Below are 71,450 nucleotides of genomic sequence, written 5' to 3'. Positions count from 1 at the left end.
GACTTCCTGTGATTATAGCGCCCCCCTAGTGGTCAAAAGACATGAAATGGGAGAGTGGGCGCGTGCAAATGGAACCCCCCCCCCCACGACCACCATAGAGGAGGGTGTGTGTGCTTGTGTCTGGGTTTGAGAGAGAGAGAGATTAAAGCATTAATGAAAAATAAGCTGACTTCCTGTGATTATAGCACCCCCCTAGTGGTCAAAAGACATGACATGGGAGAGTGGGCGTGTGCAAATGGAACCCCCCCCCCCCCTCGACCACCATAGAGGAGGGTGTGTGTGCTTGTGTCTGGGTTTGAGACAGAGAGAGAGTGGATGTGAAGAAAATAGGCAAAATTAATTTCTATTTTTTTTGTTTTTGTGTGTGTGTCCTTGGGATGTGTTCCTAAGACCACTTACCAAGTTTGTTGTCGATAGGTGAAAGTGTTGTTTATTATAGCGCCCCTAGTGTTCAAACGTCACCAAATTTAGTGAAGGTCCTCCGGATGTGCTCACAAGTCCACGTACCAAGTTTGGTGTTGATACGAGAAAGTTTTACTAATTATAGCGCCCCTAGTGGTCAGAGTGCACCAAATGTATTGTACGTCCTCAGGGTGGGGTCCCAAGTCCATATACCAAGTTTGGTTTCGATACATGTAAGCATCGCTGAGATATGAGCCTACTTCCTGTTACTATAGCGCCCCCACAGTTGTCAATGGGCACCAAAGTTGTTGAGGCTTCTCTTAATTGGGTTCTGAGCCCATGTTCTAAGTTTGGTCTTGATACGTGAAAGCCTTGCAGAGATATAGGTTCACTTCCTGTGTGGCGGCTTCGCCGCCAAATTGGATTGGCTGTTACAGGCGAGCACTTCCGTCAATTGATCCATAAAGCAATGCAATGATAAGTCATGGTCTGAAGATTGTCTGTGCAAATTTTGGTGAGAATCGGATGAAATCTCTGACCTGTGAAACTTTTTGAAAGTTTTGATCTTGGTCTATTGGTGGCGCTACAGCGTTTGTGGAAAAGTCTTGTTAATTGGTGGGTGGGGCTATACCTATTGCGTTAATGTACTGAGCAAGTTTCAGCTTGATAGGTCTAAGCATTTTGGAGTTATTTGCATTAATGTTGTTGAAAAATTGATGAATTTTGACCTGTTGGTGGCGCTGGAGTTTTGGGCTCTGGGGTCTGAAAATTGAGGTATGTGGTCATTGGCTTAGGGAGAATAAGTGTACCAAATATCCCAACTTTTTACTGTATGGTTCTTTGGTTACATAGAGAATACGTTCACATGCTGTTTTTTGGTGCGTCACCAACTTTGATTGGCTGTGACAGGCAAACGCTTATGAATATTTATTAACAAAGTGATAAGTCTTGAGTGGCCTTGTCTGAAGGTCATGTGTGACAAGTTTGGTGAGAATCGGATGAAATCTCTGACCTGTGAAACTTTTTGAAAGTTTTGACCTTGGTCTATTGGTGGCGCTACAGCGTTTGTGGAAAAGTCTTGTTAATTGGTGGGTGGGGCTATACCTATTGCGTTAATGTACTGAGCAAGTTTCAGCTTGATAGGTCTAAGCATTTTAGAGTTATTTGCATTAATGTTGTTGAAAAATTGATGAATTTTGACCTGTTGGTGGCGCTGGAGTTTTGGGCTTTGGGGTCTGAAAATTGAGGTATGTGGTCATTGGCTTAGGGAGAATAAGTGTACCAAATATCCCAACTTTTTACTGTATGGTTCTTTGGTTACATAGAGAATAGGTTCACATGCTGTTTTTTGGTGCGTCACCAACTTTGATTGGCTGTGACAGGCAAACGCTTATGAATATTTATTAACAAAGTGATAAGTCTTGAGTGGCCTTGTCTGAAGGTCATGTGTGACAAGTTTGGTAAGAAATGGACAAAATGTGAGACCTGGGTAACTTTTAGAAAAATTCAGCCTGACCTGTTGGTGGCGCTGGAGTTTTGGGGTTTGTTGTCTGTAAATTTAATAGATCCGGGCAAATTTGAAGTTGAATGAGTGTGCCAAATTTCAGAACTCTGGAGTGTATGGTTGGCTGGGAAATGGGCAATGTGTAATAATAATAATAATTAAAGCTGCGAGCAGCAATGTGGGGGCCAAGCTTTGGAAATTTGGAAAGACAACCCCCCCTCCGCCCCTCCCCCTCAGACCACCATAGAGGAGTATTTGTGTGCTTTTGTCTGGGCTTGAGAGAGAGAGAGAGAGATGAAAGCGTTACTGAAAAACGAACTGACTTTCTGTGATTCTAGCGCCCCCCTAGTGGTCAAAAGACATGACATGGGAGAGTGGGCGTGTGCAAATGGAACCCACCCCCACGACCACCATAGAGGAGGGTGTGCGTGCTTGTGTCTGGGTGAGAGAGCGAGAGAGATGAAAGCATTAATGAAAAATGAGCTGACTTCCTGTGATTCTAGCACCCACCTAGTGGTCAAAAGACATGAAATGGGAGAGTGGGCGTGTGCAAATGGAACCCCCCCCCACGACCACCATAGAGGAGGGTCTGTGTGCTTGTGTCTGGGTTAGAGAGCGAGAGATATGAAAGCATTAATGAAAAATGAGCTGACTTCCTGTGATTCTAGCACCCCCCTAGTGGTCAAAAGACATGAAATGGGAGAGTGGCCGTGTGCAAATGGAACCCCTCCCCCCTACGACCACCATAGAGGAGGGTGTGTGTGCTTGTGTCTGGGTTAGAGAGCGAGAGAGATGAAAGCATTAATGAAAAATGAGCTGACTTCCGGTGATTATAGCGCCCCCCTAGTGGTCAAAAGACATGAAATGGGAGAGTGGGCGCGTGCAAATGGAACCCCCCCCCCCACGACCACCATAGAGGAGGGTGTGTGTGCTTGTGTCTGGGTTTGAGACAGAGAGAGAGTGGATGTGAAGAAAATAGGCAAAATTAATTTCTATTTTTTTTGTTTTTGTGTGTGTGTCCTTGGGATGTGTTCCTAAGTCCACTTACCAAGTTTGTTGTCGATAGGTGAAAGTGTTGTTTATTATAGCGCCCCTAGTGTTCAAACGTCACCAAATTTAGTGTAGGTCCTCCGGATGTGCTCACAAGTCCACGTACCAAGTTTGGTGTTGATACGAGAAAGTTTTACTAATTATAGCGCCCCTAGTGGTCAGAGTGCACCAAATGTATTGTACGTCCTCAGGGTGGGGTCCCAAGTCCATATACCAAGTTTGGTTTCGATACGTGTAAGCATCGCTGAGATATGAGCCTACTTCCTGTTACTATAGCGCCCCCACAGTTGTCAATGGGCACCAAAGTTGTTGAGGCTTCTCTTAATTGGGTTCTGAGCCCATGTTCTAAGTTTGGTCTTGATACGTGAAAGCCTGGCAGAGATATAGGTTCACTTCCTGTGTGGCGGCTTCGCCGCCAAATTGGATTGGCTGTTACAGGCGAGCACGTCCGTCAATTGTTCCATAAAGCGATGCAATGATAAGTCATGGTCTGAAGATTGTCTGTGCAAATTTTGGTGAGAATCGGATGAAATCTCTGACCTGTGAAACTTTTTGAAAGTTTTGATCTTGGTCTGTTGGTGGCGCTACAGTGTTTGTGGAAAAATCTTGTTAATTGGTGGGTGGGGCTATGCCTTTTGCGTTAATACACTGAGCAAGTTTCAGCTTGATAGGTCTAAGCATTTGAGAGTTATTTGCATTAATGTTGTTGAAAAATTGATGAATTTTGACCTGTTGGTGGCGCTGGAGTTTTGGGCTCTGGGGTCTGAAAATTGAGGTATGTGGTCATTGGCTTAGGGAGAATAAGTGTACCAAATATCCCAACTTGTTACTGTATGGTTCTTTGGTTACATAGAGAATAGGTTCACATGCTGTTTTTTGGTGCGTCACCAACTTTGATTGGCTGTGACAGGCAAACGCTTATGAATATTTATTAACAAAGTGATAAGTCTTGAGTGGCCTTGTCTGAAGGTCATGTGTGACAAGTTTGGTGAGAATCGGATGAAATCTCTGACCTGTGAAACTTTTTGAAAGTTTTGACCTTGGTCTATTGGTGGCGCTACAGCGTTTGTGGAAAAGTCTTGTTAATTGGTGGGTGGGGCTATACCTATTGCGTTAATGTACTGAGCAAGTTTCAGCTTGATAGGTCTAAGCATTTTAGAGTTATTTGCATTAATGTTGTTGAAAAATTGATGAATTTTGACCTGTTGGTGGCGCTGGAGTTTTGGGCTCTGGGGTCTGAAAATTGAGGTATGTGGTCATTGGCTTAGGGAGAATAAGTGTACCAAATATCCCAACTTTTTACTGTATGGTTCTTTGGTTACATAGAGAATAGGTTCACATGCTGTTTTTTGGTGCGTCACCAACTTTGATTGGCTGTGACAGGCAAACGCTTATGAATATTTATTAACAAAGTGATAAGTCTTGAGTGGCCTTGTCTGAAGGTCATGTGTGACAAGTTTGGTAAGAAATGGACAAAATGTGAGACCTGGGTAACTTTTAGAAAAATTCAGCCTGACCTGTTGGTGGCGCTGGAGTTTTGGGGTTTGTTGTCTGTAAATTTAATAGATTCGGGCAAATTTGAAGTTGAATGAGTGTGCCAAATTTCAGAACTCTGGAGTGTATGGTTGGCTGGGAAATGGGCAATGTGTAATAATAATAATAATAATAATAATAAGAATACGTACAATCACTATGGGTTGCCTCGCAGCTTCGCTGCTTGGCCCCCAATAATAATAATAAGAATACGTACAATCACTATGGGTTGCCTCGCAGCTTCGCTGCTTGGCCCCCAATTAAAGCTGCGAGCAGCAATGTGGGGGCCAAGCTTTGGAAATTTGGAAAGACAACCCCCACTCCCCCTCTCCCCCTGTGACCACCATAGAGGAGTATTTGTGTGCTTTTGTCTGGGCTTGAGAGAGAGAGAGAGAGAGAGATGAAAGCGTTACTGAAAAATGAGCTGACTTCCTGTGATTATAGCGCCCCCTTAGTGGTCAAAAGACATGACATGGGAGAGTGGGCGTGTGCAAATGGAACCCCCCCCCCCACGACCACCATAGAGGAGGGTGTGCGTGCTTATGTCTGGGTTTGAGAGAGAGAGAGATGAAAGCATTAATGAAGAATGAGCTGACTTCCTGTGATTATAGCGCCCCCCTAGTGGTCAAAAGACATGACATGGGAGAGTGGGTGTGTGCGAATGGGAACCCCCCCCCCCACGACCACCATAGAGGAGGGTGTGTGTGCTTGTGTCTGGGTTTGAGAGAGAGAGATGAAAGCATTACTGAAAAATGAGCTGACTTCCTGTGATTATAGCACCCCCCCTAGTGGTCGAAAGAGATGACATGGGAGAGTGGGCGTGTGCAGATGGAACACCCCCCCCCCCCCCCCCCCCCCACGACCACCATAGAGGAGGGTGTGTGTGCTTGTGTCTGGGTTTGAGACAGAGAGAGAGTAGATGTGAAGAAAATAGCCAAAATTAATTTCAATTTTTTTTGTGTGTGTGTGTCCTTGGGATGTGTTCCTAAGTCCACTTACCAAGTTTGGTTTCGATAGGTGAAAGTGTTGTTTATTATAGCGCCCCTAGTGTTCAAACGTCACCAAATTTAGTGTAGGTCCTCAGGATGTGCTCACAAGTCCACATACCAAGTTTGGTGTTGATACGAGAAAGTTTTGCTAATTATAGCGCCCCTAGTGTTCAAACGTCACCAAATTTATAGTAGGTCCTCAGGATGTGCCCACAAGTCCACGTACCAAGTTTGGTGTTGATCCGAGAAAGTTTTGCTAATTATAGCGCCCCTAGTGGTCAGAGTACGCCAAATGTATTGTGCGTCCTCAGGGTGGGGTCCCAAGTCCATATACCAAGTTTGGTTTTGATACTTGAAACCGTTGCTGAGATATGAGCCTACTTCCTGTTACTATAGCGCCCCCACAGTTGTCAAAGGGCACCAAAGTTATTGAGGCCTCTCTTAATTGGGTTCTGAGCCCATGTTCTAAGTTTGGTCTTGGTACATGAAAGCCTTGCTGAGATATAGGTTCACTTCCTGTGTGGCGGCTTCGCCGCCAATTTGGATTGGCTGTTAGAGGCGAGCACTTCCGTCAATTGTTCCACAAAGCAAGGCAATAAGAAAGCATGGTCTGAAGATGATGTGTGCTAATTTTGGTGAGAATCGGTTGAAATTTGAGACCTGGGAAACTTTTTGGAAGTTTTGACCTTGGTCTGTTGGTGGCGCTACAGCAATCATGGAAAAGTCTTGTTAATTGGTGGGTGGGGCCTTGGCTTTTGCCTTAATACACTGAGCAAGTTTCAGCTTGATAGGTTCAAGCATAGCAGAGATATTTGCATTAATGTTGTTGCTTGGCTCCCAATAAACTCTTTGGGAGGGCTTTACCCACAATGCTCAGCTCCCACCGTCGCAGAGAAAACTGTGGCGAGAGTGGGCTATATATAGAGAATGAACCAGCAGGATGTTTAACAGTGAGTAAGTCCCTCTATCCCTTTCGAGGCTGTGGCATTGCTAAGATTCACATGGCCTCCGGCTGAGGCACAGCAGCGGAAAATCCCAGGTGTCTTACCACCCGGTAGGTGGACAGACGTAGTGGTCATCCAGGAAGTCCATGGGAAAATGTGGGAAAGCTACCCCCCCCCCCCCATAACCACCATAGAGGAAAGTGTGTGTGCTTGTGTCTGGGTTTGAGAGCGTGAGATGAAAGCATTAATGACAAATAAGCTGACTTCCGATGAAAGCATTAATGAAAAATGAGCTGAGTTACTGTGAATATAATGCCCCCCCTAGTGGTCAAAACACATGAAATGGAAGAGTAGGCGTGTGCAAATGGAACCCCTGCCCCCCACAACCACCATAGAGGAGAGTGTGTGTGCTTTTGTCTGGGTTTGGGACAGAGAGAGAGTGGATGTTAAGAAAATAGCCCAAATTAATTTCTAATTTTTTTTTTTTGTGTGTGTGTGTGTCCTTGGGATGTGTTCCCAAGTCTTGATACGTGAAAGCCTTGCTGAGATGTAGGTTCACTTCCTGTGTGGCGGCTTCGCAGCCAATTTGGATTGGCTGTTAGAGGCGAACACTTCTGTCAATTGTTCCAAAAAGCAATGCAATAAGAAGGCATGGTCTGTAGATGGTGTGTGCAAATTTTGGTGAGAATCGGATGAAATTTGTGACCTGTGAAACTTTTTGAAAGTTCTGATCTTGGTCTGTTGGTGGCGCTACAGCGTTTGTTGAAAAGTCTTGTTAATTGGTGGGTGGGGCTATACCTTTTGCGTTAATACACTGAGCAAGTTTCAGCTTGATAAGTCTAAGCATTTTAGAGTTATTTGCATTAATGTTGTTGAGAAATTGATGAATTTTGACCTGTTGGTGGCGCTAGAGGTTTGAGGTTAAGAGTCTGTAAATTGGGGAAAGTGGCCATTGGCCATAGAGGAATACGTGTGTTGAATTTCAAAACGTTTAACTGTATGGTTCTATGGCTTCCATAGAGATTTAAGTTTAATGTCTGTGTGGCGGCTTCGCCGCCGATTTTGATTAGCTGTTAAGGGCTAATAATTTTGTCAATTCTTCCAAAAAGCAATTCAATAAGAAGGCATTGTCTGAAGATAGTGTGTGCAAATTTTGGTGAGAATCGGATGAAATTTGTGACCTGTGAAACTTTTTGAAAGTTCTGATCTTGGTCTGTTGGTGGCGCTACAGCGTTAATGGAAAAGTCTTGTTAATTGGTGGGTGGGGCCATACCTTTTGCCTTAATACACTGAGCAAGTTTCAGCTTGATAGGTCTAAGCATTTTAGAGTTATTTGCATTAATGTTGTTGAAAAATTGATGAATTTTGACCTGTTGGTGGCGCTGGAGTTTTGGGGTCTGGGGTCTGAAAATTGGGGTAAGTGGTCATTGGCTCAGGGAGAATAAGTGTACCAAATTTCCCAACTTTTTACTGTATGGTTCTTTGGTTACATAGAGATATAGGTTCACATGCTGTTTTTGGTGCGTTTTAAACTTCGATTGGCTGTGACAGGCAAACGCTTTTGAATATTTATTAACAAAGTGATAAGTCTTGAGTGGCCTTGTCTGAAGGTCATGTGTGATAAGTTTGGTAAGAAATGGACAAAATTTGAGACCTGGGTAACTTTTTGAATAAATCAGCCTGACCTGTTGGTGGCGCTGGAGTTTTGGGGTTTGTTGTCTGAAAATTTAATAGATTCGGGCAAATTTGAAGTTGAATGAGTGTGCCAAATTTCAGAACTCTGGAGTGTATGGTTGGCTGGGAAATGGGCAATGTGTAATAATAATAATAATAATAATAATAATAAGAATACGTACAATCACTATGGGTTGCCTCGCAGCTTCGCTGCTTGGCCCCCAATAATAATAATAATAAGAATACGTACAATCACTATGGGTTGCCTCGCAGCTTCGCTGCTTGGCCCCCAATAATAATAATAATAATCTGAGCAAAAACAATAGGGCCTTGCACCTACGGTGCAGCCACTTTCAGTGGCCGCACCTCGGTGCTCGGGCCCTAATAATAATAATCTGAGCAAAAACAATAGGGCCTTGCACCTACGGTGCAGCCACTTTCAGTGGCCGCACCTCGGTGCTCGGGCCCTAATAATCTGTACAAAAACAATAGGGCCTTGCACCTACGGTGCAGCCACTTTCAGTGGCCGCACCTCGGTGCTCGGGCCCTAATAATAATCTGAGCAAAAACAATAGGGCCTTGCACCTACGGTGCAGCCACTTTCAGTGGCCGCACCTCGGTGCTCGGGCCCTAATAACTCAAACGTGCTGTATGTCATAATGAAACAAACAACCACAGATTATCAACAACACGGTCTGACACGAATGACATGGCTTAGTGCAAACTGAATTTATGACCAAACGATTTCATTCGTGCACGAAGCGCCATCTTGCGATCATTATGTGTAAGTAAAAGCCTCCCAGTCTAAGGACTCAGCGGTCATTTGACCGCCTCGCCGCGCTTTAAGTAGTTCACAACAGCACGGCACTTCTAGTAGGTCGTCAAAGCGGTCAAATGACCGGGGCGCGGCGCTTCTAGGTATAAGTGGGTCAGAACGGCGCGGCGCTTCTAGTGTTAAAGCAATTCTAAAAAAAAAACATGGTTAAGATTTTACTTTTTTTTTTTTAAAGCAATTCTAACAACAATAGGAAAATGTGAAAGGATAGAGTGCAGTAAGAGTGAAAAAAAAGTAGAAAGTGACCAAACAAATAGTGACATATGAAAGGTACAGTGCAGTAGGAATAAGTGCATCAATGAAAGCAATTGTCCAGAGGGGGCCCCGGAAGTGCAGCTGGGAATGACCGCCTCCTTCTTGTCACTGTCAAGGTTGTATAGTCGTGGACACTTAAATGGTCACAATTAGGTGATAAGTCAAGGATCAGCAAGACTAGTTGCAACCTAGTAACAACCTTACAGGATGTTATTCTGTTTGTCCCCCAAGTTACCAGTGATGTACCGTGTATTTAGGCAATAGGCATGCATTCCTAGCACAAAAGGGGAAATGCAGTTCAGTTTAAAAAGTGGCCAAAACAAGTGTTTGCGGTGAAAGAAACATTCAGTCCATCAGCTATTTATTCTTCAAAACTCAGCTTTTGCTACCTCAATTTGTCCATCAGCTTACATAGCACTGTTATGACTGTTATGCATATTTGTCTTCTAATCTCATGCATGTTTTTTGAATTCAGTCAAATATATCATGTCCCTCTTTCTGTCCATTCAGTGTTCAGTGCAAAAACCACAAGAAACTACTTTGTACAGATGTTGTAAATGAAACCAAAATCAACGCTGCCCTGCCTTAGTAGGTTGCCGATTTCATGGGCATCACAGTCACAATGTTATTATGCTTTAGGATTTCTAGAAAATAAGGACTTAACCTTTAGAGTGAATCTGAACATGCTTTACTTACATTTTATGTAGCAGACAGGGCTGTACTTCTATTTTCTCTGTCTCAACCCAGGCTGTTTTCACATCCCATGTTAAGTACATGACCTGCAATTACAATTGTGTGTTGTATGTCATTCATTTCTAAGACATATGCACATTTGAATGTAATATTTATAAATATGAATATGTCATCCCTATCTAAGAAATGTGAAGGCAATAAATGTTCATACATATCCGTGTAAAATACATGGATCTCATAATTAACTGCAGCGTTGTTGTAATATACTCCACCTCCTTCACACTCACTCACTCTCCTGCCCTGAGTCCTCCACCATCCTCTCCACCCTCCTCCATGCCAGACTGGACAGAGTTAATATCTACCTACCTGCTGTGCTGTGATATAATCTGTTTTGTTACAACACACACACACACACACACACACAGTCTCCCTCTACTCTATGTCACTATGTCTCACACACACACACACACACACACACACACACACACACACACACACACACACACACACACACACATACACACACACACTGACTTGCATACATTACTCAAGTAAACATTGATCTGAGAAAACATTATTCTAGTATCTACTGTATCTTCAACAGGTGCCATATTCTTGTATGCATGTGGCTGCTCCAGTTCCAACGTGTACTCAGGGACAGGGGTTTCAGAGGTTTGTCATCTAAGCAATAGTTCCTTCTAGCCTAAAGCTGTTATCTCCTTTGTGCTATACAGGGTCAACATTAGAGTGTTGCTTGCTGTAGCTATAGCCAGCGGCGATTCTAGAGATTTGTGACTAGGGTGGCCCTAGTGGGGCATTGGTTAATTCAAGGGTGGCATCTAGATAAACAGAAACAGGCTCAAGTTGTTAAATTAGCACACATGCATGAGTAAAACCATGCACCAAACACCACACTCATAAATTGAAGGACAAAGACCATACTCTCACGCTTTGAGCTTGACAGTCACACTATTTGACCCATTCTCACACCACACGCCATACTTGACATCTCTCACACTACAAAGTGGAAGTGAGAAAAAACCCCACCCCACACACAGGGGCTTCTGTCTTATTTTGTCCTCAATTTAAGTGAATCCATTTTCTACTTCAAGTATTAAGGGTTGCAGCCAACTTGTTTAACATGATATCTTAAAATGATGCATACTTTTATAAAATTAGCTCCCTAAAATTATATCTAACATGACCTGTCACATAAACATTGTCTATGTCCATGCTATAGCAATGACTGACAACCCTAACCCTAACCCTGACATTTTAAATTGGCGATTTTTAATTTATTTTTAGCCACAAGCTCCGTGACCCATCACTCAGATCAGTACCACAACCCACTTTTGGGTTCCAACCCACCAGTTAAGAAACACTGGCCTAAGCTATGTAAACTTTCCACAATGTCAATATTACATTTGGGCAATAGACTACTCATGATACAACATATACTCAGTGTTGGCTGAGTAGGTAGAGTTGGTAGATATAAAAATGTGCCTACATGACATGATTCCACAGTCGCAATACTGGGTTTTGTGTGTGTGTGATAAGATACTGTAAATGCCAAAAGGGCACTGGCAGATTCGATAGGTAAATACTGTATATGTTTGCGTGTTAGTGCAAGCAGGCCTATTGTAAGCTATGCTAAAAACAATAAGCCATGTAGCCTATAACTGCTAGCATGTTTGCTAGATTGCTTATATTTCTGAACCCTGATATTTCAAACTAGTGCGCTGCAAGTGCATCAAGAAAGGTCTCGCCTTTGACTGTTAATGGCGAATCGTAGACTAGGATTTTGGGGTGGCACCTGGGGTGGCCAATTGAATTTCAAGTGTGGCCTGTGCAACCCGGAGCCACCCCTCTGGCTACGCCCCTGGCTATAGCAACACCAAAATGTTTTTCATTTCTTTTTTTAAGAAGAAAGATTGTGTGTGATAAAATGTACATTTACAGAATACGCCCCGAGAGGCTGTGGTTTATGCTGAATTTAGAACAGCTAAGGGGCGTTGTTAGGCACGACGCGAAGCGGAACCACGGAATCGTGTGGCTTATTGCTTTTCTAAAATGGTTACTACTTCGATCTAGCAAGATATCATGAAACAAAGGCATAGCAACGCAACGATGTATTAATAGATAATCATTCTTCCACCAACATTGAGATGCAGCCACTCCAACTTTTTTTCTAGTTGTGGTAGTGCATTACTATAGAACGAAATGCGGTCAAGGTCTGTGGTAATACTAGGATTTACAATTGCATTGAACGTGATTCAGCCAATCATAATCAAAGACCGGAACCATGCACTTTAGAAAAATGTAATAATATAACATTCAGCTTTTGGCCTAAGAAAGTCAGAAATATTTGGTTAAAAGAAGCCTATGGGATTAATTTATGGTTGTCAATTATAGCTTATTGCCAGCTGAGTTTTCCATAGGCTAGGCCAACAAAAATGGAAGGAAAACCCTATATTTTTAAAAAAAAAAAACAGCAAACAAAGAGAACATCTAAATCTTATTTATACATGTGCAGGCCACTGGGTAGGTTTGTAAACCCAAGTCATCTCACAGTTGTGACAATTTACATGTATTTGCCAAGTTCTTGATTGATTTGTCAAAAAGATTTTTTTCAACTTTAGACATTGCAATGCTTACAATGACCACCACCAAGTAGATGACAACATATTCTAAACTCGTCATGTTGTGTATCATCCAACAGCATCAGAGCCCCATCACCACCCCCACCTCTTCATCTGCCATCACCTCCTCCCCTTCCTCCCCCTCCCTTCTGCTCCTCCTCAAACAGAGCAGAAGTCGCTGCCTGAGTCGCTGTACCAGGAAATGGCTCTACTTGCCTCCAGAAACAGCAGTCAGTTATGTCAGGACTGTGGATGGGATGAATAATGCAGGACTGCAGAAAGGCATGTCTTTGATATGATGTGGCATTCAAAGTGTTAAAATACCCACCATTCTCGAGAATCAACTGCAAGATTTGTAAATCACACACACAGACACACACACAGACACACACACACAGTCACAGACACAGACACAGACACAGACACAGACACAGACACAGACACAGACACACACACAGACACAGACACAGACACAGACACACACACACACACACACACACACACACACACACACAAACACACACACACACACACACACACAGACACACACACACACACACACACACACACACACACACACACACACACACACACACATAGAAACATGAGAGATGTGTTTATAGAGTCCAACAGACCCAGAGTGGTATTCTTCAGTGCGTAATGCCCACTTCCTGTCCACAGCCACGCCTAAGCACGGCCATATTGGAGCGATATGAAGATGATTTATAGTAACTGCACAATCGATGTTGAGCATGTCCAAATGTATAAGTAAATGAGCCTTACATGTTTCAGTCGTGATAGGTGTGTAGATTTGAACAAACTTCTTTTCTGTTCAAGAGCAGCTAGACGACCTCTTAAGCACCAGCTAGCAGAATACTGGACTGGTCTTACTATATGTCACAGTGGTGTCCCATCTTCCTCATTTCTCATTTTGAACATATTCAACGTCTCTGCAGTTACTGTAGATCATTGGCCTGCCCATGCTGCCTTCTGTGCAATTGTATGCAGCAGGCGATGACGACGTCTACTGTAAGTGACAAACCGAAGTGTTCTTCTTTTCCGGAGAAGACAGGACACCATTCAAGATCAGCTAGACAAAGTAAATACACTGTAATTATTCTCTTTTTTTCGCAGATTTTCTATTTATCTAAATCACATACATATTAGCACAGCTTATTTATTATTTGCTGCATTAAACTGATTGTGTGACAGTGCTCACACATGCTTGCACTGAATGCAGTGCTGGAGATGCATCTCGTTCACTTTTCATTGGCGTCAGCCGTTGCTGAAGTGTATTGAAATTCTGTTACGTTGCTTTGCTCCCGTTTCCTCTGTTAAAAAGTTGAGAAATGTTTAACTTTTGCTGCACCAATGGACAGCAATGCAAGGCACCGGTCAATTAAATTATGGTTAGATAAAGGCATACATTATATTAATACACACCAAATGTTGGGAAAACCCACTGGCATGCAGTAACACAAGATATTAGGGTTAATAAATGTTTGCATTTCACAGCTAACTGGCCCAATGATGTCACAAAGATCGCATTTTCTGTCCCTGCGCATTTTGATCATGATTCCAAGTAAGTAGCAACTTCCTGTCAATGTCTGACATTGGGAGTTTCAGTTATTTCTGGTAAAATCATGTCAGCAATATTGTTTTTTTGTTGTTGTTGCTTTTAGTGCTAAGTTCAGATGGTCAACGATTTAGAGAGAGACAAACTTCCTCCTTTTTCAACTTTATAAAAGCGGCTTATCTTGTGTTATGCTGTGTCCTATCAATGATGGAGCCAGTGTGGACCAACGGCCATTTTAAATGACAGACAGAGAGAAAGACTATGGCAGGCTATGTTGAGTTTGATGAGCATATAAAATGGATGCAGAATTTGCACTGAGTGAACAGTTATTTTGGTGATTGTGTGTGTGTGTGTGTGTGTGTGTGTGTGTGTGCGTGCACATGTGTGGCTGTGCATGCATGCCTGTCTGTATCTGTGTACGTGCCTATAGTCTATGTTTTATATCAATGGAATAGGAGAATACAAATAGTCAATTTGTCCTAGTATTACTAGGCTACTGTATTGTCCTTTGAGGCCTCAAAATCTTAATATGTACTAATAACACTGTCAATCAAAACGGGGTCCACCCACATTAACAGTTCCTCCAATCATCATGCAGAAATCCATTGTCCAGCCCACTGCCCCACTCTCAGAGAGGCTGTTTTGTTTTGTTTTTTTGTGCATGGATCTGTTAAAAGTGCCAATATCTTATATGATTATTGTTTTATTTGGATTGGTTGTAATTGCTTACTAACCTCATCTCTGCCACCTATCTGCTCTCTGCTGCAGTTTCTATGGTGACTGTGGGCACAGCCTCAGATGAGCCCTGTGTGTTCCCCTTCCACTATAATGGCAATGCATATAGTGACTGTACCACTAAGGACGAATCAGCTCTTTGGTGCGCCACCACCCAGAACTATGTTAGGGGTAAATGGCGGAACTGTAAAGGTGAGTGAGAGATATGTCTGTATGTGGACAGAAGGGTCGTTCCATGTAAAATCATCACACTTTTGGACCACATCGGCACTGATTTGAATGAAACTTGGATTGCTCATTCAAACATATAAGAAAGCCATAAAACTGAATTTGCATATGTTTTGGGTCAATATTGGGTAAATATTACCAGGGATTTAACCAAAGGAAGTTTGAATACATTGGGCAACATTATAATAAAAAATAAAACAAACAACTACAGACAAACTAAGTGGAGGCAGTCTGGTCCCCAAACAAAAATGAAACTTTGTGGAAATTATCTGAAAGGAATACTGAAGGGAGGGGTGAGCAACTATTGGGGTAAGAGTGATTATTAGTCCTTGATGGGTTAGAGTGGTTGGTCCTTGATGGATTAGAGTGGTTGGTCCTTGGTTAACAAAATATAATAATTTAGAACATTTTATGTTTTTCAAGGGGGAGGAACTTTTGTGAATACATTTAAATGTAAAGCAAACATAGAAAGACAACATTTTAAAAAACATCTTTTTCTGTCATTTTAGAGGAGCTTTCCTTGAACTCTTCATTTCTCTGGTGTGAATGTGTGTCTGTATTAGCCATCAGGGATGGGACCAATGTAGATTCTAAATGGCAAAAAGAAAAACAACATTCAAGTTTTAGACAAATTTACTGAAGCATCAATTAACACATGTAGTCTGATAACAATTCATTTATATGGTATGGTACAAGTATATGGTTACAGCATGACATTGCCACAAGCTATTTCTTTAGCATCTCCAATATGCATTATGTCTAAATTAGAATGTTACTTTAAAGTATGCAGCAAGACTTACATGGTGACACAATAAAAATGTCAAGTGTTCAAGTATCTGTCCATTAGGGAATTTAAAGGAACCATATGTGGCGATTCTGGCCAAAACTGGTACTGCAATCACGTTCAAAACACTGTAGACCAGTGTAAACCACAGCTGTGGTAACTAGAGCAGAGCTGGCAACCCGGATGCTGAAACACGACTGACTTCATGATTAGTAGATAGGTAGACGGTGGTGCATCAGGCCAAAACACAACATGTAAACATCAACATCAGTTGACGGCAGCAACTTCAATTTTTAAAATGACAATATTCTGGCCGGACTACTGTTATCAGTGATACACGTTTTTGAAATAAGCATGATTTCTTAATGTCTAGTGACATACAGTATCAGGGCCATTTTATGATTAATTGAAATACATTTCTAACATACGGTTCCTTTAAGCACGCCATGCCTAATTCACTGTTTCATATCTGATTTGTGTTGCAGGCGGTCCAGAGTGGAGTGTTACATACAGCCATACACACATCTGTGCTCTGGAGGGATCATCAGTCACCATGTCCTGCTCTTACACCTACCCGAGCTATCTTACAGTTGAAGAAGTGTTTTGGACAAACAAAGACACAGTTCATTCTGATTTATCAGCACATGTAATTTACGAGCAAAGGGTCACAATGGACAGTAAAAATAAACAAAGGGAGTGTTTTCTGAACATGATTCACCTAACCAAAGCAGATGGACAGTATCAGTATTACTGTAGAATTATTACCAATGTAGACAAACAAAAAATGACAGGCACACCAGGAATTTCTTTGAAAATAACTGGTAAATAAACACAAGCTGGATCTATATGATAATATTAATAATGATACTTTTTGTCAAATTACTTACATCCACATATGAAAAATATATATATACTGTATTCATACTTTTCCTAGATCTGCAGATTGTTTCATCTAGCCAAGAAAGAGTGACTGAGGGTAATCGTGTGGCTCTCACCTGCAAAACCACCTGCAATCTACCCGACAGCCCTTCATTCATCTGGAGTAAAGATGGACGTCCCGTAGAAGAGAAGCAGATCATCTACAACCAGCTGCAGCTCCACCCAGTCAGCTATAAAGATGAGGGCAGCTACACCTGTGCTGTTAGAGGACATGAGGGTCTCCCATCTCCACCCATGAAGATGAAAGTCATGTGTGAGTATAGGTCATCACACCAAAAGCAAAGTTTCTATTTTTAAGGATCCAAGAAGAGAAGCTGCCGTACTACTATTACTGAATATCAGCTGGGTGATTCTATAATTTAGGGTACACTGCATGTCCACTGATGTTAAATATACTTAGACAATCAAATTTCTTCAAACAAATAACATTTTGTTTGTATACTTGCTTCATGAAATAACATCACAGACAATATGTGAAATATATTCTTCATTTTGCTTAAAATGTGTCATTATAGCCCTAAATGTACAGTTTTGTCCATGTCCGATTTCAATGTGAGAAAGTTGAGGGTCCAAAAACATCCATTAAAACCATTGAAATAAATACATTATTTGTGCAGTCTTTTTCAAAAGTCTTAATATTAAAGGAAATAATTTTAAATACTTAAAATAATATAATTTATTCATGTCCACAAAATGTTGGTCAACTATGTTACAAACAAAACCTCCCCCGGTAACTCAAAAATGGTTTGTCCCAAGACCATGTGACCAGCACAATGTGATGTCATTTTCCTCTGCGGCGGTCATTTCAAACACACCATGGCGAGTCTCCTCTCAGTTTTTTGAATATTTGATGTTGAAAAGCATATTGTCAACGAGCGTATTATTAACCATCAACTATGTTATGTACATTATCATGACTAAAAAAGTTTTATTCATTATAATTCCATTTTGTGTGGAATTCTTCCATTAACCTGCTCTAAAAAATGACATGTGGTTAGCTAGGCTAGGTCCACCATTTCTGTTATGGGGAAGAAATATGGAAATTGTCAACTAAGCTACAGTCAACTAAGTTACGGTGAGCTCTATTTTTCAACTAAGTTACACCGGAGCTCAACTATCTGTCAACTAAGTTACATCAGTGATCTATGGAATATTGTGATAATTAATTGTTTCTATGTCATTTATATCGACTGGACCTTTAAATATACACACATTTTATATAGATATATTATTTTACTTAACTCATTTCAGATTTTTGAATACAAAAAGGATGATTTTACGTCACAAGTCTTTGTGAAATGAAAGTTTTGCTAGTGTGCATTTCAATGCATTCTCTGTGGAATTATGTATATTGTTTAATAATCTAGCATTTAAAATAAGAGGTTTTCACCAAAAGGAACTTTGGTAATTAAATTCTGCATGAATAAAATGTTGTCCATGGTTAAGAATACTGTATGTCCAGTCAACTAGGTTATGGTGTCAACCGTGTGATTTTCATTGTCACCTAGGTTACACTTTGATTTTTAACGTTAAAACAGCCAATATTGATGTTTCTTACATTTTTAAGCATTCTACTTATTTGAATAGGTTGGACTTTACTAAAACATATTTTTTAATGATGAAAGATGGCTTTAATGGAGATTTATGATGAAAAATATCCGCGTCCATAAGGACGGTTATACATGCATTGCATATTCATCTTTAAAAAAAGGTTGGTTCTAAAAATAATTTTAAATAACTATTGTATGTGTTGCAGAAATAGACTCAAGAACCTTCTAAATTGCATTTCATTTCAAGTGCAAGACTGAATTTAATGTTTTTTGTAACACCCTGTTTGTCCGTAACATAGTTGACCAACTCTGAAGTTTTTTTTATTTAAAAAACTCAAAAACAGTTAATGTTTAAGCTCTGCAGATAACAGATATGTAACACTGAATTAATATACTATATTGAGACATTTAATGTTCCACTGAGAAAGGACAGCGCTATTGTGCTTTTTTGCTGACATGGAATGTACCCTGAATTAGAGAATGACCCAGCCATTGTAACCAACAGCCATGTACACCTGTGCTGTTAGAGGACCTGGGGATCCATCATTGCCAAGTTACAGACTTTGAGTCATGTGTTAGTAAACTAAGGTTAAAAAAACAAGATAAAATATGCAGGTTTCTGTTTTTAGCGATCTAAAAAGCCTGATTTTGACCACATTCACTAATTGAACAGTATATTGTGATCAAATGCCTGGTCCATTGTTCAAAGGAGATGTTCCTGTGTTTCTTTTTATGATGTGACATCTTAAGTTGATGGTAAGCAAAGTTGTGCTATTTGATTATGGTGTAATAGTGTAACTGTTTGCAATTTGTACCAAGATTTTCCAAAGAACACAGCAATTGTGTCTGCTCCATCTGGTAAAATAACTGAGGGAGATAATGTGACTCTGACCTGCATGAGTGAAGCTGACCCACCAGTACACACATACACCTGGATCAAGAAGAGCGGAGCTGTAGAACTGGAGTCAGGAAAGGAGAACACACTCACCTTCAGCAAGATCCGTATTCGGGACAGTGGAGAGTACGTCTGTCGAGCAGCCAATATGATTGGTCAACAGGACTCTCCTGCTGTGTTAATCAAGGTCTTGTGTGAGTGATTTCATATACAGTATCAACATAATTGATTGTCTGTCCAGGTTTTAAGTGAGTATTACTCTAACTCCACATGATTGGGAGGGTAGTTATTTAGGCAATTTGGCACAAATCGATATGGTGTTGGTAAGGATGCTGTCACAACTGTTTTTCAGCTGTAGGCCCCACAACCACCATGATTGTTTTTGTACAATGGATCTACAGCCAACCATTTGAGTTTATTATTAGTAGCAGTATTATTATTATTATTATTATTATTTTAATCAGTTATTCATTTTTCTATTGTTTATTAGTCTGGGAATCCAATGATTTATTTGTATTTATCAAGATTCTTATGAGACCAAAATATTAACAGGGTACCCCCAGGATTGTTAACCTAAATTTAAGACTTTTTAAGACCTTTTTAATACCATTTCAAGTGAAATTTAATACATTTGTCGCACCCATCAGAGAAGATAAAATCATATCGAACACCAGATTAAACCTCAAATAATAACTACATTTGAGTGTTTGACATAACAAAATAAGAGTTTACAAGATAATGCAGGTACACCTTTTCGAAGATCAATAACTTGTATTTCTAAAGAATATGGAACTGAAATTGGAAGACATTTTTAAATATCCACAATAAATGAGCAAAACAAACCAAAAACAAAAAATACAATGGACTCTGTTGGCCCAGTTCACAAATTAAAACGTGACATAGGGCGTGTAGAGTGACAGTAGTCTAGTTGTTAAGCCTTATGCACGGGACGAAATGTCATCATACAGCTGTAGCTGATAAATTACGCAGTCAACTAAACATTTGAAACGTGCGCAAAATGGCATGAACCCACGTAAAACACAAATTGAAGCCATAAATTGGTCATCGGATAATCCTGCAAAGCCTTTTCATAGGCATGCTACGTTTATGAATAACGTTGATTATGAACACATTTCTTCACAGCTGAGAATTTGCTAGCTTACGCAGAGACATTTTAAACGGAGCTGCTGGCTGTGCTGACTTGCTGCCAAGTGCTGACTTGCGCGTCTTTTAGATGGTGAACAAATGTAGCATGATTTTCTGAACTCGGCATTATCACTTATTTTACCCCCATAACTGTCGACGACTGAAAATAAAATGTGATAGCTACAACAGAAAGCCTATTCAGTGTGCTTAGGCTAATCGCCATAGCCTCGTCTAGCCGCGAAAAAGACGAGGAAATTAGCAGAGTGCTGGGAAAACCACACTGTTTGAGCGTGCACCACAACGCAGCTTCACCTTTATCATGGACACGGAGAATTTAGTTCACGTTACGCTACAAGTCTAGTGATAATTTGACTAAGTTATGACTTGTCTAGTGATCATTTCTTTTGAAAATTAAGACCTCCGTTGAAAAATTTAAGATTTGGAAGATGAAATTTAATACTTTCAAGGCCTTAATTCTGGAAACTTAAATTCAATACCTTTTTAATACTTTTAAGACTCCGCGGGTACCCTGATTAACTCTGACCCATTTTTTGACATACAAGAGGGAAGCCTACTGACCCTCACCTGCATGAGTGAAGCTGACCCATCACATACTGTTCCCTATGTCCTCTTCTCTAGATCCTCCAAAAAACACAACAGTTGTGTCTGTTCCATCTGGTGAAATAACAGAGGGAAGTAATGTGACTCTGACCTGCATGAGTGAAGCTGACCCACCAGTACTCACATACACCTGGATCAAGAAGAGTGGAGCTGCAGAACTGGAGTCAGGAGAGGAGAACACACTCACCTTCAGCAGGATCCGTTCTGAGGACAGTGGAGAGTATCTCTGTCGAGCTGCCAATAGGATAGGTCATCATGACTCTCCTGGTGTAACTGTTGAGGTTTTAAGTGAGTGATTCTATAAATCAATGATCGTATTATCTCTGTTGAGCAGCCAGTAAGATTGATTAACAGGACCCTCCTGATGTCTCTGATGAGGGTGTTATATGAGTTCAAAAGCACATTTAAAGCATGAAGTTCTTAGTGTTTATATTAGATATTGTTGTCAATTTGAGTCTCAATTTGAGGCTAATCTCAATTCATCATTTTCATTGTTGCTCTGCCAATCACAGCTATGGCCCATGACCAGACCATAATGATAGCAGTTCTGGTTGGAGTGGCGGTCTGTGGAATTGTGGTTTTGCTCTGTGTCATTTGGAGATTTAGGTGAGATCAGATGAGAGAGCATATATAAACTCTAAACTTTTTCACAGGTACTGTAGGCAATGCAGAGGGATTCTCACAACATCCTCTTTATATGTTTTTTTTGTCCATAGGCAAAGTACAATTGTGGCAACAAACACTAAAAGGACATCAAGTGAAGACAAACAGGTGACATGACTTCGCCCGGCATTTTTGGCAATATGTCCAGTGTAACATGAACATGGTCATGATGTGAAAAGCTAGACTGAGTGAACCCTGGCTGATGCAGGCACATTTGGATTTCGCCCGGCAGCTCAGACTGGAAATTTGCACATTTATCTCCCCTGCTTCCTATCCACAACCTTTGGCTCCAATCACAAACTAGTTTATCCAAAAGATGCACCGGATCGTTGGTCTGATTGCTTGAAGGATTATCAAAGCGTACGGAGTCATTTGAACGATGCTAATAGAGCTCGACAGTCCCGCCCATCCTCCGAGAGAGCATGTCTCTTGAGCAGTAGAAATAAAGCGCAGACTCCCCATAATAATGTTCAATCTTAAAAAAGATCGAGCTTAGTATGGTGATAGCCAGGCTAGTAAAAAGCAGCTAATCACACATGTTTTCTTCACTGTTATAGGATGATGATGTTTTGCACTCCAACATCGACTTCACGAAGCCTAGGCAGGACAGAGCTGCAGGTCCCAACAGTGTTGAAGCTGCAGGAGGAGCAGAGGATGATGTTCACTACTCCACCATCCAGCCCCACAGCCCCACACAGACTGCAGGAGCTCAGGTGGGCGATGCCCTATATGCCAGTGTCCAGCCCAAACGCTCCAGACAGACTGCAGGAACTCAGGAGGATGATGATGTTCAGTATGCCAGTGTCCAGTTCAAAAAGCCAGGTGGTGTCAAAGGGTATGTACTGTACTGGATCTTATTTATCAATGTCATCACATGCTTTTTCTTCTCTCAGTGTGGTTAATACAAACATTGGCTAATCAATGTATAGTTTGCCTTTGTATAGTTTTTATAATACTTTGGAGAAAAATGTATTTGATTTAGCTTTTCGGAAAATTAATAATTTATTTATTATGTTTTCCTTACTTAACCTGTATTTTTCATGCCTCCTATTCCACTTTTCTTCACGTTTCATACATGTTTCTCTATGGGCCCAAGTTCAAGAATGCAATCTCTCTGTGGTAATGGGAACTCACACAGAGTGGGCAGAGCCAGGCTGAATTCAATTAATAAAACATTTGGTTAAAGCCGACCAATAGCAGTGTTGAGCAATATACCTTTAGTGATGGACTGGCCATCTGGAATTTGGGCAACTGACAAAAGGGCCTCCCGTCAATCAGGCTGCTTGGAGTAGGTTATCATCACTGATGAAAATATCACTGTCATAGAGCATTGGGATTTCAGTCTTGTGGTGTAGCCTATTCCACATCCAAATGAAAGTAAGCCTTTATAATTTACACATAGGGTTATCTCTTCTGCAGCCTTCAATGGAGATATGCTAATCAAAATGTGTCACCAATCAGTGTAGCTAACCTAATGAACTAAACGTCATGTTTTTACTTTGTTACCCATCGTCAGACCCATGTCACTGCTGGTGGCGTTAGCGATGAGTGTAGCCATGAATTTTGATGTATGCATCAATGTTTTTGTTAAACAGAACAGACCCCGAAGCCGCCGCCACGCGCCGCCATTTGCGCCATTTAGAATTTCAGCCGCCGCCAGCCAATAATTTTTGTAAGCCAAATTGAGCCGCTATCTGATAAACTTTGGCTGAGCCAAACTTAGACTTGGACTTGTTGCATCTAAAAACAATTATATCACATAGAGGGTACGAAAAATAAACGATACACAAGGTTTTCCCACTGTATTCACCACATCAGTCTTGTGCTCGTTGCTACGATACACAGGACTCAGTGAGTTGACGGCCAATTAAAAGTCCACGTTCTCTGCAATGTTTTTGCTTTCTCGCGCTGAGATGAAATGGGGGAAAGAAGCCAACGGTAGCCTTATTTTGATCTCGCTTTTCATATACTTTCCTAATTCCTACGAAGTTCTACTCGGACTTGAAAATCTTCAGGGCCCGGTTGCACAAACATCAAAACCAAAGATTGATGATATGAAACGTATTTTGGAGCGGACAGATTTACAGCATGCGATATTACTGCGACTGCAGCATTTCACCATCTCCAGAAATTGCTGCGCTAGTTCACAATGCATGCTTCAGTCTACATTGAAGTGAAATGTGCAGAGCTTTGTTAAAAATGATATAATAACATTGTGTATTGAGATCTAGTACAACATAGGCATCTGTAGGCATGAAGAGGCAACTTAAGCCATTATCAGCCATTAAAAATTTGGCGGCTGCAGCAGCCATTTAGGTTTTGGCTGAGCCGGCTAGCCAGCCAATAACTTCATCAGCCAGCCGTTATTCTCAAAACAAATGGCTTCGGGGTCTAAAACGGAAGGCATATAAAGTAAGTAAGTATAAACATATTTGTTTATATGGATTTGGATCATGGATAGTAAATTGCATATCAAATAGTTGCAAACTGTCTGCTGGGAGGTGATTCTCAAACTTGGGCCCTATTCTTTAACTTGTTTGCTGTTACGCTAACCTCTGTGACTGTGCTCATGTTTCCCTGCAGTTCTCTTGACCAGCCAGAGGGGGAGCTAGCTGTGATCTACTGCAGTGTTCATAAGAGGGTATAACATAAACTAAACAGCCATTAGCAAACATGTAAAAGTCAGTATATTAAACTTGTGTAGTGCTGAAAGACTATATGCCTGCTATTTGTTTTTAACATGTATATTTTTTCTTATTTCCATGCATGTTAGATATATACACTGTATTCATCTTTTAAGATGTTTTATGTTTCAGTTTTTTGTTTTTAGTTTATGACTGTTATGCATATTTGTCTTCTAATCTCATGCATGTTTTGTGAATTCAGTCAAACATATCATGTCCCTCTTTCTGTCCATTCAGTGTTAAGTGCAAAAACTACAAGAAACTCTACTTTGTACAGATGTTGTAAATGAAACCAAAATCAACACTGCCCTGCCTTAGTAGGTTTCCGATTTCATGGGCAGCACAGTCACAATGTTATTATGCTTTAGGATTTCTAGAAAATAAGGACTTAACCTTCAGAGTGAATCTGAACATGCTTTACTTACATTTTATGTAGCAGACAGGGCTGTACTTCTATTTTCTCTGTCTCAACCCAGGCTGTTTTCACATCCCATGTTAAGTACATGACCTGCAATCGCAAGTGTGTGTTGTATGTCATTCATTTCTAAGACATAATATGCACATTTGAATGTAATATTTATAAATATGAATATGTCATCCCTATCTAAGAAATGTGAAGGCAATAAATGTTCATACATATCCGTGTAAAATACATGGATCTCATAATTAACTGCAGCTTTGTTGTAATATACTCCACCTCCTGAACACTCACTACATCTCCTGCCCCGAGTCCTCCACCATCCTCTCCACCCCCCTCCATGCCAGACTGGACAGGGTTAATATTTACCTACCTGTTGTGCTGTGATATAATCTGTTTTGTTACAACTCTCTCTCTCTCTCTCTCTCACACACACACACACACACACACACACACACAGTCTCCCTCTACTCTATGTCACTATGTCTCACACACACACACACACACACACACACACACACACACTGACTTGCATACTGTACATTACTCAAATAAACATTGATCTGAGAAAACATTATTCTAGTATCTACTGTATCTTCAACAGGTGCCATATTCTTGTATGCATGTGGCTACTCCAGTTCCAACGTCTACTCAGGGACAGGGGTTTCAGAGGTTTGTCATCCTAGCAATAGTTCCTTCTAGCCTAAAGCTGTTATCTCCTTTGTGCTATACAGGGTCAACATTAGAGTGTTGCTTGCTGTAACTATAGCCAGTTGCGATTCTAGAGATTTGTAACTAGGGTGGCCCTAGTGGGGCATTGGTTAATTCAAGGGTGGCATCTAGATAAACAGAAACAGGCTCAAGTTGTTAAATTAGCACACATGCATGAGTAAAACCATGCACCAAACACCACACTTCTAAATTGAAGGACAAAGACCATACTCTCACGCTTTGAGCTTGACAGTCACACTATTTGACCCATTCTCACACCACACGCCATACTTGACATCTCTCACGCTACAAAGTGGAAGTGAGAAAAAACCCCACCCAGCACACAGGGGTTTCTGTCTTATTTTGTCCTCAATTTAAGTGAATCCATTTTCTACTTCAAGTATTAAGGGTTGCAGCCAACTTGTTTAACATGATATCTTAAAATGATGCATACTTTTATAAAATTAGCTCCCTAAAATTATATCTAACATGACCTGTCACATAAACATTGTCTATGTCCATGCCATGGCAATGACTGACAACCCTAACCCTAACCCTGACATTTTAAATTGGCGATTTTTAATTTATTTTTAGCCACAAGCTCCGTGACCCATCACTCAGATCAGTACCACAACCCACTTTTAGGTTCTGACCCACCAGTTAAGAAACACTGGCCTAAGCTATGTAAACTTTCCACAATGTCAATATTACACCCTCTATTGCATGAATTATCACCTATACTTAAAACATTTTTTTAATGTTTGTTTCTTATTTAAAATGGTTTAAATAATGAAAATTGAAAAAAAAAAAGTAAAAAAAAAATTAAAGGGGGGTAGTTGGTAATTTGTTGCCATATGGCAACAATGCGCAGTCGTGGAAAATGCTATAAAATCCCATTTTTCTTTAAAAACTTACTTTTATTTAATTATAAATGTTTTAAAAATGAATCTAATTAAGCTTACATTAGGTATGCTCTGATACATTGAGTTGTTAACCTAACATAAGGCAGATTTAACTGTATTTTGGACAATAAGGTTGCTTTCATACTAGGTCCGTTTAGCTGGACCGGACCCGAGTGCGGTTATTTCTGCCGTAGTTGGTCTCTGTTCACATTACATGTTTGTCTGCGGACCCGGGTCCGTTTGCGTCATAATTAACACGAACTTCCAGAATTCTGTTTACAAAATATCACTTGGCAACACAGCAAAAGGCAGTGCAATGAAGAGGACAAAGGTAAAGATTCTTTAGAATCTTCAGAATGTTTGCTTAGCAACCTGCTCCAGGGTTCTAGCGAACCGGACCCGAGACCACCTTTTCAGGCGGATCCGAGTCCGGTCCCGGGTCCACACCCGAGTTCGGTACGGTTGCGTTCACACTATCAAAAACAGCCGGACCATCGGACCAAACGAACCCGGGTCCGGTCCAGCGGACCTAGTGTGAATGGGCCCTAAAGTGACTATATCATGGTGATATTGCCATAGTGCAGTCCGCCTTGGAAATATATAGCCTTCCTTTAGGGCCATAACGTAATTGTTGTAATCAAGACCAAAGTTTATATTAAATAATGTCATCATTTAAGTCACTGTATTTAATTTGGATGCCTTTCATTCCCCAAATGTATAGGGTTCTATTGCAGTCAGAGGACATATTCAACTGTAGTGAGGCGTATACCGTCATAGAGCCCCCCCCCCTCCCTTGAGAGAGTGTGCAAATCCATACTGTACAAACAGAGAGACATAGGTATCATTCACATACACCCCTGACAGACTTCTCCTACCCTCTAAGCCATGCCTAAATCATATTTGGGGTCCCACATTCAAGGGTCAACCTAACCTAGGGTTCTCTATTGCGATTCATACAACAGGTACACACTGGGCATGCCTTGGATGGCTCCACAGCATGCCAGCCCACTTCTTACACCATTTTTAGTGAGAGGAGAGAAGGGTCACCCCATTTGCCCTTGAACTTTGGGCCTCAGGTGCTAAAGCTGTAGCCAAAGAGGCAGGATGAGTGACTGCAGTCTCTATCCGCTACATACATCAATGTTTTTCTCCTCATTGCAGCATTATAGCTAATCCTGATACTTCTTTGATGGAAAAGAAAACAATATGCTTTTATGTTCTCAGAAATCCTAAACAAAAATGATGAAAACAGCATGTCTAGCTGACTGTGTAGTGACATATAACACAACATACATATTCACCGCTCCAGTCTCTATACTATCTGAACCTCATTCCACAAACAATTTGCGAATTGGTAAACATTTGCATTGTCCTAAAAGACTCCAATATGTCTGGTATTAAAAATAAAAGTGTAAAAATGTTTTTTTTACATCAAAATATTGTCAAAAGTTGTTTATATTCCCAGAGTATACTAGTACTATGCAATCCTATTGTAATCCTATGATACCATTCATTTGAATGGACATAAAAAGTTCAATATTCGCATGTTGTTGCCATATGGCAACAAATACATTTAGCCAATTTACAAAAAAGTCATTATATATAAAGTTATTTTAATGATAAATGCTTCATGTTTACATACTCCAGATAGTGTTTTCATTTTTTTTTCTCAAAGAAATTATGCCTAAATTCTGAATTTTGACCACCCAAAGGTAGCCCATAGGTGGTGGTGGTCACCTAGGTACCTCTCTGTATAAATAGAAGTATTAACAATATATCCTAGTCATGTGACCAAACAATTATTTTTTTAAATCAAAATTTAAATTCCCTTTTTCAAATATAAATAGTAAAATGTAGGTTTTGTGTTACTGCCAATTAGAAACACTAAGATAAATCATGTGTTGCCATATGGCAACGCCATGCAATAGAGGGTTAGGGCAATAGACTATTCATGATACAACATATACTCAGTGTTGGCTGAGAAGGTAGAATTGGTAGATATAAAAATGTGCCTACATGACGTGATTCCACAGTCGCAATACTGGTTTTGTGTGTGTGTGATAAGATACTGTAAATGCCAAAAGGGCACTGGCAGATTCGATAGGTAAATACTGTATATGTTTGCGTGGTAGTGCAAGCAGGCCTATTGTAAGCTCACATGCTAAAAACAATAAGCCATGTAGCCTATAACTGCTAGCATGTTTGCTAGATTGCTTATATTTCTGAACCCTGATATTTCAAACTAGTGCGCTGCAAGTGCATCAAGAAAGGTCTCGCCTTTGACTGTTAATGGCGAATCGTAGACTAGGATTTTGGGGTGGCACCTGGGGTGGCCAACTGAATCTCAAGTGTGGCCTGTGCCACCCGGAGCCACCCCTCTGGCTACGCCCCTGGCTATAGCAACACCAAAATGTTTTTCATTTCTTTTTTTAAGAAGAAAGATTGTGTGTGATAAAATGTAAATTTACACAGTACGCCCCGAGAGGCTGTGGTTTATGCTGAATTTATAACAGCTAAGGGGCGTTGTTAGGCACGACGCGAAGCGGAACCACGGAATCGTGTGGCTTATTGCTTTTCTAAAATGGTTACTACTTCGATCTAGCAAGATATCATGAAACAAAGGCATAGCAATGCAAAATGTGACGATGTATTAATAGATAATCAGTCTTCCACCAACATTGAGATGCAGCCACTCCAACTTTTTTTCTAGTTGTGGAAGTGCATTACTATAGAACGAAATGCGGTCAAGGTCTGTGGTTATACTAGGATTTACGATTGCATTGAACGTGATTCAACCAATCATAATCAAAGACCGGAACCATGCATTTTAGAAAAATGTAATAATATAACATTCTGTTTTTGGCCTAAGAAAGTCAGAAATATTTGGTTAAAAGAAGTCTGTGGGATTAATTTATGGTTGTCAATTATAACTTATTGCCAGCTGAGTTTTCCATAGGCTAGGCCAACAAAAATGGGGGGAAAACCCTATATTTTGAATTAAAACCCCAGCAAACAAAGAGAACATCTAAATCTTATTCATACATGTGCAGGCCACTGGGTAGGTTTGTAAACCCAAGTCATCTCACAGTTGTGACAATTTATTTGCCAAGTTCTTGATTGATTTGTCAAAAAGATTTTCTTAAACTTTAGACATTGCAATGCTCACAATGATCACCACCAAGTAGATGACAACATATTCTAAACTCATGTAGTTTATCATCCAACAGCATCAGAGCCCCATCACCACCCCCACCTCTTTATCTACCATCACCTCCTCCCCTTCCTCCCCTTCCTCCCTTCTGCTCCTCCTCAGACAGAGCAGAAGTCGCTGCCTGAGTCGCTGTACCAGGAAATGGCTCTACTTGCCTCCAGAAACAGCAGTCAGTTATGTCAGGACTGTGGATGGGATGAAGAATGCAGGACTGCAGAAAGGCATGTCTTTGATATGATGCGGCATTCAAAGTGTTAAATACCCACCATTCAGGAAAGTTGCTTGAGAAACAACTGCAAGATTTTTAAGCCTGCATCTGATCAAAGTCCCATATGAAGATGATTTACAGTAACTGCAGAGATGTTGAGCATGTCCAAATGTATTAATAAATGAGCCTTACTGTACATGTTTCAGTAGTGATAGGTGTGTAGATTTGAACAAAAGCTGGTACTAGAGCTCAGTGCTTCTTAAATGTTCTTCTTTTCTGGTGAAGACATGCAGGGCACTGTTCAAGAGCAGCTAGACACTGACCTCTTAAGCACCAGCTAGCAGCACATGTGGTTTCAACACATTTAAAAATACTGGACTGGTCTTATTATACTGTATGTCACAGTGGTGTCCCATCTTCCTCATTTCTCATGTTGAACATGTTCAACATCTCTGCAGTTACTGTAGATCATTAGCCTGCCCACTCTGCCTTCCGTGCTATTTTTTGCAGCAGGCGATGATGACGTCTATGTGACACACCGAAGTGTTCTTCTTTTCCGGAGAAGACAGGACACCATTCAAGATCAGCTAGACAAAGTAAATACACTGTAATTATTCTCTTTTTGCAGATTTTCTATTTATCTAAAACACATACATATTAGCACAGCTTATTTATTATTTGCTGCATTAAACTGATTGTGTGACGGTGCTGACACATGCTTTCACTGAATGCAGTGCTGGAGATGCGTGTTGTTCACTTTTCATTGGCGTCAGCAATACAGAAGTGTATTGAAATGTTGTTGTGTTGCTTTGCTCCCGTTTCCTCTGTTAAAGAGGTGAGAAATGTTTAACTTTTCTGCACCGATGGATAGCAATGCATGGCACCGGTCAATTAAATTCTGGTTAGGTGCAAGGCATACATTATAGTACACACCCCCTAACGTCGGGAAACCCCATTGGCATGCAGTAACACAAGTGATTAGGGTTAAGACATGTTTGCATTTCACAGCTAACTGGCCCAATGATGACACAAACATCACATTTTCTTTTCCTGCGCCTGTTGATCATGATTCCAAGTAAGTAGCAACTTCCTGTCAATGTCTGACATTAGGAGTTACAGTTATTTCTGGTCAAAACATGTCAGCAATATTGTTTTTTTTGTTTGTCTAGTTTTTAGTGCTGAGTACAGATGCTTGTTGTCAACGGTTTAGAGAGAGACAAACTTCCTCCTTTTTCAACTTTATAAAAGCGGCTTATCTTGTGATATGCTGTGTCCTATCAATGATGGACCAGTGTGGACCAACGGCCATTTTAAATGACAGACAGAGAGAAAGACTATGGCAGGCTATGTTTAGTTTGATGAGCATATAAAATGGATGCAGAATTTGCACTGAGTAAACAGTTATTTTTGTGATTGTGTTAGTGTGTGTGTGTGTGTGTGTGTGTGTGTGTGTGTGTGTGCACATGCGTGGCTGTGCTGTGGCTGTGCATGCATGCCTGTCTGTATCTGTGTACGTGCCTAGTCTATGTTTAATATCAATGGAATAGTCAATAGGAGAATACAAATAGTCAATTAGTCTTAGTATTACTAGGCTACTATATTGTCCTTTGAGGCCTCAAAATCTGAATATAATGTTTAACACTGTCAATCAAAACGGGGTCCACCCACTTTAACAGTTCCTCCAATCATCATGCAGAAATCCAGTGTCCAGCCCACCGCCCTACTCTGAGAGGCTGTTTTGTTTTGTTTTGTTTTTTTGTGCATGGATCTGTTAAAAGTGCCAATATCTTATATGATTATTGTTTTATTTGGATTGATTGTAATTGCTTACTAACCTCATCTCTGCCACCTATCTGTTCTCTGCTGCAGTTTCTATGGTGACTGTGGGCACAGCCTCAGAGGAGCCCTGTGTGTTCCCCTTCCACTATAAGGGCAGTACGTATAGTGACTGCACCACTAAGGACGAATCAGCTCTTTGGTGCGCCACCACCCAGAACTATGCTAGGCCTAAATGGCGGTATTGTAAAGGTGAGTGACCAGTCAGGGGTATGTCTGTATGTGGACAGATGGGTCGTTCCGTGTGAAATCATCACACTTTTGGACCACATCGGCACAGATTTGAATGCAACTTGGAATGCTCATTCAAACATATAAGAAAGTCATCAAACTGAATTTGCATATGTTTTGGGTCAATATTGGGTAAATATTACCAGGGATTTAGCCAAATGAAGTTTGAATACATTGGGCTACATTATAATAAAAAATAAAACAAACAACTCCAGACAAACTAAGTGGAGGCAGTCTGGTCCCCAAACAAAAATGAAACTGTGTGGAAATTATCTGAAGGGAATACTGAAGGGAGGGGTGAGCAACTATTGGGGAAAGAGTGATTAGTCCTTGGTGGGTTAGAGTGGTTGGTCCTTGATGGGTTAGGGTGGTTGGTCCTTGATGGGTTAGAGTGGTTGGTCCTTGATGGATTAGAGTGGTTGGTCCTTGGTTAACAAAATAGAATCATTTAGAATATTTTATGTTTTTCAAGGGGGAGGAACTTTTGTGAATACATTTAAATGTAAAGCAAACATAGAAAGACAACATTTTAACAAACATCTTTTTCTGTCATTTTAGAGGAGCTTTCCTTGAACTCTTAGATCTCTCTGGTGTGAATGTGTGTCTGTATTCGCCATCAGGGATGGGACCAGTGTAAATTCTAAATGGCAGAAAGAAAAACAACATTCAAGTTTCAGACAAATGTACTGGAGCATAAATTAACACATACATACAGTCTGATAACAATTCATTTATATGATATGGTACAGGTATGGTTACAGCATGACATTGCCACAAGCTATTTCTTTAGCATCTCTAATATGCATATGTCTAAATTAGAATGTTACTTTAATGTATGCAGCAAGACTTACATGGTGACACAATACAAATGTCAAGTGTTCTAGTATCTGTCCATTTGGGAATTTAAAGCACGCCAAGCCTAATTCACTGTTTCATATCTGATTTGTGGTGCAGATGTTCCAAGGTGGAGTGTTACCTACAGCCCTACACACATCTGTGCTCTGGAGGGATCATCAGTTACCATGTCCTGCTCTTACACCTACCCGAGCTATCTTACAGTTAAAGAAGTGTTTTGGACAAACCAAGACACAGTTCATTCTGATTTATCAACAAATGTCATTTACAAGCAAAGGGTCTCAGTGGACAGTAGAAATAAACAAAGGGAGTATTCTCTGAACATGATTCACCTAACCAAAGCAGATGGACAGTATCAGTATTACTGTAGAATTATCACCAATGCAGAAGGACAGAAAATAACAGGCACACCAGGAATTTCTTTGATAATAACTGGTAAATAAACACAAGCTGGATCGATATGATAATAATATTAAAAATGATACTTTTTTGTCAAATTACTTACATCCACATATTAAAAATATATTCATACTTTTCTTAGATTTGCAGATTGTTTCATCTAGCCAAGAAAGAGTGGCTGAGGGTAATCATGTGACTCTCACCTGCAACACCACCTGCAATCTACCCGACAGCCCTTCATTCATCTGGAGTAAAGATGGACGTCCTGTAGAGAAGAAGCAGATCATCAACAACCAGCTGCAGCTCCACTCAGTCAGTTATGAAGATGAGGGCAGCTACACCTGTGCTGTTAGAGGACATGAGGGTCTCCCATCTCCACCCATGAAGATAAATGTCATGTGTGAGTACAAATCATCATGCCAAGAGCAAAGGTTTTATTTTCAGGGATCCAAGCAGAGAAGCTGCGGGACTCCTATAATTTTTTGTTCTAATTATCAGCCATTGTAACCAACAGCCATGTACACCTGTGCTGTTAGAGGACCTGGGGATCCTCATCGCCAAGTTACAGACTTTGGGTCCGTTTGAATCGGAAGGCCTCCCTCCCTAAATAGAGAGCTCTCTAACTAGACATGACTTTAGTTTAAACGCGTCGTTTAAAAATGAGCGTAGCACTCAAGAATCTTTGGTTAACACTACGGTATGACGTTAGTAAAAGCCTGACGTTAAACTAAATTAGCCTACGTAAGCTAGCAGGCTAACGGTATAAAGTAGTTTCACTGACAGCTAATATCTCAGACCAGGCGTTATTAGTGGGTACAACAATGGTATAACCAGGTAGTAAATTGTTTATTTTCAATCTACTTTCCACAAATCCAAGCTAAATAACGTCACACAAATGACATTTCAACAGACTCGGCAGTCATTTACCGATATCGGCAGCCATGTTTGTTTTGTTTTCACCGAGATTCAGACGTGGACGCAAAGGATTGTGGGTAGAAGGGAGCTTGAAGTGTACATCGATGCTGCCTTCAAAAATGACCGTTATTCGGGAATTCTAAGATATCTTAGAAGGCAGCGAAAATCGTTTTTTCGGTTTCGAACGGCCTTCGCTGCCTTGCTCTCTAGTTATATATCTTAGAAGGCAGCAGTTTTACCCGATTCGAACGGAGCCTTTGAGTCATGTGCTTTATATCAATGGAATAGGAGAATACAAAAAGTAAATTAGTTCTAGGCTACTATTGTCCTTTGAGGCCTCAAAATCTGAATATAATGTTTAACACTGTCAATCAAAATGGGGTCCACCCACTTTAACAGTTCCTCCAATCATCATGCAGAAATCCAGTGTCCAGCCCACTGCCCCACTCTCAGAGAGGTTGTTTTGTTCTGTTTTTTGTGCATGGATCTGTTAAAAGTGTCAATATCTTATATGATTATTGTTTTATTTGGATTGATTGTAATTGCTTACTAACCTCATCTCTGCCACCTATCTCTATGTTCTCTGCTGCTGTTTCTAGGGGAAGCCTGTGTGTTCCCCTTCCACTATAAGGGCAATACGTATAGTGACTGCACCACTAAGGACGGACCAGCTCTTTGGTGCGCCACCACCCAGAAATATGTCAGGGGTAAATGGCGGTACTGTGAAGGTGAGTGACCAGTCAGGGGTATGTCTGTATGTGGACAGATGGGTCGTTCCGTGTGAAATCATCACACTTTTGGACCGCGTTGCCACAGATTTGAATGAAACTTGGAATGCGGATTCAAACATATACTGTAAGAAAGCCATCAAACTGAATTTGCATATGTTTTGGGTAAATATTGGGTATATACATTTACATGTAAAGGTAAACATAGAAAGACAACATTTTAACAAACATCTTTTTCTGTCATTTTAGAGGAGCTTTCCTTGAACTCTTAGATCTCTCTGGTGTGAATGTGTGTCTATTGGCCATCAGAAATGGGACCAGTGTAAATTCTAAACGGCAGATAGAAAAACAACATTCTAGTTTTAGACAAATTTACTGAAGCATAAATAACACATACATGCAGTCTGATAACAATTCATTTATGATATGGTACAGGTATATGGTTACAGCATGTCATTGCCACAAGCTCTTTCTTTAGCAGCTCCAATATGCATTATGTCTAAATTAGAATACTACTTTAATGTATGCAGCAAGACTTACATGGTGACACAATACAAATGTCATGTGTTCTAGTATCTGTCCATTTGGGAATTTAAGCACGCCAAGCCTAATTCCCTGTTTCATATCTGATTTGTGGTGCAGATGTTCCAAGGTGGGGAGTTACCTACAGCCCTACACACATCTGTGCTCTGGAGGGATCATCAGTTACCATGTCCTGCTCTTACACCTACCCGAGCTATCTAACAGTTAAAGAAGTGTTTTGGACAAACAAAGACACAGTTCATTTTGATTTATCAACAAATGTCATTTACAAGCAAAGGGTCTCAGTGCACAGAAGAAATAAACAAAGGGAGTATTCTCTGAACATGATTCACCTAACCAAAGCAGATGGACAGCATCAGTATTACTGTAGAATTATCACCAATGTAGACAAACAAAAAATGACAGGCACACCAGGAATTTCTTTGAAAATAACTGGTAAATAAACACAAGCTGGATCGATATGATAATATTAATAATGATACTTTTTGCCAAATTACTTACATCCACATATGAAAAATATATATTCATACTTGTCTTAGATCTGCAGATTGTTTCATCTAGCCAAGAAAGAGTGACTGAGGGAGATCATGTGACTCTCACCTGCAAAACCACCTGCAATCTACCCGACAGCCCTTCATTCATCTGGAGTAAAGATGGAAGTCCTGTAGAGGAGAAGCAGATCATCAACAACCAGCTGCAGCTCCACCCAGTCAGTTATAAAGATGAGGGCAACTACACCTGTGCTGTTAGAGGACATGAGGGTCTCCCATCTCCACCCATGAAGATGAAAGTCATGTGTGAGTACAGATCATCACAACAAGAGGCAAAGTTTTTTTTTTCAGGGTCCAATAAGAGAAGCTGCGGGACTCCTATTATTTTTTGTTCTAATTATCAGCCATTGTAACCAACAGCCATGTACACCTGTGCTGTTAGAGGACCTGGGGATCCCTCATCGCCAAGTTACAGACTTTGAGTCATGCGTTAGTAAACTAAGGCTAAAAAACCAAGATAAGATCTACAGGGCTCTGTTTTTAGCGATCTGAAAAGCCTGGTTTTGACCACATTCACTAATTTAACATTATGATTTTGTGATCAAATGCCAGGTACATTGTCCAAAAGAGATCGTCCTGTGTTTATTTTTATGATGTTTTTAAAACCAATGACAGTGACATCTTAAGTTGATGGCAAAGTTGTGATATTTGATTACGGTGTAATAGTGTAACTGTTTGCAATTTGTACCAAGATCCTCCAATGAACACAGCAATTGTGTCTGTTCCATCTGGTGAAATAACTGAGGGAACCAGACTGACTCTGACCTGCATGAGTGAAGCTGACCCACCAGTACACACATACACCTGGATCAAGAAGAGTGGAGCTGTAGAACTGGAGTCAGGAAAGGAGAACACACTCACCTTCAGGAAGATCCGTATTCGGGACAGTGGAGAGTATCTCTGTCGAGCAGCCAATACGATTGGTCAACAGGACTCTCCTGCTGTGTTTGTCCAGGTTTTATGTGAGTATCACTCTGACTCTACATGATTGGGAGAGTAGTTGTCTAGGCAATTTGTCAAAAATCGTTATGGTGTTGGTAAGGATGTTGTCACAACTGTTTTTCAGCTTTAGGCCCCACAACCACCAGGATTGCTTTTGTACAATGGATCTACAGCCAACCAGTTTTTCATTAGTAGCAGAATTATGATTAATAATGACAACAACAACAACAATAATAATAATCATAATAATAATAATAATAATAATAATAATAATTATAATTATAATAATCAGGTATTCATTTTTCTATTGTTTATCAGTCTTGGAATCTAATAATTTATTTGTATTTATTAAGATTCTTATCTCACCAAAATATTAACTCTGACCCATTTCATGACATACAAGAGGGAAGCCGACCATCACCTGCATGAGTGAAGCTGACCTATGATTGATGTTGCCTATGTGCTCTTCTGTAGATCCTCCAAAAAACACAACAGTTGTGTCTGTTCCATCTGGTGAAAAAACAGAGGGAAGTAATGTGACTCTGACCTGCATGAGTGAAGCTGACCCACCAGTACACACATACACCTGGATCAAGAAGAGTGGAGGTGGAGAACTGAAGTCAGGAAAGGGGAACACACTCACCTTCAGCAAGATCCGTTCTGAGGACAGTGGAGAGTATCTCTGTCGAGCAGCCAATAGGATTGGTCATCATGACTCTCCTGCTATGTTAATCAAGGTCTTGTGTGAGTGATTTTATAAATCAACATAATTGGGAGTGTAACTGACATTGCTATATCACGTGTGTGCTTCTTAAATTATCCACGGTTATCTAATTATGTTACGATTATGCCAGTATGTCTAGACAATCTTTTTACAATTTACTGTTTACTATGTCATTTTCACCAGATCCACCACAAAACACAAGCATTGTGTTTGCCCCATCTGGTGAAATAACTGAGGGAACGACAGTGACTTTGACCTGCATAAGTGAAGCTGATCCACCAGTACACACATACACCTGGATCAAGAAGAATGGAACCGTAGAACTGGAGTCAGGAAAGGGGAAGACACTCACCTTTAGCAAGATCCGTTCTGAGGACAGTGGAGACTATTTATGTCGAGTAGACAATAAGATTGGTCAACATGATTCTCCTGATGTAACTGTTGAGGTTTTATGTGAGTAATCAAATGATTATGATGATTTAAATCAATGGCAAAAGATGTAAATCAATGATTGTATCATCTCTGTCAAGCAGCCAGTAAGATTGATCAACAGGACCCTCCTGATGTTTCTGGTGAAATGAGTTCAACAACACATTTTTGGTGTTGTCAAAAATGACTATACATATCCAAGTAAATACAGAGATCAGAGGTTCACAGATTGTTTGGATGGACAAAGATATTACATTATGTTATGTAAGGGATAATGTATAGAACGCCGGTCATTATCGGAAAACAATTCCCGACAGGATGAACTGAACCCCGACGCTACTTGCCAAAACGAGAAAATAAACTTATCTCAATGTGTCTTTAGCAATGACTTGGCTACCGTTTTGTGGCTTCCGCAACAACTAGCGGAGTGAACCCTTTGCCATTGGCAGCGGTCATTATACCTTCGGAGCGGTCATTATGCAAAAATAACTGACCGGTAGAACGTTGGAGAGGCCCATTCAAAGTGAATGGGAGCTCCCTCAACATTCTAGAGAGCCGTATAATAAATTATGTTATTATATTAAATTCTATATATTAAACAGAGTTCTTCCAATGAATATGCAATTTTTGTTTTCCTTCCAATCACAGCTATGGGCCTTGACCAGACCATATGGATAGCAGTTCTGGTTGGAGTAGCGGTCTGTGGAGTTCTGATTTTGCTCTGTGTCATATGCAGATTGAGGTGAGATCAGATCAGAGAGCTCTGTGCTACAATGTAAACTCTGACCTCCTCTGCAGTTAGACAATGCAGAAGGATACTCTCATCATCTTCTGTATTCCTTTGTTTTGCACAGGCGATCTAAACAGGTAGCTACAAACAATACCAGGACATCAGCTGAGGACAACCAGGTGATATGATATCCTTATTTTGCTTTGACGATCAAAATGACTTTTCTTTTTCCAGTGTAACATGAGATCTGTCATGACATACAGTAGATGGAATTATATTAGATTGCATTGTTACAGTACAAGGATCTTCTGTGACATTGCACTGGCAGACATGTGCAATGTTAAGGAGCCATGTGCATTGAGCTAGCTTTCTTGATAATAGATCTTGGAATAGTGTGCATGGAAAGCTAGATTTTAGATGTTCGATTTTATACTTCTATTATTTAACATCAGGATGGAAACTATGGCAACATGCAGATAAACCTGAACCCCAACACCACCCTACCTGATGGAGTCTACCAGACTCTGAACCCCAACACGACCCAACCTGATGCTGTCTACCAGACTCTGAACACCAACACCACCCAACCTGATGCTGTCTACCAGACTCTGAACCCCAACACGACCCAACCTGATGCTGTCTACCAGACTCTGAACCCCAACACGACCCAACCTGATGCTGTCTACCAGACTCTGAACACCAACACGACCCAACCTGATGCAGTCTACCACACCCTGAACCCCAAAAGCCATAAGAATTAGGTTCATCACAAACTTCAGCAGTCTCCTCTGTTTTCCACATAGAAATATAAAGCAAAGTAAATTGTACCCAACAAAACTGCAATGTGTGTTATTTTAGGAGATATATGAGTATCCCATCTACAGTAGGACTATACATGAGAGTTTATATACGTTGATGTTTATATAATAGCATTACATTATAACATTAGGGAGAGCTGTAAGTGTCTGTGAATGTTGCTTCACGAAAGTTTAAGTATGCTATACAAGAGGTACATTTGAGATCTTTTTTTAAAGTTTCATACTGTTCAGTACATGTTGTGTAGCAGACATGGGCAATATTTTAATTATATGTATTTCAAATACGTATTTACAGTTTTTTTTGATTGCTTTGACCTGGTTGAAGAAACTGGTAACCTCTCAGTCTTTATCATCACTCTCTCAGCAGAGCAAAAGACACCTCTTGCAAATGAGTTAACCCATTGTCATTGTTTTGACACACTTCCCTCACCCTTTTGCAAATCAGTTAACGCAGATGTCATTCAAGCAGTCCAAACTCCATTGCTTTAGCTGTGGCAACCAAACAGAAACTATATGTTCCCATCTCTTAGAAACTTCTTGCCCAGTATGAAATCACTGAAGCACCTGTTTGACACTGCTTCACAAAACTTTTCAATTTGCAATCAGTCTGAAGGCTTAAAAGGTGCCATGTTGTGTGTTGTAACTTGCAAGCATGGATGATCAAGGCAGATGAGAGTGAGAGTAAGAATTGACTAGAAGAGATTACTTCTTCTTTACAGTAGCCTATTGTACAGAATTGTTATTTTCCTTATGTCTTACACAGTGATGGATTTTACTGGATTTTTTCCTTTCATACTATATATGTGGTTTCTGTTGGAATATTTCATTTCTTAGCCACAATCTCAAAAAAAAGAATGAATACTGCATTCAATAACATTTGAAAAGTCATTGTATATAATTCTGGATCTATTTTTTGCAAGAAAGCAAATTGGCACTGATAAGTAAGCTGCTGACCAGTAATGCAGAACTGATTCACATTGAGAGCTGAATTTTGTATTTTGATGCCCCTTGTCTAATGACTGATTGGAAGCGCTTATGCACTTGTGTGCAAGTTTTGTTGTTTGAGGGCAAAATTTGCTTTTGGTCCATATTTTAAATGTTTTGGAGGAGTTAGAGCCTTTTGCAGGCAAAATGAGACATTTTGACCATTGGTGCCACTGTTTAGGCCTTTGCGTTAAGAGTTTTGAAACATGGTTTTTTGAGTCGACTACTGCGTCAAAGCAATCAAATAAAACTGTAATTACTGTAGCATAATTTTGTAATATTTGCAGGATTAGAAAAAATCAAATGTAGTTTGTAAGAAAATAGGTTGAGGGATTGTACTTAGAGTATTTCAAATACTTGAATACTTATGAAATACTTTCTCAAATAAGCTAAGCCAACATTTCATAATTCAGTTGAATATACCACCTATAGCGATGACAGTAAGCTATACTTATCATAGAGCCAAAGGCCATAATCTTTAATATGCTGAACCTGGTTTTGATGGATAAAGATTTTCTTGTTGCGTAAGGGTTATTCAATAAGAACAGGGAGGGTGCCTCGGCGATATCCCTTGGACAATTTCCAATATTCAGCTCTAATTGAAACTCTCCTAAATGTGCATCTTGTTGGTTATTGGCTGAACACAATGTATTCAGGGGACAGGCAGCTGGCGGATAGTGAGGAGATGTTACTTTATGTGTATGAGTTTTTTTGTACCTGTAAATAATTCCATATTGGGACACCTTTTACATTTGGCTAACGCTTTACAACCAAAGCGACTTACAACATGGTAAACATGTTAAGCTTTTTAAAGCAATTCTAAAAAAAAACATGGTACACATTTTACATTCTTTTTAAAGAAATTCTAACAACAATAGGAACATGTGAAAGGATAGAGTGCAGTAAGAGTGAAAAAAAAGTAGAAAGTGACCAAACAAATAGTGACATATGAAAGGATAGAGTGCAGTAAGAGTGAAAAAAAGTAGAAAGTGACCAAACAAATAGTGACATATGAAAGGTAGAGTGCAGTAGGAATAAGTGCATCAATGAAAGCAATTGTCCAGAGGGCGCCCCGGGAGTGCAGCTGGGAATGACCGCCTCCTTCTTGTCACTGTCAAGGTTGTATGGTCGTGGACACTTAAATGGGCACAATTAGGTGATAAGTCAAGGATCAGCAAGACTAGTTGCAACCATAGTAACAACCTTACAGGATGTTATTCTGTTTGTCCCCCAAGTTACCAGTGGTGTACAGTATATTTATATAGGCAATAGGCATGCATTTCTAGCACAAAAGGGGAAATGCAGTTCAGTTTAAAAAGACACAACAAGTGTTTGCAGTGAAAGAAAGATTCAGTCCATCAGCTATTTATTCTTCAAAACTCAGCTTTTGCTACCTCAATTTGTCCATCAGCTTACATACAGTAGCAATGTTATGACTGTTATGCATATTTGTCTTCTAATCTCATGCATGTTTTTTGAATTCAGTCAAATATATCATGTCCCTCTTTCTGTCCATTCAGTGTTAAGGGCAAAAACCACAAGAAACTACTTTGTACAGATGTTGTAAATGAAACCAAAATCAACACTGCCCTGCCTTAGTAGGTTGCCGATTTCATGGGCATCACAGTCACAATGTTATTATGCTTTAGGATTTCTAGAAAATAAGGACTTAACCTTTAGAGTGAATCTGAACATGCTTTACTTACATTTTATGTAGCAGACAGGGCTGTACTTCTATTTTCTCTGTCTCAACCCAGGCTGTTTTCACATCCCATGTTAAGTACATGACCTGCAATTACAATTGTGTGTTGTATGTCATTCATTTCTAAGACATATGCACATTTGAATGTAATATTTATAAATATGAATATGTCATCCCTATCTAAGAAATGTGAAGGCAATGTTCATACATATCCGTGTAAAATACATGGATCTCATAATTAACTGCAGCGTTGTTGTAATATACTCCACCTCCTTCACACTCACTCACTCTCCTGCCCTGAGTCCTCCACCATCCTCTCCACCCTCCTCCATGCCAGACTGGACAGAGTTAATATCTACCTACCTGCTGTGCTGTGATATAATCTGTTTTGTTACAACACACACACACACACACACACACACACACACAGTCTCCCTCTACTCTATGTCACTATGTCTCTCTCTCACACACACACACACACACACACACACACACACACACACACACACACACACACACACACACACACACACACACACACACTGACTTGCATACATTACTCAAGTAAACATTGATCTGAGAAAACATTATTCTAGTATCTACTGTATCTTCAACAGGTGCCATATTCTTGTATGCATGTGGCTACTCCAGTTCCAACGTGTACTCAGGGACAGGGGTTTCAGAGGTTTGTCATCCTAGCAATAGTTCCTTCTAGCCTAAAGCTGTTATCTCCTTTGTGCTATACAGGGTCAACATTAGAGTGTTGCTTGCTGTAGCTATAGCCAGCGGCGATTCTAGAGATTTGTGACTAGGGTGGCCCTAGTGGGGCATTGGTTAATTCAAGGGTGGCATCTAGATAAACAGAAACAGGCTCAAGTTGTTAAATTAGCACACATACATGAGTAAAACCATGCACCAAACACCACACTCATAAATTGAAGGACAAAGACCATACTCTCACACTTTGAGCTTGACAGTCACACTATTTGACCCATTCTCACACCACACGCCATACTTGACATCTCTCACACTACAAAGTGGAAGTGAAAAAAAAACCCACCCCACACACAGGGGCTTCTGTCTTATTTTGTCCTCAATTTAAGTGAATCCATTTTCTACTTCAAGTATTAAGGGTTGCAGCCAACTTGTTTAACATGATATCTTAAAATGATGCATACTTTTATAAAATTAGCTCCCTAATATTATATCTAACATGAGCTGTCACATAAACATTGTCTATGTCCATGCTATGGCAATGACTGACAACCCTAACCCTAACCCTGACATTTTAAATTGGCGATTTTTAATTTATTTTTAGCCACAAGCTCCGTGACCCATCACTCAGATCAGTACCACAACCCACTTTTGGGTTCCGACCCACCAGTTAAGAAACACTGGCCTAAGCTATGTAAACTTTCCACAATGTCAATATTACATTTGGGCAATAGACTACTCATGATACAACATATACTCAGTGTTGGCTGAGTAGGTAGAATTGGTAGATATAAAAATGTGCCTACATGACATGATTCCACAGTCGCAATACTGGGTTTTGTGTGTGTGTGTGATAAGATACTGTAAATGCCAAAAGGGCACTGGCAAATTCGATAGGTAAATACTGTATATGTTTGCGTGTTAGTGCAAGCAGGCCTATTGTAAGCTATGCTAAAAACAATAAGCCACGTAGCCTATAACTGCTAGCATGTTTGCTAGATTGCTTATATTTCTGAACCCTGATATTTCAAACTATTGCGCTGCAAGTGCATCAAGAAAGGTCTCGCCTTTGACTGTTAATGGCGAATCGTAGACTAGGATTTTGGGGTGGCACTTGGGGTGGCCAATTGAATTTCAAGTGTGGCCTGTGCAACCCGGAGCCACCCCTCTGGCTACGCCCCTGGCTATAGCAACACCAAAATGTTTTTCATTTCTTTTTTAAGAAGAAAGATTGTGTGTGATAAAATGTACATTTACAGAATACGCCCCGAGAGGCTGTGGTTTATGCTGAATTTAGAACAGCTAAGGGGCGTTGTTAGGCACGACGCGAAGCGGAACCACGGAATCGTGTGGCTTATTGCTTTTCTAAAATGGTTACTACTTCGATCTAGCAAGATACCACGAAACAAAGGCATAGCAACGCAAAATGTAACGATGTATTAATAGATAATCATTCTTCCACCAACATTGAGATACAACCACTCCAACTTTTTTTCTAGTTGTGGTAGTGCATTACTATAGAACGAAATGCGGTCAAGGTCTGTGGTTATACTAGGATTTACAATTGCATTGATTCAACCAATCATAATCAAAGACCGGAACCATGCATTTTAGAAAAATTTAATAATATAACATTCAGTTTTTGGCCTAAGAAAGTCAGAAATATTTGGTTAAAAGAAGCCTATGGGATTAATTTATGGTTGTTAATTATAGCTTATTGCCAGCTGAGTTTTCCATAGGCTAGGCCAACAAAAATGGGGGGAAAACCCTATATTTTAAATAAAAAAAAAAACAGCAAACAAAGAGAACATCTAAATCTTATTTATACATGTGCAGGCCACTGGGTATGTTTGTAAACCCAAGTCATCTCACAGTTGTGACAACTTATTTGCCAAGTTATTGATTGATTTGTCAAAAAGATTTTTTTTAACTTTAGACATTGCAATGCTTACAATGATCACACCACCAAGTAGATGACAACATATTCTAAACTCGTCATGTAGTTTATCATCCAACAGCATCAGAGCCCCATCACCACCCCCACCTCTTTATCTGCTATCACCTCCTCCCCTTCCTCCCCCTCCCTTCTGCTCCTCCTCAGACAGAGCAGAAGTCGCTGCCTGAGTCGCTGTACCAGGAAATGGCTCTACTTGCCTCCAGAAACAGCAGTCAGTTATGTCAGGACTGTGGATGGGATGAAGAATGCAGGACTGCAGAAAGGCATGTCTTTGATATGATGTGGCATTCAAAGTGTTAAAATACCCACCATTCTCGAGAATCAACTGCAAGATTTGTAAATCACACACACAGACACACACACAGACACACACACAGACACACACATACAGTCACAGACACAGACACACACACACACACACACACAGACACAGACACAGACACAGACACACACACACACACACACACACACACACACAGACACAGACACAGACACAGACACAGACACACACACACACACACACACACACACACATAGAAACATGAGAGATGTGTTTATAGAGTCCAACAGACCCAGAGTGGCATTCTTCAGTGCGTAATGCCCACTTCCTGTCCACAGCCACGCCTAAGCACGGCCATTTTGTCATATGAATGTGATTGAATCATATGAAGATGATTTATAGTAACTGCACAATCGATGTTGAGCATGTCCAAATGTATAAGTAAATGAGCCTTACATGTTTCAGTCGTGATAGGTGTGTAGATTTGAACAAACTTATTTTCTGTTCAAGAGCAGCTAGACGACCTCTTAAGCACCAGCTAGCAGCACATGTGGTTTCAACACATTTAAAAATACTGGACTAGTCTTACTATATGTCACAGTGCTGTCCCATCTTCCTCATTTCTCATTTTGAACATGTTCAACACGTCTCTGCAGTTACTGTAGATCATTGGCCTGCCCATGCTGCCTTTTGTGCAATTTTTATGCAGCAGGCGATGACGACGTCTACTGTAAGTGACAAACCGAAGTGTTCTTCTTTTCCGGAGAAGACAGGACACCATTCAAGATCAGCCAGACAAAGTAATTACACTGTAATTATTCTCTTTTTTTTGCAGATTTTCTATTTATCTAAAATACATGCATATTGGCACAGCTTATTTATTATTTGCTGCATTAAACTGACTGTGTGACGGTGTTGACACATGCTTGCACTGAATGCAGTGCTGGAGATGCATCTCGTTCACTTTTCATTGGCGTCAGCCGTTGCTGAAGTGTTTTAAAATGTTGTTGCATAGCTTCGCTCCTGTTTCCTCTGTTAAAATAATGAGAAATGTTGAACTTTTTTGCACCAATGGACAGCAATGCAAGGCCCCGGTCAATTAAATTATGGTTAGATTAAAGGCATACACTATAGTACACGCCCCAAATGTTGGGAAAACCCATTGGCATGTAACACAAGAGATTAGGGTTGAGAAATATTTGCATTTCACAGCTAACTGGCCCAATGATGTCACAGACATCGCATTTTCTTTCCCTGCGCCTGTTGATCATGATACCTGGTAAGTAGCAACTTCCTGTTAATGTCTGACATTATGAGTTACAGTTATTTTTGGTCAAAACATGTCAGCGATACTGTTTTTTTTTTTTTTTTTTCGTTTTTAGTGCTGAGTACAGATGCTTGTTGACAACAGTTTAGAGAGAGACAAACTTCCTCTTTTGTCTTACTTAAAAAAGAGTGCTGTGTACTACCAATGATGCAGTGACGTCCATTTTACATGACGGATAGAGAGAAAGACTATAACTAAACAGTTATTGTGATTTAAGCACCTCAGCAATGTCAGTTTTAATTGTGGTGGATTGAAAACATGTTATTTATTAAATCAGGCTTATCTGTGTGTGTGACTGCAATTACTGTCATTGATGAGTTAAACGTAGGACTCTTTGTGATTGTGTGAGTGTGTATATTAACTGTGCAATTAAAAAAAACCTTGTCTGCCTTAGTGTTAGGTAAGATATAGTAGAATTGTTTTGCTTTGTTTTTGTGCTTGAATCAGTTCAAACTGATACCCACACTATGACTATTGTTTAATTTGGATTAGTTGGAATGTATTACTAACCTCTGCTATCTCTTTGTTCCCTGCTGCAGTTTTTATGGTGACTGTGGGCACAGCCTCAGAGGAGCCCTGTGTGTTCCCCTTCCACTATAAGGGCAATACGTACAGTGACTGCACCATTAAGGACGAATCAGCTCTTTGGTGCGCCACCACCCAGAACTATGCTAGGCGTAAATGGCGGTATTGTGAAGGTGAGTGACCAGTCAGGGGTATGTCTGTATGTGGACAGATGGGTCGTTCCGTGTGAAATCATCTCACTTTTGGACCGCATCGCCACAGATTTGAATGAAACTTGGGATGCGGATTCAAACATATAAGAAAGCTATCAAACTGAATTTGCATATGTTTTGGGTAAATATTGGGTATATACATTTACATGTAAAGGTAAACATAGAAAGACAACATTTTAACAAACATCTTTTTCTGTCATTTTAGATAAGCTTTCCTTGAACTCTTAGATCTCTCTGGTGTGAATGTGTGTCTATTAGCCATCAGCAATGGGACCAGTGTAAATTCTTAATGGCCGAAAGAAAAACAACATTTTAACAAACAACAATTTACTGAAGCATTAATTAACACATACATGCAGTCTGATAACAATTCATTCATTCAATCATTTATATGGTATGGTACAGGTATGGTTACAGAATGTCATTGCCACAAGCTATTTATTTAGCATCTCCAATATTATGTCTAAATTAGAATGTTACTTTAATGTATGCAGCAAGACTTGGTGACACAATACAAATGTCATGTGTTCTAATATATGTCCATTAGAGAATTTAAACACTCCATGCCTAATTCACTGTTTCATGTCTGATTTGTGGTGCAGATGTTCCAAGGTGGAGTGTTACCTACAGCCATACACACATCTGTGCTCTAGAGGGATCATCAGTTACCATGTCCTGCTTTTACACCTACCCCAGCTATCTAACAGTTAAAGAAGTGTTTTGGACAAACCAAGACACTACCCAGGGGGCAAAGGGGGTTTTACAGACATGGGCTGCTGTAAAAGGTTGTCATGCAAAAATAAAATCTAGGATGTCCCAGGATCACAACCTGGGTGGCCAACCCGGTCAATAAGCTGCTGTTTGTGTGTTATCACCCTTTTTATGCCCCATTATAAGTCTATGGATGAATAAATTATGGGGTGAATAGGGTAAAAATTTTAACAAATAGATATCCCTACAAAAATTCCTCAGATGATTATTTACATTAAGGCAATACTTTTTTGTATTGCAAGTTTTTTAAAAAATATCATGTACAAGTATGTAAATGAGGCATCATACACTTAAATGTACGCAATAGCCAAATTATCAATGTTTGGCCTGTACCTTATGGGTAAATACAGGAAGAAACAGCCTAGGCTGAGCCTAACCTATATATTTTCTAGGATCTTACACCCTGTAGATATGATTTAATATGTGCTATGACGAGTCTCACCTTCTTCCACAATATTGGACAATGCATTTCTCTATAGTATTTGCATTGTATTGTAATGCATTGATTCTCAATGAACACCCATGTAGCTTTAGGTTAGTGTAACCCAAAATTGTCCCATGTTGACATTAATTTTTATATTCAGCATAGCCAGATCTTTCACAAAAAGTTTGTTGGGTTGATAGAGGTGCACTTTAAGCCCCCCAAGTCCAAGGCTATAAATGTATGCACATTTTGCATATTTCATTAGATAATGGTTCATCTACATGAATGTATAAAGTATTTCAGAAAACTTGCAATACAAAAAAGTATTATCTTACAGTGAGTAATCATCTGAGGAATTTTTGTGGGAATATCTATTTGTTAAAATTTTTACCCTATTCACCCCATAATATATTCGTCCATAGACTTATAATGGGGCATAAAGAGGGTGATAAAACACAAACAGCAGCTTATTGACCGGGTTGGCCACCCAGGTTGTGATCCTAGGACACCCTAGATTTTATTTTTGTATGACAACCTTTTACAGCAGCCCATGTCTGATTTCCCTAAAATAGGGGGTTTTGCCCCCTGGGTACACAGTTCATTCTGATTTATCAACAAATGTCATTTACAAGCAAAGGGTCACAGTAGTCAGAAAAATGAAACACATGGAGTGTTCTCTGAACATAACTCAACTAACCAAAGCAGATGGACAGTATCAGTATTACTGTAGAATTATCACCAATGTAGACAAACAAAAAATGACAGGCACACCAGGAATTTCTTTGAAAATAACTGGTAAATAAACACAAGCTGGATCAATATGATGATATTAATAATGATACTTTTTTGTCAAATTACTTACATCCACATATGAAAATATTCATACTTTTCTTAGATCTGCAGATTGTTTCATCTAGCCAAGAAAGAGTGAAGGAGGGTAATCTTGTGACTCTCACCTGCAACACCACCTGCAATCTACCCGACAGCTCTTCATTCACCTGGAGTAAAGATGGGCGTCCTGTAGAGGAGAAGCAGATCATCTACAACCAGCTGCAGCTCCACCCAGTCAGTTATGAAGATGAGGGCAGCTACACCTGTGCAGTTAAAGGACATGAAGGTTTTCCATCTCCACCCATGAAGATGAAAGTCATGTGTGAGTAGCCTACAAATCATGTCAAATGAAATGCTCACATGAGTTACGTTATATTTGACTAAAGGTTGTTAGAAAGAGAAAAGTCCAGAGCACAGTTAGTCAATCCAAATCCACTATGTTTGTATTTGCTTTGTCTACATGTGAATGCACCAAATTAAACTACATTGTGTAATACTATAAAATAGAAGTCATCAGAAAATGACCCCGTGTTTCCCACTCTCAGGCCCAACGGTTGTTTTTTCTGACATAGAAGATGCAGTAGAAGGTGATGCCGTCACTCTCACCTGCAACACCACCTGTAATGTACCCGACAGCCCTTCATTCACCTGGAGTAAAGATGGACGTCCTGTAGAGGCGAAGCAGATCATCAACAACCAGCTGCAGCTCCTCCCAGTCACTTATGAAGATGAGGGCAGCTACACCTGTGCTGTTAAAGGACATGAGGGTCTCCCAACTCCACCTTACAGACTCCAAGTCATGAGTAAAAACACATTAGAGAGATAATATGTTTTTACAGCAATTATTTTAGTTGAGACTTATTATTATGTATTATATAAAGTAAAAATAAACATAGAAATAATAATAACCTTGAACTGGAATGTGCCATATTGACACTGAGATGTATCATGAACAAGTGTCTTTTTCTGCCTCTCTACCTCAGTGAAGAGAAACCAGTAACTGACGCAATCTTTAGTCAGAGAAACCATCACACATATTGAAACAGACATGGGATTTCATGAGATCCTAAGCTTTACATGTGATGTTTATCTGTTTATTTGTTCTATCAGTAACCCCTAGTCCTGTGAAGTCTAATCTTGTGATAGCAGTTCTTGTTGGAGTGGCAGTCTGTGGAGTTGTGGGTCTCCTGTTTGTGCTCTACTGGCTGAGGTGAGTAGATTGCATGAGGCATGATGTGATGGGAGAAGTTTACTCCAACAGTTTACTGTCTTGCAGCCTTGTATTGTCTTTAATTTATGTTTTTTTTTTACTTGAATTGAAGATCTCACAAGAGAAACAGTAATAGGGCACAAGAAGGAGACCAAGAGGTGAGATGTCTCCTCTCATCATGTGCTCTGTTTTCTGTCAATGGTTCACCTCAGTTTCTGCTTCTGATGATCAGCAATGCAGGTTATGAACTTGGATCCTCTCCGACACTTGAACAGTGAGGTTTTAATTTCTTCCAGTGTCAGGATGACGTCCAGTACTCCAACATTAACTTCCAGAGGTCCGGTGGTCAGAGCGGCGGAGCTGCTCGTCCCCCCAGTGCTGCTGCTGCAGCTGCAGGAGGAACAGACGGTGATGTCCTGTATGCCAACTTCCAGCCCCGCGGATCCAGACAGACTGCAAGGAGTCAGGGGGACAACGTCTGCTATGCCAGCGTCCAGATTGACACAAACAGTGCTGGAAAAAGGTCTGTATCATATGTCATACAATATTAGAGGATAGTGTCATGACTATGAATTAACTTAGCATGGCAGTGAAAGAGCTGAACTCTATATGTTGTTGATATGATTAAAACTATTACTGAATAGATATATAATTGACTTGTCCGTCTGTCTGTCTTCATGCAGTTACCCTGAGCAACCAGAGGGGGAGCCCTCTGTGATCTACAGCAGCGTGCAGAAGAGAGTGTGAAGCAAAATGATGTCAGCCATGAACAAACACGGTGGAGGGGATATCATCAGATGTTTAGCTGTTGGTGAAAGATGAATGTGCATTTCTGCATTACTGGCATATTAGTCCATGTATCATTGTTTGTTTTTGTTACATTATCAATATGCTTTGATATTATTAGGAACTAAATTAAATGTTGCCTATATGTTTGTAAATTTGTGTTTGTTGTGTCTTATATTCACATTGGGCTGAGGAGGCAGCACAGCCATCATAGGCAGGGTCTCCTATTTCTACATAATTCTGATTTATTCAGCTGTAGTCGCGCACAGTAGGATGTTATGAAGAGGAAGCACCTTGGAGAAATTCCTTGCAGTTCTCTCTACATGTCAGGTTTTTTTTTTTTTTTTTTTTAATTAAGGACGCCTGTCACATCATATCTTCTTTTTACTATTATACGCAATATATCTCCAGTATAGCTAGTGTCCCCTTCTTCAGTAGTGTTTTTTTTTTTAATTTGCACTCACTTGTGAATGACCCCTGCAGAAGAGAGGTTTGAGGACACGTGAGGTTGGACGTTGTGGTTAGCAGAGGAACAAGAGCTGCTTATGTCACAATGGTAACAACATGAATGCTGAGTGTGGGAAGGACAACAGGAGCTGCTGCCACGAGTATCACACTCACACTCTCTCTCTCTCTCTCTCTCTCACACACACACACACGCACACACACACACACACACACACACACACACAAACACACACACACACACACACACACATAGACACACACACACACACACACACACACACACACAGTTTGCAAAGATGGGGGCAAGTGTACATTATCAAGTGTAACTCATGATGAACATGCATGTCTAAATTAAGTGTTTTCATGATTATGTTCATGTTAATACCTCCTAGCAGACAAATCTGTCCTTAGCAACTTACAACCACATCAATGAACACATATGTGACACATGACCTTTTTTAGGTTCAGCAATACATTTCACAACTTTTCTAATAGATCTCCTTAGCGGTTAATGTGTGGCGCTGTCGGTACCAAAACCCCGAAAACACCTCTAAAACACCTCTTATGTTGTGACATAACATTTAAGTTCTCTCTCTCTCTCTGCTCTCCATCTCTCTCACACATGTTTTCACACCTTTTTTTTTCTCTACAGTTGAAGTGGTCAGATCTGAAACTAAAGAAGCTATTTGCTCATTGGAAAAGGAGGCCTCAATGTCAAGCCTATGCACATATGATAACAAAGCACAGTTCTAGTTTAATGTAGGCTACATGCTAAAATGTAAAATTTCTCAACAGTTTAAGTTCTGGTGCTTTCTAAAATAGCTTCACAGTGTGCAAAATTGAAAAGAACACAGTATATTTACAATGCACTATAAACCAATTAATTGCTATTGCTTGACCAGCAAATAGAAGTCCCATAGATCGCAAGTCCCATGTATTATAAATGAAGATGATCTACAGTAACTGCAGAGTGATGTTTTGCACAACCAAAATGAGGAAGATGGACACTAACATGACATCAGACAGTTTGGCCGCAGCTAGTCCAGTAAATTTAAATGTGTTAAAAACCACATGTGCTGCTAGCTGGTGCATAAGAGCTCAGTGCTGTTTTAGTGTTCCTATTTTCTGGGTAAGACAGGACGCCATTCAAGAACAGTTAGACGCGGTAACTGCACTATGCAATAATTCTTTTTTTTGCAGAGTGCTTTTCTATTTGCCTATCTTTAAAAAAACAAACAAAAAAAACAAAGCAGTGTTCTGCATTTTAATTGATTGTGTTATGAAATGTTTGCATTTCACAGCTAACTGAGAACTTTGCGCCTAGCTAGCGGTGCTTCGTCGGCGATGAGGCTGAATATAGTTCCAAGTAAAGATCTGCCCAGGTAATAGTCTCGTTCGATTTTGCATTATGATTTGTACTCGTTTTGAACACACGGCTCCCAAGATATATTTAGAAAAAAATATAGACGTCTCGGTCACTTTTTTGGAGGACGTGCTCACTGACACCCTTCATCTACAGCAACTGTGCTAAGCTAAAGCTAAAATCGCTGCTCCCAAAGCAGGAGAATGCCCGGACGGATTTTAACCGGGTTTTTTTCACTGTTCTAACTCTGGGGGTGACCGAGACTAGCTTAATTTCATTTTTGGGTGGCGTATTCCTTTAAGACTTGGTGTAAATGATGTAGAGAGAGTGAGACACAGAATTCCCCTTCTTATTCTTTGAACTTAGTCTCTCTCTCTCCCTCTCTGTCCATGTCACCTGTTGCCTCACTGGGCACAGTTAGTGGGCAAATGTTCTAAAATAAGGACTTGATCTCATTTAAATAGTAGCCTACAGCATAAAAGAATCAATGTTGATAAACGGGCGTGCCGCCACAAATAAGTCATCGGGAAACACTGATCTATCTGTCCTCTATCTAATGCACTTTCTATGTCTCATGTGATTTCTATGTTTAATGAAATGTCTAAGTTTAGTGCACTTTCTACATCTGGTTTGTGTTGCAGGATGTTGGGGTGCTGGGTGGGGAGTCACCTACAACCCTACACACATCTGTGCTCTGGAGGGATCATCAGTTAGCATGTCCTGCTCTTACACCTACCCCAAAGGCCTTAGAGTTGAAAAAGCTTTCTGGATTAATAAAGACGACTCAAATCCTATTGATTTGAAAACCAAGAGAGACTATATATGTCAGCCACACGGCTGGGTAACTTTGCCACCAATGTACCCCGTACTCACTCCTTACTCCCCCAAGTCCAGATGCCCAGAACACAGAAGCAATACAAGTGAAATAAGTATAAAAATACAATTGTTTATTTAAGTGAATAAATTAAGCTAAGTATTAAAACAATATTCTAAAATGAATGTTTCGTTTGCAAGTCCCAGTCACAGTTCACAATGGCTGCTGTTGAAAGGAGCAGCAGAAGATCCACCAGAAGAGAGCCGTTTGCAATGGGAATCCCGTAGGCCACGCCCCCTCGTGACGAACAGGGAATCCCCAGTGACGTGTGACGATTCAAACCGGAACCGGCAACACCAAGGCACATCGGGCAGCAAACAAGAATAATCAGAGCAAAGCAACTTGATTAAGCCACGGCAGTCATGGACTATATAAACCAGGATGGAAATCGGACTTTCCTTTTTGTTGGAGATAGAGAGCGTGGATTTAGGGCACCGTCGGATCTTCACAGCTAATGACGTTCGTGGCTTGCGTTCGTGGTCGGCGTCCGTGGCTTGCGTTCGTGGTCGGCGTTCGTGGCTTGCGTTCGTGGTCGGCGTTCATGGCCTGGTCAACTCCAGTCTCGTCCCAGCTGCCAGGCCTGCATCCGTCCTGTTGTCTCCGCCCGAATCTCCCGTAAGTCTGAATTCCTCCCCCTTCATGCACCTCCGTTCATTCACTGATAGGCTAGGCAATTATTGTTCGTAATTGTTCATGGCAAAGTGGTAAACGAGTCATTTGTACGCACCAATGGAAAGTCTGTTAGGAATAGTACTATAATCACGTCACTCTAGGTATAGGCACTGCAATCGGTGATTCAATTAGGAAAACAGCAAAAAGTACACAGCAATATAAAGCAAATCACACACACACACAGTGAATCACAGCAATCCAAATATACTATTATTTATACAGTCCCATATGGCTGACATATACACAGGATCAAAGTGGACTGTGGAGATAAGAAAAGTCAGTGTTCTTTAAACATCACTAGAGTAGCCAAAGCAGATGCACAGCACCAGTATTACTGTAGGATTACCACCACCAACGCTAAAACTCAGAAATGGACAGGCAGACCGGGAGTTGAGGTGAAGGTCGCAGGTACATCGAATATATTGTCTACTAAATCATGCACATGAGCAACATGACATAAAACAACATATTTCTGTCAAGTCACCTCAGTGTGATAAAACATTTATCCGTCCCATCAATCCTGCACATCGGTTCATCGAAAGGAACAGAAGTGAAGGAGGGAGATCAGGTGACTCTTCCACATACATTTGACCAAATTACTTATACACTTATCTTAGGACTGGAGGTTGTTTCATCTGGAAAAGGAGAAGAAGTGACTCTCACCTGCAGCACCACCTGTAATCTACCCGACAGCCCTTCATTCATCTGGAGTAAAGATGGACGTCCCGTAGAGAAGAAGCAGATCAACAACAACCAGCTGCAGCTCCACCCAGTCACTGAAGATGAGGGCAGCTACACCTGTGCTGTTAGAGGACATGAAGGTTTTCCATATCCACCTTACAGGCTGTGTAAGTGCATTTCACATTGAATTGCTTAAAGGTTTTAATCACAATACAGGATTGGGTATGGTCCTTTTAAACACATCCCCATTGAATTATAATGTTCTGAGATATTGAGCTTCAGAGTTTTTGAAAGCCATATAATTATCAAAAATGCATACAACAAGAAACACCTTCTTAATTGTTCACAGAATACGAATATAATGCTTTGTGTGTGCTTTTCTAATTAAAGGATAAAAAGCTCATTATTAATATATGAATATGTTATGATCATGTCATGTAAACATCACAACATATTTATTAGAATTTACTGTTTCCTATATAATTTAATCCATATCATCCAAATAACATGCGAGTTGTGTCTGCCCCATCTGGTGAAATAATTGAGGGAACTAGAGTGACCCTCACCTGCATGAGTGACACTGACCATCACATATGGTTCCCTATGTCCTCTTCTCTAGATCCTCCAAAGAACACTAGAGTTTGGTTTGCCCCATCGGGTAAAATAATTGAGGGGACTACAGTGACTCTGACCTGCATGAGTGAAGCTGATCCATCAGTACACACATACACCTGGATCAAGAAGAGTGGAGCTGTAGAACTTGAGTCAGGAAAGGGGAACACACTCGTCTTCGACAAGATCCATTCTGAGGACAGTGGAGAGTATTTCTGTAGAGTAGACAATATGATTGGTCATCAGGATTCTCCTGCTGTATCAATCAAAATTTTATGTGAGTACAAAACAGTCTTTTAAGCATGCAGTTCTGACTGTTACCTCAATCTCTCTGTCAGCGTTGCAAATTCTGTCTCACTATATTAAATATTAACTCATTAATCATTTTATGATCATATCATGTTCATGTCAAGACACACATATTATAATATAGTGTTTGTATCATGTTATCCAGATTCTCCGCAGAACACAATAATTGAGTTTACTCCATCTGGTGAAATAACTGAGGGAACTACAGTGGCTCTGACCTGCATGAGTGAAGCTGACCCACCAGTACACACATACACCTGGATCAAGAGTGGAGTTAAAGAACTGGAGTCAGGAAAGGAGAAGACACTTTACCTTCAGGAGGATCCGTACTGAGGACAGTGGAGAGTATCTCTGTCGAGCCAATAGGTTTGGTCAACAGGACTCTCCTGCCTTGTCTGTCAAGGTCTCATGTGAGTCCAAAACAGTCTTTTAAAGTATGATGTTCTGACTGTTAGCTCTCTCTGGTCACCTGTCAGTCTTGCAAATCCTGTCTCACTATATTAGGAATACTGTATTTACAGTATTTTATCTTTTTAATCTGTCAAACCACTTATGCTGAATGTAAGCCATGAAGTATCTGTAAAATAATTTACAACTGTATATTTATGATGTTGAACAACATTTTTCACTGCCATTGTTTTTCACTACAGTCATTAATCTCTCTGTCTTCAGAAGGTAACAAGGGAAGAGCATACCATAGGTCCAGCTACATTTAGCGATTATTGGATACAGAATATCAATTAGTGATCATCTAAGTGTGTGATTTCTGTTTTCTTTCCTATGACAGCAATAATGGGCCATGACCAGACCATATTGATAGCTGTGTTGGTTGGAATGGGTTTTCTCTGTATCATAAGCAGATTGAGGTGAGATCAGATGAGCGATTGTGCCACAATATAAACTCCAAACTCCTCAACAGTAGCAGAAGGATTCTCTAATCATCATCTTTACTCTTTTGTTGTGCACAGGCAATCTAAACAGTTGTCTACAAACAATACCAGGACATCAGGTCAAGACAACCAGGTGATGACTTCTCCTTATTTTGCTTTGACAGACAAAATTACTACACTTTGTTTCCAGTGTAACATGACACATACATGGAATTATATTATATTGCATTGTCACAGGACAAGGATCCTCTGTGACATTGCACTTGCAGCCAAATGTGCCAGTTTTTCTGATAATATATCTTATACTATTGCATGGAAAGCATGTCTGATTTCATACTCATCTTATTTAACATCAGGATGGAAACAACATGCAGATGAACCTGAACCCCAACACCACCCAACCTGATGCAATCTACCAGACCCTGAATCCTAACACCACCCAACCTGATGCAATCTACCAGAGCCTGAATCCTAACACCACCCAACCTGATGCAATCTACCAGAGCCTGAATCCTAACACCACCCAACCTGATGCAATCTACCAGAGCCTAAATCCCAACACCACCCAACCTGATGGAGCCTACCAGAGTCTGAACCCCAAAACTATCCAATCTGATGCCCTCTACCAGACTCTGAATCCTAACACCACCCAACCTGATACAGTGTACCAGAGCCTGAACCCCAACACCACCCAACCTGATGCAGTCTATCAGAGCCTGAACCCCAACACCACCCAACCTGATGCAGTCTATCAGAGTCTAAACCCCAACACCACCCAACCTGATGCAGTCTATCAGAGCCTAAACCCCAACACCACCCAACCTGATGCAGTCTATCAGATTCTAAACCCCAACACCACCCAACCTGATGCAGTGTACCACACATTGAACCCCAAAAGCCATAAGAATTAGGTTTATCACAAACCTAGCAGCAGCCTCTTCTGGTTTTCACCCAAAATATAAATCAGAGACTCAGAGTAAATTGAGATTGTGTACCCAAAAGTGCAATGTGTGTTATTTAAGGAGATATACAAATATCCCATCTAGGACTAGACACATGAGTTTCTGTAGACCAGAAAGTGAGGCTGTGAATGTTGCTTTATATTGCAGTTTTTTTTTTTGCTTTGACCTGGTTGAAGAAACTGGTGACCTCTCAGTCTTCATCATCAGTCACTTTATATTACTGTAAGTATGCTATCAAAGAGGGCAATTTGAGATTGTTGTCTGATCTGAAGTTTCATCTGATGTGAAATACTGTTTAGTTAATAGTGTTGTGTGGAATTATAACTAATATCTCATTCACTCAGTTGTGAGATGGCATTTTCATTTCTGTTTAATTATCAATATCATGAAATGATACTGATGATCATAAATTATAAATATAGCCGCAAGCAGCGATGACGGGCCTGAGCACCTGCGGTGCGGACTTGTGACATTTCAAAATGTAACAAAGCAACACGGACAAATATGATTGCATTGCTAAAGCAGAATTCTCTCTCTCTCTCGCTCGCTCGCTCGCTCGCTCACTCACTCACTCACTCACTCACTCACTCACTCACACTCTCTCTCTCTCTCTCTCTCTCTCTCTCTCTCTCACACACACACACACACACACACACCCTCCTCTCAACAGTATTCACTTCAGAAATATCACACCATTTTTTCTTCTCAAGGGAACAGAAGGCCTCAATGTCAAGCTTTTGCACACATGACACATTGACAAACCACAGTTTAAATGTACAGTACATGCTAAAATGCATAATTGCACGACAGTTGAAAATAGCTTCACTGTGTACATGATTCAAAGGAGTACAGTACAGTATCTTTACAGTGCAATGGGAACCAATTCAGTGCTACAGCTTGACCAGATTTGGTCAATAGCTGACACTGATCTCAGTTTTTTGATGTTACACACATTTTAATGTCCTGACTGCAATACCCACCATGCAGTTCTGGTACTGACACAGTCATGGCTGTAAAATCAGTTGAGATAAAACTGTGAGATTTGTGATATCTGATATGATCATGAAAGACAATCTGAACTGAATAAATAAAATGTTAAGTAAAACAAAAATGATCAAAGTCCCATGGATTGTAAGTTCCATACTATAAATAAAGATGATCTACAGTAACTGCAGAGTGATATTTTGCACAACCGAAATGAGGAAGATGGACACTAACATAGCATCAGACGATCTGGCCGCAGCTAGTCCAGTAAATTTAAATGTGATAAAAACCACATGCGCTGCTAGCTGGTGCAGAAGAGCTCAGTGCTGTTTTAGTGTTCCTATTTTCTGGGTAAGACAGGACGCCATTCAAGAACAGTTAGACGCGGTAACTGCACTATGCAATCATTCTTTTTTGCAGAGTGCTTTTCTATTTGCCTTAAGCAAATACATATAACTTGTGTTCTGCATTTTAATTGATTGTGTTATGAAATGTTTGCATTTCACAGCTAAGCGGCTCAAAAAATGACACAAATGTCACATGTTCTTTCCCTGCTCCTGTTCATCATGATTCCTGGTAAGTAGAGACTTCCTGTCACACATCTGAATATCCGACATTGAACAGTGTAAGTTATTTCTGATCAAAACATCTCAGCATGTATTAAGACTTGGTGTAAATGATGTAGAGAGAGAGACACAGACTTCCCCTTCTTATTCTTTAAAATGAGTCTATCCTCTCTCCCTCTCTGTCCATGTCAGCTGTTGCCTCACTGGGCAAAGTTAGTGGGCAAATGTTGTAAAAGAAGTACTTGATCTCATTTAAATAGTAGTCTACAGCATATAAAAATCAATGTTGATAAATGGGCGGGCCGCCACAAATAAGTCGTCGGGAAACACTAATCTATCTGTCCTCTATCTAATGCACTTTCTATGTCTCATGTGATTTCTATGTTTAATGAAATGTCTATGTTTAGTGCACTTTCTACGTCTGGTTTGTGTTGCAGGGTGTTGGGGTGCTGGGTGGGGAGTTACCTACAGCCCTACGCGCATCTGTGCTCTGGAGGGATCATCAGTTACCATGTCCTGCTCTTACACCTACCCCAGTGATCTTACAGTTACACAATCTTTCTGGATTAATAAAAACAAAGAAAATCCTGTTGATTTGACAACAAAGGAAGACTATACAAACAGGACCAATGTGGACTGTGGAGATGAGAGAAGTCAGTGTTCTTTAACAATCACTAGAGTAACCAAAGCAGATGCACAGCACCGGTACTACTGTAGGATTACCACCAACGATAAAACTCAGAGATGGATAGGCACACCTGGAGTTGAGGTGCATGTCACAGGTACATCGAATATATTTTCTACTAAATCATGCACATGAGCAATAAAACAATATATTTCTGTCAAGTCACTTCAGTATGATAACACACATATCCATACTTCTAGATCTGCACATTAGTTCATCTAATGGAACAGAGGTAAATGAGGGAGATCAGGTGACTCTTCCACATACATTTGACCAAATTACTTATACACTTATCTTAGGACTGGAGGTTTTTTTATCTGGAAAAGGAGAAGAAGTGACTCTCACCTGCAGCACCACTTGTAAACTAACCAACAGCCCTTCATTCATCTGGAGTAAAGATGGATGTCCTGTAGAGAAGAAGCAGATCAACAACAACCAGCTGCAGCTCCACCCAGTCAGTTATGAAGATGAGGGCAACTACACCTGTGCTGTTAAAGGACATGAGGGTCTCTCATCTCCACCTTACAGGCTGTGTAAGTGCATTTCACATTGAATTGCTTAAGGTTTTAATCACAATACTGGATTGCGTATGGTCCTTTTTAACGCATCCCCATTGAATTATAAAGTTCTGAGATATTGAGCTTCAGAGTTTTTGAAAGCCATAGAATTATTGATAAGTGTGACATATTTCTTCAGACATACACAAATGCATACAACAAGAAACAATTTCTCACCTTCTTAATTGTTCACAGAATAAGAATATAATGCTTTGTGTGTGCTTTTTAATTAAAGGATAAAAAGCTCATTATTAATATATGAATATGTTATCATCATGTCATGTAAACGTCACAACATATTTATTAGAATTTACTGTTTCCTATATAATTTAATCCATATCATCCCAATAACATGCGAGTTGTGTCTGCCCCATCTGGTGAAATAATTGAGGGAACTAGAGTGACCCTCACCTGCATGAGTGACACTGACCATCACATATGGTTCCCTATGACAAGACACACATATTATAATATAGCGTTTGTATCATGTCATCCAGATTCTCCGAAGAACACAATAATTGAGTCTACTCCATCTGGTAAAATAACTGAAGGAAATAATGTGACTTTGACTTTGACTATCGGTGTAGTGCAGCCAATAGCATTGACAAACAGAACTCTCCTGCTGTGTCTGTCAGGGTCATGTGTGAGTAATTGTTTTAATCCACACAATTGAATGTGAATTCAAATGTTGCCTGTGCAGGGCAACAACAACCATTAATTAGCAACTAATTGAATATTATGTTATTATTGTGTCATGATAAGGCCAAAACACACATATTATATTTCCCTGTTTCCTATATCATGTTGTTCAGATTCTCCAAAGAACACAAGAGTTGTGTCTGATCCATCTGGTGAAATAACTGAGGGAGGTAATGTGACTCTGACCTGCATGAGTGAAGCTGACCCATCAGTACACACATACACCTGGATCAAGAACAGTGGAGCTGTACAACTGAAGTCAGGAAAGGAGAACACACTCACCTTAAGCAAGATCCGTTCTGAGGACAGTGGAGAGTATCTCTGTCGAGCAGCCAATAGGATTGGTCAACAGGACTCTCCTGCCGTGTCTGTCAAGGTCTTATGTGAGTCCAAAACAGTCTTCTAAAGTATGTTCCGACTATGTTCTTTTAAAGTTAGCTCTCTCTGGTCACCTGTCAGTCTTGCAAATCCTGTCTCACTATAGGCATACTGTATTTATCTCATCTTTTTAATTTGGTAAACCACTGACACTGAAGCTATAAACAATCTGTGAAATAATTTACAACTGTATATTTATGATGTTGAACAACATTTTCAACAGCCATTGTTTTTCACTACAGTCATTCATCTATCTGTCTTCAGCTAGAGAAGGCAACAAGGGAAATTCGCACCATAGGTTAAGATACGTTTAGAGACAATTGGACATAGAATATCAGTGAGTCATAATCTAAGTTTGTGATTTATGTTTCCTTTCCAATCATAGCTATGGCCCATGGCCAGACCATATTGATAGCAGTTCTGGTTGGAGTGGCGGTCTGTGGAGTTGTGGGTTTGCTCTGTATCATATGCAGGTTGAGGTGAGATCAGATCAGAATATGCTGCAATATAAAATCCAAACTCCTCAACAGTTAGATAATGCAGAAGGATTCTCTCATCATCTTCTGTATTCCTTTGTTGTGCAAAGGCAATCTAAACAGGTAGCTACAAACAATACCAGGACATCAGCTGAAGACAACCAGGTGATATGACTTCTCCCACTGTCGGCTTAAAGCATTGACCGTCAAAATGACTTTTGTCAAAATGTCCAGTGTACATGAACACTGATCTGTCATGACATGCCGTAGATCAAATTATCTAACTCTACAAGTTTTTCATTCTTATAGGATAATGACGTTCTGTACTCCAACATCAACTGCAAGAGGTCTGGACGGACCAGACTTGCTGGTCCCCACAACGTTGCGGCTGCCGTAGGAGCAGAGGATGATGTTCACTGCTCCACCATCCAGCCCCACGGCCCCACACAGACTGCAGGAGCTCAGGGGGATAACGTGCTGTACGCCAGTGTCCAGCCCAAACGCTCCACACAGACTGCAGGGGCTCAGGGGGATGACAATGTCCACTACACCAGAGTCCAGTTCAAAAAGGCAAATGGTGCAAAAAGGTTTGTGCTGTATCTAATGTTATTAATATCATTCTGAGGCATGAAATACCAATACATGTGCATCTTTCAGTTTGGTAAACATGTGGCTAATGCCAACAATGACTTGCATTTTGTATAGTTTCTATGAAACATGATCAATATGATTTAGTTTTCAGAAAACTAATATGTAATTTATTTCATTTTAATTTCTTATTTAACATGTTAAGCCACTTTTATACACATTTCTCTACATGTTTATCTAACGGCTACGCTAACCTCTGTGACTGTGCTCATGTCTTCCTGCAGTTCCTCTAACCAGCCAGTGGGGGAGCCCTCTGTGATCTACAGCATTGTTCAGATGAGAGCATAAAGGAAACTATTTGAGGAGATGTTTATTTGCAAATTTGGCTTTATTCGCTTTATTTAATGTAGTGTTGAGACTGTAGTCCTATAGAGTTTAGATATTATTAATTCATGCTGTTAGTTTTTAATATTGTTCTGTGTTCATACTTTTCCTAGCTAACAATTATACTAAAAAACACAGGATACACCAGGCACATAACTGATGTGTTCTGCTTCTGTATGCTACCATGTCTATATTCTACTATAATCAAATGGCAAGAGGTCCACAGGCATTGTTATCAGTTGACTTATCCAGTTGACTCTTCTAAAATATATGTTTCTTTCATATGTGAATATAGCTCTTCAATTGTGCATCCTGTGTAGCCTGGCTGTTAAGCTGTAATAACGCTATATGTTATAACTCCGGTGTTTTGTAATTAATGACAGCATGTTGTGCAACATCCAGTAATACAGAACCTTAATCCAAATTGTAACAATATGTCCTACATGTTATGATAAGTTAGCACATTTTGGGATGAAACACTGTTTCTGCTGCTGTATCTCCTGCTGATGAGTATTGTAAAAGATGTTTTAAGTAAGAACAAATAAAATACCTACTACTGCAAAAAAGTAAAAAGTTCCTTAAAAGTTTTACATGGTTACTCTAACACATCTCATTTCCATTATGGATTAGATTAATAATAATTCAAAGAGGATTGAAAATGAGTACTTCATATTTCATTAAAAACATCAGCTTCAACTTGAAAACATCTCCTAGCCCAAGTTCAGTAATTGAGAAACACTGAAGTGTATTTTTGGGCAAATCTCTGTTTGTTGCTGCTACTCTTCTCTTTGTCAATGTGTTAAAGTGTAAGTTTGGCGGAAATTGAAAATAAAGCTATTTTCTGAATGAAAATACATCAACTAAGCCGTGGAGGAAGTAATTTTCGCTCATCACGCAGTACAGAGCTAGCACGGGCAGGAGCGCCAGCCCAAAATCGCAAACAGTGGGTGTGGATGGGGATTAGAGCCACACGCTTTCAAAATCACATTTTTAAACCACTAACAGTGCTCAAAACAGCGCCAAACCTCATCAGTAGCTTGCTCTAGGTGTCTACACATAAAACGAAGCACCAAACAGTCTGTAAACTTTGTAATAGTCAGTATACACGTAGAATCAATTCGAGACCGCAACTCCATCTGAAGCACCGAAATGTCTCGCAAGATCGCACACGGAAGCACGGGACCTATTCCTACGGGTAGTCAAAATCGCATTTTTAAACCACTAACATTGCTCAAAACAGCGCCAAACCTCGTCAGAAGCTTGCACACATGTGCTAACATTAGCAAAGAGGGGGAAACCTCTTGTCTGGATACCCTCTCCTCTGGGCCAGAGTCGTGTTTAAACATACTACTGTTGTGGTTCTTGTGTCTTTAAATCCTAAATACTTGAGAAATGTTCCTAACATTATTGGTCCTTTGATGCCGGATGGCAATACATCCAAGTTTCGGGACTGCTTGTTGAAAGTTGAAGACTGTGCGCACAGCCGGCGGTTTAGGCCCGTGGAAGAAAAGCCCCACACGGTGAATTCCGTGCTGGCCAGCCGACGGCGACCAGCCCCCGGACTGGATTGACGGCATTTGACGAACAACAGAGCAGAACCATAATAGGGTAAGTATAAACCTAAGTCTTTGTTATAAAGGGAAAGATCGCATTAAGTTGCTCTTCTCTAATACAGCTGTTAAAAGATAAACACCCAAGGGGCTTCGAGTCCCGCCTGAGGAAAAACAGGGGTTTAAGTCCCCGTCTTATAGTTTATCTAAAAAGAGGGGTTCAAGTCCTGTCTTAGTTTAGGGGGCTAGAGTCCACTTAAACATAAAAAAATAATAATAAAAGAGGGTTTGAGTCCCGCCTAAGTCGACAGGAGAGGGAAAGAAGGATTGTGACTGAGAAGTGTGTGTGAAGGGACTGTCTGTGAGTTAAAACAAACAATAGTGCCCTTGAAAGATAAAACACCCAGGGGAAGCCAGACTACGGTCTCAAAGTTCGCTTCCCAGGCTTGTTGTTTCCCCTAAGAGGACGACACAGATCAACCCCTTATTTGTGCACAATGGGAAATACCCAAAATAAAGAAAACGTTTTGAAAGGCGATGCCAAATTTATGGATCGAATTCATCCAGGACATGAAAATTGGCCACCAAGATGGAAAGATAAATTTGAATTTGAAGGCAAATTAACAGATCCTGGCTGTTCTAAATTGCTGCGCGACGTACTAACGCACCACTCTAAAAAGAAGGGTGCAAAACGTGAAAATAAAATAAAGGAGCGAAAAAATTGCACTGTAGCATATGTTAAAGAAGAAGACAATATGTCAGGCGTCGCACCTATAATCCACAACCACAACAGGCTGCAGAAGCACAAGCAGCACGCTCACCCTCCCCTGCCCAGGAGAAAGCAGCTGCAGCCTCTCATCCCCCACCTCAAGAAAGTCTGCACGGAAAAGAAAACCTGTATCCGCCCCTCCATACTGAGTCTAAAACACCTCCCTTAGCCGCAATGATGCCGATGCCAAGATACGGTAGGCGATTAAAAGACACTATGAATTTAGACTGGTCAACAGAATTGGATGGAGGCGTAGGCCCCCACAGCCACCGCAGGTGGAGACATTTCCAATGATAGAACTGCCTAATCCAACATTTAGTCCAGATGCAGCTGTAACTGACGCCAATCCACGGTTAATGTATGTCTATAGGACATGGACACAGGAAGACGTTAAAAAAGCGGTGGAGGGAATTCCATCACATAAAGCCCAAATTGATGAATTCTGCGACGAAATGAAAAACATAATAGCGGTGTTACCACTTGAATGGTTTCGAGGTTGAAAGGATATTTCGCTGCAAAATGGGTTCCGATTGGAGCCGCGTTAAAGATTACTTTGTAGCCCATTTAATACAGCGCAATACAGCGCACGCCCCTGGCTCTGTCGAGCTTACTCAACAAATCCAAAATTTAGAGGCTAAATGTAAGGAAGTTTTTAGAAAACATTGCGATTACACTAAAATACATGCCACAACACAAAAAGACGATGAGAATGTCTGGGATTCTAAGGACAGATTTGAAAAAGTCTTTAAAGCTTAGTGGTCTGAAGGCAGAAAGTGCAGAGGAAAAGATAATCTATGAGCAGCAATTGAAGCAAGCATTACTTCAGAGTTTCAGACCATAGATAAAAGGATGGATAGAGAAACTTTTTTTCACTTTCAGGACAGGAAGGTTACCTGAGTTTATGGAACAAGCTAAACATGCAGAGAAAATATCAAAGAAAAAAAAGAAAGAGAGAAAAGAAAGATTCAGACAAAGTAGTGGAGGCATTCACTATGGCGTTACAAGGAGTTGGTGGACAGGCTGGTAGAGGTCGAGGCCGTGGTCGAGGTCGTGGCCGTGTCAGAGGCAGAGGTAATTTCAGGGAAAGAGGAGGACAAAGTGAAAGCAGGCCAGTGCAGAAAGATTATGAAAATGAAGGAGATGATAGCAACAAGTGTTATAAGTGTGGGGGTCACGGACATTGGTCTCGTGACTGCGCCACCATGAGAAAGGCCAAGGTTGTAGCAGAGACCAGTATGACGCTTGACTAGAGAGTGGAGGAGAGCAGCTAGAAATATGTGAGGAATTTCTAGACTTAGCTGTTGTGTGTTTGAGTGACAAACCAGAGAAAGTGTTATATGTTAATGGCAAACTTGTAATTTTCTTATGCCACACTGGAGCATGTAGAACTGTAATGAAAGCCATAGATGGCCTGAAACAAACTGATCAAGGTATTCTCATAAAGTCAGCTAATGGTTGGCTGCGCATGATACAATAAACTGGACTAAAGAAGCTGAAATTGCGTTATCAAACATACAGTAACACAGTTAATTTGCTGGGTTTACTATTTTAGCGCTGCCTGATTACACTAAACCGTTCATACAAATGGTTGATGTAAAACATGGTTTCATGACTTCGGTTTTGACACAGCAGTGGGGAGATAAAAATAGACCTGTGGCATTTTACTTTACACAATGGATCCGGTAGCGAGAGCTACCCCCGTGTGCGTGCAAGCTGTGCTCGCCGCCGCAATGGCAGTACAAACTTCGGCTGAAGTTGTACTTTTTCACCGACTAACTGTAAAAGTTCCGTCTCCTTACTGTTGTTACAAACTAACATGTCATTTTTGTCACCTGCTAGACATCTTTCGTGTATGACAATATTGTTATCACAACCGCACCTAACCATCGAGCGATGCACTGTGTTGAATCCTGCCACTTTGTTGCCTACAGCCGATGACGGGGAAGGACACAAGTGCCTGGAAATCACACAGACTAACATGAAACCTAGGGCTGATTTATCAACCGCTGAATAAGGGTGAAACAGTTTTCGTCAATGGTTCAGCTATTAAGGACAAATACGGTGTAAACAAAGCAGCTTATGCAGTGACTACTTGAACTACTCAATTAGAAGCTAAAAGTTTGCCTACTACATACTCTGCAAGCAGCCGAGTGAACTGCGCTGACAAGAGCTTGTGAACTTTTTTTTGCCAAAAAGGAAGTACAGTAACAATCTGGTAGCCAGTATGCTTTTGCTGCGTCTCATATTTTTTTGTGCACACTTGAAAAGACGTGGCTACAAGACTTCTACTGGAAAACCGGTAAAACATAAAGATTTGCTTTTGAAATTGTATGATGCTATAGGCTATACAATTGCCAAAAAAGCTTGCTATTTGCAAATGCGATGGGCATACTAACACAACCGATGCCGTTTCAAGGGGAAATGCCCTGGCTGACGAGTGTGCTAAGAAAGCCACGGGTTTGTTCCTCTTGCAGACAGAGAGTGATGATGTTTTATTAACAAGACAACAAGCGCCAGATAAAGAAAAGGAAACGTGGGTAAAGCATGGATGCTATTTAAAAGATAACATTTATGTCGGACCAAATGAAAAGCCAGTTTTGCCAAAATCAATGTACAAGTGGGCTGCGATTTTGAGTCATGGGCAGAGCCATGTCTCAACAGGAGGGATGTGTGCACTAGTAGATAAACATTATACTACGTATGGGTTTAATTATGCACAACATTGTTGTCATCAGTGCATCATTTGTATTAAACATAATTCACAGGGGCATGCGAGACCTAAAAGAGGACCGTTTCCTTCACCCCCACACCCGTTTCACACAATAGGCTACACATGGATTTTATACAGCTGAACAAAGTTCACAATCTAGAATATGTGTTGGTGGTGATAGATGTGTTCTCTAGAGTCTAGATGGATTGAACTTTTCCTGTGTCGAACTCCAGACGCAGCCACAGCAGCTATAGCACTTTGCAGACTAATTATTCCAAGCCATGGTGTGCCTACTGTAGATCAATTCAAAGTGATAATGGAACACATTTTGTTAATGAAGTGATTGACAAAATTGGTGAACATTTTGGTATTGATCTTAAAAGACATGCTGCTTCTCATCCGCAATCAGCCGGATTAGTGGAGCGCCATAACGGAACAGTTAAATCACGTCTACGAAAGACAATGGCTGGATGGCAGATGATACATGTGTGATTCCTTGCTTTCGTTGTCTAATAACCAAGACAGTACATTCCAATATGAGTGTTATGCTTTTGCAAGAAGAAGTAACTAAACTGCTCGCCTAAGACTTCATAATCAACAATGAAGTTGGTACAGAAAACCTGTAATGGAGATGTATCAATGGAATAAAAATGATTGTGAATGATAAACAGGAGGGAAATGTTAAAGAAATGATTATATTAGTATCATTGTTAACCTCATTTAGGTGTGTCACAAGTTATATTGCCAAATATTTTCTGTGTACGTGCACTGCTGATGTAAATATTATTCTTGGCAATATTCTTCTTATTTGCGTCAAAGGAAACAGGTGTACCTGCAAAAGCAGGCTATGGAGACAGGACAAATGAGGACATTGTCTGGACACTCTCTCCTCTGGGCCAGAGTCGTGTTTAAACATACTACTGTTGTGGTTCTTGTGTCTTTAAATCTTACATTTTAGATTTTCCTAACACTCATCTATTGTAAATTTAACATTACAGATGAAGATGACCCACTGCAGTGATGTTGAATGTGACCAAAATGAGGAAGACAGGAAATAAGCATGAGATCAGTCAGTCCGGCAGCTGCAGTATATTTAACTGTGAGCATGTGCTGCTAGCTGGTGCATGAGAGCTCAGTGCTGCTTTAGTCTTTTTTCTTTTCCTGACAAGACGGGACGCCATTCAAGAGCAGCTATAGTCACGGTAACTACACTTTGCTGAGATTTGTATTATTTTGATGTACTTAAAAAAGAAATGGTTGTATTTTCACAGCTAACTGGCCTAAAGATGACACAAACATCACAGTTTCTTTCACTGCTTCTATTCATCAGAATTCTTGGTAGGTATCAACTTACTTTCACACAAATGAATGTCTGACATTTGACAATGTAACAGTTATTTCAAAACCTTTCAGCAATGTCATTGTTTTTAGTTTTGGGTTTTGAGTGCAGAGACTTGGCGTGTAGACGATATATAAAGAGATACACTTTGCCTTTTTTGTGTACTTTAAAGAAAAAATGGCTTATCTTGTGTCTGTGTGTGTGTGTGTGTGTGTGTGTGTGTGTGTGTGTGTGTGATTAAATCATTCCTTTAGTATTCCTTGGCTACTACATTGTCCTTTGTGGACTAACATTACCCAGAATCCCCCAAACCCAATTGAGACTTACTTGTCAGCATCCTGTCCCAGGACACTGTTTACTTGTGGCCCTCTGCTGGCCTGCTTCTGTATTGTTCTATCTATCATCTGTCTAATGCACTTTCTGGGCTCTATTATCAGGATCAAATGGGCATTGTCACTAGTAACTCACGTAAGTTTCTTTGGGGGCGGTCCTAGCGCAAAAGGCTATAATGACTCCGTGAAAAGTGAACATTGCGCTCGGGGCAAAGTGAAAAGGGGTTGTCTTAATTTAGTTAATTAGTCGTGGGTGTCTGTTGGGCGTAGCATGCAATAAACCAATTAGATTTCACGCTCTCATTCCCTTTAAAAGCCTGGCGCATTGTTCAATGGTCTGTTGGTATTATCATGGCGGAGTTACCTGGGCGTCTACTCCAGAAGAGACCGACTTGCTCGTGCGTGAGGCATGGGCGGCGCGTAATGGAGGCTTGGGAAGGCTTCCTAAGCCTTCCCAACTTTTATGCTGGGAAATTGTGAAAATAATGTACATGATGTGTGAATATTATTTTCTAACACGGATAGTTCCGATCCTTGATGATGATTGGCTGAATCGCGTTCGATGCTGTTATAAAATCCAACACAAACATACACCTTGACCGCATTTCGTTAATGCACTACCACAACTTGCACAAACGTTAAAGTGGCTGCGTCTCGATGTTGCATGGCAACCATTCATATTGGCGGAAGAATGATTATCTATGAATACATCGTTACATTTGTCGTTGCTGTGCCTTTGTTTCATGAAATCAGATCGACATATTACCGTTTTAGAAAAGCAAGCTTATGACTTAACCCTTTCATGCGCAACGTCCACATGCGTGGACAGTAACTTTAACTCTGTTTTCTACTTATTTATCATGTTGATATACACCAATCCACTTCAGGGCAGTTTTAGTAGGTCCTTGGCAATATATTAACAATATGTATCATCTTATATTTGGAATATTGACTGCTTGATGACATCATCAATTCAACATGAGTGACAGTAATGGCCATATGCTGAATGCTCCAGGCATATCTGTAAAAAGCTAGTACTCAAGAAGGCAAAATCATGTAAAAAAAAATATTATGCTGTACAGGAGAGTGTGTTGAACAACTCTATGTTTTCAGAAATTAAATCGGATGTAAAATAGAGTTTGTAGACCCTAAAAAGCAACTGTCCACGTATGTGGACGTTGCGCAACAGAGGAGTTAAATGGCCAAAAATTTGATTTTGTAACTAGGACTTTTTTTTTTTTTTTTTTTTCAAATATGATTTTAATTGCTTTAAATTACAAAGAAACAAACATTTGGTAAACATATTTATAAATAATGACCTAATTACATGTGGTAATGCCAAGGTGGTATGGTAATATGGGGGTAGTAGAGGGTTGGGTGGGTAGTAGA

General features: G+C 40.3%; 6 protein-coding genes and 1 long non-coding RNA gene across 7 annotated transcripts; all 7 read left to right on the top strand.

Annotated features, from left to right (window-relative positions):
- Positions 1-16,533: 16,533 nt before the first annotated feature.
- On the top strand, positions 16,534-19,427 carry LOC134076884 (B-cell receptor CD22-like). Its single transcript, XM_062532169.1, has 3 exons — positions 16,534-16,662; positions 16,776-17,033; positions 19,150-19,427. Exons 1-3 carry the CDS (start codon positions 16,551-16,553, stop codon positions 19,425-19,427), a joined length of 648 nt encoding a protein of 215 aa, XP_062388153.1. The 5' UTR covers positions 16,534-16,550.
- A 1,516-nt stretch (positions 19,428-20,943) lies between these two features.
- On the top strand, positions 20,944-21,790 carry LOC134083686 (vascular cell adhesion protein 1-like). The gene is made up of 3 exons (XM_062539823.1): positions 20,944-21,280; positions 21,505-21,598; positions 21,709-21,790. The coding sequence occupies exons 1-3, from the start codon at positions 20,995-20,997 to the stop codon at positions 21,770-21,772; spliced, it is 444 nt and encodes a 147-aa protein (XP_062395807.1). The 5' UTR covers positions 20,944-20,994; the 3' UTR covers positions 21,773-21,790.
- Positions 21,791-30,316: 8,526 nt separating this feature from the next.
- Positions 30,317-31,754, top strand: LOC134083728 (uncharacterized). Its single transcript, XR_009939750.1, has 3 exons — positions 30,317-30,385; positions 30,798-30,864; positions 31,659-31,754. It is a non-coding gene; the product is annotated as an uncharacterized LOC134083728 (long non-coding RNA).
- Positions 31,755-32,596: 842 nt separating this feature from the next.
- LOC134076877 (B-cell receptor CD22-like) lies at positions 32,597-35,079 on the top strand. The gene is made up of 4 exons (XM_062532156.1): positions 32,597-32,605; positions 33,261-33,510; positions 34,625-34,753; positions 35,063-35,079. Exons 1-4 carry the CDS (start codon positions 32,597-32,599, stop codon positions 35,077-35,079), a joined length of 405 nt encoding a protein of 134 aa, XP_062388140.1.
- Positions 35,080-36,547: 1,468 nt separating this feature from the next.
- LOC134076869 (B-cell receptor CD22-like) lies at positions 36,548-39,465 on the top strand. The gene is made up of 6 exons (XM_062532143.1): positions 36,548-36,809; positions 37,264-37,533; positions 37,697-37,966; positions 38,591-38,684; positions 38,797-38,851; positions 39,125-39,465. The coding sequence occupies exons 1-6, from the start codon at positions 36,548-36,550 to the stop codon at positions 39,431-39,433; spliced, it is 1,260 nt and encodes a 419-aa protein (XP_062388127.1). The 3' UTR covers positions 39,434-39,465.
- A 6,914-nt stretch (positions 39,466-46,379) lies between these two features.
- On the top strand, positions 46,380-49,034 carry LOC134076861 (epididymal sperm-binding protein 1-like). The gene is made up of 4 exons (XM_062532131.1): positions 46,380-46,406; positions 46,994-47,152; positions 47,794-47,939; positions 48,984-49,034. The coding sequence occupies exons 1-4, from the start codon at positions 46,397-46,399 to the stop codon at positions 49,032-49,034; spliced, it is 366 nt and encodes a 121-aa protein (XP_062388115.1). The 5' UTR covers positions 46,380-46,396.
- LOC134083474 (B-cell receptor CD22-like) lies at positions 48,984-51,368 on the top strand. Its single transcript, XM_062539801.1, has 7 exons — positions 48,984-49,181; positions 49,282-49,539; positions 49,763-50,020; positions 50,328-50,427; positions 50,540-50,585; positions 50,724-50,950; positions 51,111-51,368. Exons 1-7 carry the CDS (start codon positions 49,043-49,045, stop codon positions 51,172-51,174), a joined length of 1,092 nt encoding a protein of 363 aa, XP_062395785.1. The 5' UTR covers positions 48,984-49,042; the 3' UTR covers positions 51,175-51,368.
- Positions 51,369-71,450: the final 20,082 nt, after the last annotated feature.

The sequence above is a fragment of the Sardina pilchardus genome, chromosome 1 (assembly GCF_963854185.1).
Source record: "Sardina pilchardus chromosome 1, fSarPil1.1, whole genome shotgun sequence".
NCBI classification, from domain to species: domain Eukaryota; kingdom Metazoa; phylum Chordata; class Actinopteri; order Clupeiformes; family Clupeidae; genus Sardina; species Sardina pilchardus.
The sequence above is the reverse complement of the archived record's forward strand: the minus strand, read 5'-3'. Positions and strand labels throughout refer to the sequence as shown.

What these genes read in the sequence shown, in the direction of transcription:
- LOC134076861 (XM_062532131.1), top strand. An exon ending in TAAATGGCGGTATTGTGAAG is followed by an intron (nt 47,153 to 47,793) that starts GTGAGTGACCAG and finishes TTTGTGGTGCAG; the next exon opens with ATGTTCCAAGGTGGAGTGTT. An exon ending in ACCAAGACACTACCCAGGGG is followed by an intron (nt 47,940 to 48,983) that starts GCAAAGGGGGTT and finishes CTGGGTACACAG; the next exon opens with TTCATTCTGATTTATCAACA.
- LOC134083686 (XM_062539823.1), top strand. Translation starts at nt 20,995, where the DNA reads ATGTCCTCTTCTCTAGATCCTCCAAAAAACACAACAGTTGTGTCTGTT. An exon ending in TGTAACTGTTGAGGTTTTAA is followed by an intron (nt 21,281 to 21,504) that starts GTGAGTGATTCT and finishes TGCCAATCACAG; the next exon opens with CTATGGCCCATGACCAGACC. An exon ending in TGTGTCATTTGGAGATTTAG is followed by an intron (nt 21,599 to 21,708) that starts GTGAGATCAGAT and finishes TTTTGTCCATAG; the next exon opens with GCAAAGTACAATTGTGGCAA.
- LOC134083474 (XM_062539801.1), top strand. Translation starts at nt 49,043, where the DNA reads ATGAAACACATGGAGTGTTCTCTGAACATAACTCAACTAACCAAAGCA. An exon ending in CATGAAGATGAAAGTCATGT is followed by an intron (nt 49,540 to 49,762) that starts GTGAGTAGCCTA and finishes TCCCACTCTCAG; the next exon opens with GCCCAACGGTTGTTTTTTCT. An exon ending in TTACAGACTCCAAGTCATGA is followed by an intron (nt 50,021 to 50,327) that starts GTAAAAACACAT and finishes TTGTTCTATCAG; the next exon opens with TAACCCCTAGTCCTGTGAAG.
- LOC134076877 (XM_062532156.1), top strand. An exon ending in CATGAAGATAAATGTCATGT is followed by an intron (nt 33,511 to 34,624) that starts GTGAGTACAAAT and finishes TGCTGTTTCTAG; the next exon opens with GGGAAGCCTGTGTGTTCCCC.
- LOC134076884 (XM_062532169.1), top strand. Translation starts at nt 16,551, where the DNA reads ATGATTCACCTAACCAAAGCAGATGGACAGTATCAGTATTACTGTAGA. An exon ending in AATTTCTTTGAAAATAACTG is followed by an intron (nt 16,663 to 16,775) that starts GTAAATAAACAC and finishes TACTTTTCCTAG; the next exon opens with ATCTGCAGATTGTTTCATCT. An exon ending in CATGAAGATGAAAGTCATGT is followed by an intron (nt 17,034 to 19,149) that starts GTGAGTATAGGT and finishes ATTTGTACCAAG; the next exon opens with ATTTTCCAAAGAACACAGCA.
- LOC134076869 (XM_062532143.1), top strand. Translation starts at nt 36,548, where the DNA reads ATGAACACAGCAATTGTGTCTGTTCCATCTGGTGAAATAACTGAGGGA. An exon ending in TATGTTAATCAAGGTCTTGT is followed by an intron (nt 37,534 to 37,696) that starts GTGAGTGATTTT and finishes CATTTTCACCAG; the next exon opens with ATCCACCACAAAACACAAGC. An exon ending in CATCAGCTGAGGACAACCAG is followed by an intron (nt 38,852 to 39,124) that starts GTGATATGATAT and finishes ATTTAACATCAG; the next exon opens with GATGGAAACTATGGCAACAT.